Genomic DNA, 72,089 nt, shown 5'->3' with positions numbered 1-72,089 from the left:
GTATTCTAAAATTGACCTCAGATCAAACTATCATCAAGTAAAAGTAAGGGCAGAAGATGTATCGAAGACGACTACAGACATTACAAGTTCCTTGTTATGCCATTTGGTCTGACGAATGCTCCTACGATATTTATGGATTTGATAAAGAGGATCTTCCATCCATTTTTAGACCAGTTTGTTGTTGTTTTTATTGATGATGTACTGGTCTATTCGAGGAGCTATGAGGAGCATGAGATACATTTAAGGCAAGTTTTGCAGACACACAGAGAAAAGAAGTTATATGCTAAGTTCAGTAAATGTGAATTCTGGCTAAAGAAAGTTGTGTTTTTGGGGCATGTTATCTCAAGGGATAGAATTTCTATGGATCCTAGTAAGATTGATGCGGTAGTGAATTAGGCTAGACCGAGGAACGTCCAGGAGATTAGGAGTTTCTTGGCGTTAGCTGGATATTACCGTCGTTTCGTTGAGGGATTCTCAGCATTGTCAGGCCTCTGACACGACTGACTGGAAAGAATGTCAGATTTGAGTGGGATGACAGCTGTGAGCAGAGTTTTCAAGAATTGAAGCAGAGACTAGTCTCAACACCAGTACCGATCATCCGGTTAGGAGGTGAGGGTTATGTTATTTACAATGATGCGTCCTTGAAGGGGCTTGGCTATGTATTGATGCAACATGGCAAGGTGATAGCGTATGCTTCCAGACAGTTGAAAGAGTATGAAAAGAACTACCCTACCCATGATCTTGAATTGATTGCAGTGGTACACGCATTGAAAATTTGGAGGCATTACCTGTATGGTGAATAGTGTGAGATTTTCTCTGAGCACAAAAGTTAAAGTACTTCTTCACCCAGAAGGAATTGAATATGAGGCAGAGAAGGTGGTTAGAGTTAATTAAAGATTTCGATTGTACCATCAGTTATCACCCCAGGAAAGCAAATGTGGTAGTTGATGCTCTGAGCAAAAAGTTTAGGGAATCAGTGTTTGCGGCTATGGAGATCCTGTAACGCCCTGAATCCATAAACTCGGGTTCGGTGCGTTATACCTAATAATATCCTGATAAATCATAATCCATGACATACGCAGTAGAAAACATAATCATAATCTCCATATATATAGTTCTATAATACCAACATTCCATAATACCAGAGTTTGCTATTTTTTATCTAGAAATCCATAAAATTTATCCATCACCTGCATTTTTATATATACACAATACTCCCAAAACATTTCAGTATTTTTACATTCATTCCTTACTTAACATCCTTAAAACATAAAGACATAAAACATAACATATACATCCCCAAAATATTATTAACATATACCCTCTCTTTTATAGTCCTCAAAAATGCTAAATTACCCTCGAGGTCCTAAGCCTGACCTCAAGGATTTCCTGAAAAAGAAACATTCATATTTGGGTGAAACACATCTCAATAAGGAAAGAAGTATACATATTAAAATAGCGTGTGGCTAATGTGAGGTGTATAGATATCATTTTAATACATTTGCAAATCATTAACATAACTCTGAAATCATTTTTTGAACCTAAACAATCACATACAGAGATTTAACCCTCAAGATTACTTAAGGATAGGGGTGATTACCTGCCCATACAAATAGCACCCCTCTGCTCTGATACTTAGGTAACCCTATGGTCACAACTAAAGCATACCAGGGCACTCACCTTACTCAACAAGCCCTCAAGTGTTAACTTGATCTCGTACTCAAGCATTCAACAATAGTTTACCAGCAAAGGCTCTAAGGATAGGGAAATCTACCCACCCATACAAATAGGTTCCCTCTGCCTTAGTACGTTATGCAACTACTGTCACATCTGAAGCTACTAGTGCACTCGTCTTACTTAGCAAGCCCTCAGGCGAAGAGTTTGCCTCGCCCAGTCGTAACCTGTTCTATATATATAAACACTTCTAATATCATAATACTTTATTCCTTTCTGTCATTATTCATTCATACATATCTGTTCATGTTCATAGCTTTAAACATCACATTTCATTTCACTTTAAGTGACTCTTTCCTATTTACATCATTTGTCATTCCATTTCATTACCTTTCATTGTCATTTCATTGCATGACATTTTCATTTAATTCCTTTGTACTATAGCTGGTCTTTAGCCATCATCAGTTAGTCCACATAGAAATGCGCTAGAATATGCTATAGTTAGTCCACATAGAAATGCGCTAGAATCTGCTAACATGCCTATCTTTCAACTATCTTACATTTACATGGTTGCATTTAACATACACAAGCAACATTGTCCATATCATATTTTATTCTCAATACTTTACTTACTTAGCCTGCATCTCATACATTTAACATATATTTGCACAAAATCTCATGCCACACAATTTAACAGTAAAATTCTTATACATTCCTTACAAAATAAACCAACCCATAATTAACATTTATATGCTGAAAATACATTTCATTTCTTACTTAATTCCTCAAAAAATTCCTTTCACTTTCATTCGTTTACTTTCACATGTACATAGCTATATAACAATCCTACGCTCAAAAAACATAAATTTCATGGCTAGTATTTTAAACCCACATATAAACATATATACATAAGTAACACATAATTCTTTTTAATTCATGAAAAACCTGATTTAATACATAAATTTCCCCCTTACCTGACTTTCAAACTACGCTGGCAGGATTCCCGAACTAATACCCACAACGTTCACTTGGACCCTGAATCAAAAATCCTAACTTAATTAAAATAAATTCTAACTAACTCAAATCTTAAGAAAAACACTTATTTACTACTTCCTAAGCTCCAAATAACAACATTCGTTAAGAAAATCCCAAAATAATTCACTTACCCTGATTTTGGGATTTTCCCAAACATCACAACCCAACGATCAGCTTCTGCAGCCTTGCAGAGAACAATCCTACAAACCTTGTGGCAGTTCCGGATCATCAAACCGGGTCAAATTCGGCTCTAAATCGAAGAGAGAAGGCTAGGAGACCATTTTAGAGAGAGAGAGTTCGCAAAATTCATGCTGAAAAATGAAGAATAGCCTATTTATAGGTAAGGCTTCATCGACAAGACACGTGGATTCGTCGACGAGACACTGTAGAGACTTTGTCAACAAGAAGACACCTTCATCGCCGAAATTCAGAGTTCCAAAAATACTCTTTCGAGATTCCTTCGTTGACGAGGAACTGGTGTTCCTCGACGATCTTAGAAAGGCACTCATCGACGAGGACAGGACATTTGTCGATGAGGCCTGCTGTTCCTTCTAAAAATCCTTTCTTTTTCCCTTTATTATCCTTTAATCCATTTTATTCATTATATTTTCTAATTAATTTAAATTCCGGGTCATTACAAATCCAGTATTCGATCATGATGGATCTGGAGAGACTCAGCATCGAATTGGTTGAGAGTGATCCTCAGGTATGTATCGCCTATTTAGTAGTGCAACCTACCCTGTAGAAAAGGATTAAAGCTACTCAGAGGGAAGACCTAGAAATACCAAAGGTGTTAATCAGAGTGCAGAATGGTGAGGGGGAGGAATTATGTTTGTCAGATGATGGAGCTTTGTGGTTCCGTTCCAGGTTATGTGTTCCTACTAATGCTAACATCAAGAAAACCATTTTAGAGAAGGCTCACAGATCTTTGTATACAGTTCATCACGGTAGTACGAAAATGTACAGGGATCTGCTTGAGTTTTATTGGTGGAGTGGTATGAAAAAGGAGATTTCCAAGTATGCAGCGCAATGTCTAACGTGCCAGCAGGTAAAAGTTGAGGACCAAAGGTCGACGGGTCAGTTGCAGCCGCTATTTATCCCAAAGTGGAAGTGGGATCATATATCCATGGATTTTGTTTCAGGTCTGCCATCTGCATTACATGGTTAGAATGCGATTTGGGTGATTTAGATCAGTTGACTAAAACCACCCATTTCCTCCCTATCAAGATCAGCTATTCCATTAGCCGTTTAGAGGAGATTTATGCTCAGGAGATAGTTCGTTCTCATGGAGTGCCTATATCCATAGTGTCAAATCGAGACCCACATTTCACGTCACGTTTCTGGAGAAGTTTGCAGGAAGCTTTAGGGTCTCAGTTATCTTTCAGCACAACATTCCATCCTCAGTTAGATGGGTAGACTGAGAGGACGATACAGATACTAGAAGATACGCTCCAAGCTTGCGTATTAGATTTTGGGGGTAGTAGGACTTAGTTCATACCGCTAGTGGAGTTTGCGTATAATAACAATTATCAGGCCAGCATTGGTATGGTACCATTTGAGGCACTGTACAGTAGGAGATGTCGTTCTCCATTATATTGGGACGAGATGGGTGAGTGGCGAGTTGTGGAACCAGAGCTTGTGTAGCAGGCGTACGATAAGGTTCGGCTCATCAGAGATAGAATCAGTGCAACTCGGAGCCGACAGAAAAGTTATGCAGATAATCGCCGCAGGAATTTGGAATTTGATATTGGTGATCATGTATTTTTGAAGATAGCTCCGTTAAAAGGAGTTATAAGGTTTGGAAGGAAGGGTAAACTTAGCCCTAGGTTTATCGGTCCGTTTGAGATTCTAGATAAAGTGGGGCCGGTTGCCTATAGGTTAGCTTTACCGCTTGTATTGTCCAGGATTCACGACATATTCCATGTTTCTATGTTGAAAAAATACGTCCCAAACCCTTCTCATATTATCAATTATGGTGAATTAGAGCTCAGTGATTCACTAGTATATGAGGAGATACTAGTACAAATACTGGATAGAAGGGAACAGGAATTGCATAATAAGAAGATTCCTCTAGTAAACGTTCTATGGAGAAATCATGAGATAGAAGAGGCTTCTTGGGAGCTCGAAGAATAGATAAAATAGAAATACCCGCAGCTGTTCCAAGAGGTTCAGTCTTGATCAAGGAAATGTAAGTGATTGTATAATGTTTCTTTTGTAGGTACATGTAATAATTTAGTTAGTAAGTAATATTTTTAGTTTTGGGGGAAATTTTATTTTACTTATGTAATCTCTCAGGACTTGGAATGTAACCACGGTATTCCTCCTCCATAAGTGAGGGTAAGTAATAAAATAAGTAGATCGTATTGCCTTTAAGGGATGATGAGTTATATGAATAGCAAATTTTCAGGACGAAATTTTATAAGGAGGGAAGAATTTAATGACCCGAAGAATAATGGTATTTAAATAATAAAGGGAGATGAAAATGGGAATAGAAAATAGGGCAGCAGCAGACTTTGTCAACGAAGTGGCATTGTAAGCTCGTCGACGAGGGTGCGCTTTGTCGACGAGAAGATACCGAGAGAATGTTTTAGGAGACTCTGAACTTCGTCGACGGGGGGAAGTTTGTCGATGAGTTGCCTTCTTGACCTCGTCGATGAAGACCAGTGTATAAATAGTTCTAAACTTAGATTTTACACAGAAAATTCAACCCAAAACCCACTCTCTCTCTCCTCTTCATTTTCCCTCCCTTCTCTCTAAGTTTCTAGGCTGAATTTACACCGGTTTGACGATTTGAAGCCACCACGACACTCCTGGGAAGTTCTCTGCATATCTGTTGGAGTGGATCATCAGTGGGCTTAGCTTGAAATTCATCCCTGAATCAAGGTAAGGCTATTAATTTAGAATTTGGTCTTCCCATAGTTATAGGAAATGTTATTCACGGAGAAATACTAAAGTTTAGTTTTAAGAGTTGTCGTTTTCAGGGTATTGAATGGGGAACCCTACAGGAGCAGGGCAAACATATTTTAGGGGGGTTTCTTTTCAAGTAATCAGGTAAGGGAATAAATTAAAGCAATTATGTTTCCATAAAAATTATTATTAATTGATTAATAGAATTATATTCAGGGAAGCATGTATTATTTTTTAATATTATTGAGAAAATGCATATTTAGGAAAATACTACTGTTATACAGGAAATATGATTTTAGAATGAAATGTATGGTTTTATTCAGCATCGTGTGGCATGAATATTATTTTACAAGAAAAGTATTATGTTATGGCAAATTTTATGAATGAAGTATGTTTTCAGAAATTATGCAATAATGCAGTACATTATGATTTTAAAATACATGATAAATGAATTATTTATTCAGAATGATATGAATGAAATGTTTGGTGCAAGGTCGTGATTGATAGCTGGTGCAAGGCCATGTTTTACGTATGATTTTAGCGCAAGGTCGTATTTATGCATGTTCAACGCAATGCCGCAAATATGAAAGAAACTTACGCAAGGCCATATGTATGTATGTTATTTTAGAAAATGCTATCAACCTATTTATGTTAGGCAAGTATATTATTATGTATTATATGTTATCAAAACCCGGTTGATAGTTCAGTTCAATTACAGGAACACGGTACCGTAGCTATACAGATCAGATTATTATATTCAGACTTGTGCTAACCGCCCCTGCTAGTAGAAGGGGTAGGAGATGGATAGTCGATGTGGCTTTCAGTGTAGAGTTGTAGACGTCCACTTGGTAGTCCAGACCAGGGTGTGGAGGGCCCATCGTACTTACAAATATTTTTGACTCAACAATGGTCAGCTAGCCATTGTCGGGTCCCGCCTTTGGGCTACACAACCCATCATGGGGGGTAATACATGACATCATCTAGCTATACATCCTAGGTAAATTTCAGTATTTTCAGTTATATCAGACATTTCATGATCAGTATGAATTATTAGAAATTATGAAAGTATATGATTATTCAGTATGTTATGATGAATGTTTTCCACCATTTGAAATGTACTGTATATGTATTATAGCACTAAATATTCATGTTGCCACATAGCTGTATTTAGTTTATTTTCCCTTACTAAGAAGTGTCTCACCCCTCAAACTTAAACAATTTTCAGGAAACCCAAAGAGACCGGCTGACCGTGGCCGTCGTTGAGATAGGTTGATACTACCCCGTTAGGAAGGTAAGTTTTGATCTAGAAACAGGAACTTTGTATTGTGGGTTCCTAGATATGTATATATTTTTGTATTTTTGGGAGATTGTATTTAAACACATTATTTTGAGATGTAGTTGACTCTGGTGTTATGTATTTTATGGTTTTTAAAATGTGATTTATATTTACTGCTGCTTAGGTTTCCACTGTGAATGTCAAATGTGTCCCTATTACCCACGGGTTCGGGTTGACTTTTTTATTAATTATGTTTTAATATATGATAAGATTAGTAGGTCGTTACAGGAATATTGTGTGTTATTGGTGCGGTAGATACGACAATATCGGCCGGGATTGTCGGGAACCGTCGAACAATGTACCCACTTTTGATCAAAATCGGAGGAATAATCTGGTGCCTCGCGGCAGATCGGCGCGCGTCTACATGCTTGCCCCAATTGAGACAAACACTGCTAGAGGCGCAGGTAACGTGTTTATATTTGGGATAAATAATAAAAATCATTTGATTCTAGGTAATGCAATTGTCCATATGTATAGAATAGATTGAAATGTGTGAAATGTGGTTAGTTAACTTCTAAGTTTGTAACAATGATTAATTAACGAATTTTGAGGATGAAATTTTGTAAGGAGGGAAAAATGTAATAACCTGAACCTAGAAAATAAAAGAAAAATAAATAAAAAAGGAAAGAGAAAATAAATAAAGGAAAGGAAGGAAAATTTCAGGGCAACACAGAAGAGCCTCGTCAACAAGTGCTCGTCGACAAGGAGATCTCAAGAGTAGGGAAAATTCAGGTTTTTAAACGATTCGTCGACAAGTGTCCTTCTTTGGTTTGTCGATGAACCTTTTAGACTCGTCGACGAATGCCAACCTATAAATAGGTCCTAGATCATTTTCTTTCCGCTAAATTTTATCTCCCTCACTTTCTCTCTCTGGGGCTTCGGCATCCCCGCCTTCTCTCTTCAATTCTGGCCTGGATTCAGTCTAATTCGAAGATCAAAAACCACCATAAGGTTCTTGAGGCAATTCTCTTCAAGTTAATCAAAGCAGAATCGTGACTTGGAGTTCTTGGGCACCACTCCAAAACTAGGGTAAGTAAGATATTTTTAATATTAAATTATTTATTGGGAGTGTGTAGGCTTAGGAAATGTTAAATGATAAATATTCTAGGGTTGAACTGATTAAGTTAGGATTTGTGCAGAACTAATTTTTTATATATATACATATATATTTATTGTAATACTTCATGTCGAGAACTAATTTCAAAACTAAATATTTTTTCCTCTTTTATATATATATATACATATATATTTATTATAATACTTCCTGCCGAGAACTAATTTCAAAACTAAATATTTTTTGCTCTTGCCTTATTATCATTATATACATATATGATTTTAAAATTGCATAACTGGTTCGGTAATTTCATATGAAAATGCATGCGAACTAGATAGGCTGTTTTATGCTCAAGCCTGTTATCATATGTCGTGTGTTTTAAACTCATATCTTCCACGGGTCTTATGATATAATTTAAATTGCTATGGTTTATGGATAATTCTGGTCTAATTATGTTTTCATGTCATTTAAATCTTTAAATGACCAGTTATAGAGTTTGTGTGCTTAATTGTTAAACTTGTCATTGTTTTATACTCTATGAATTTGTTTGTGATATGAAATGCATAACTATCATATCTCTTGCATGTTGATAGTTATATTTATGTTTTGAGAATACTGAACTATTTGAGTTGATTGTTGTGGATATATTGTAAATTTAAAATTCAATCAAGTCATTTCTATACAGGTATTTGTGGGAAAATGCTTTATTTTCAAACGGCATGTTGCCGAAATTTCTAAAAATTTTCCTAATCTTATCGTGTATTTAAATGATTCATACTCAAATGCCTTGCTTACATGATTTATATTTATAACCCTTTTTACTGTTCCAAAAGGGAGAGTTAGAGATAAGGCAAAAAATGGGTAGTAATACTTGAAAAAAATATTTGCATTGAAATATGTTTGTTTTGCATTATGCATTTTGTCATGGGAAGCCTTTCTAGGCTATACCCACTTTTTGCATGTTGTATTTGTCATCATCAAAAAGAAGGAGATTGTTGATCCTATGGGTCATATCCCGATTTCGATAATGACAAATACTGGTAATTGATGGCTATCAAGTTTGTGTGCAAGTCTATATTCGCAGATACTTTGATGGCACATGAAGAAGAGCATGAAGACCCTAAAGATCATTTTGTGTTGTAATTCATTATTATTCAATTTGGGTCTGTAATAGTAATTAGGAAAAATGGTCTGTAACAACCAATGCTTTACCTACATGATAGGGTAGATAAGTACAAATGACCATAGGAAAACCAAATGACAGTAAGGTAAGGTAGACCGACCCCGAATTTTTTCGATGTCCTCAAAAAGACCTAGAATGGCCCTAGGATTCACATGCATGCATAAACATATATGCTTATATGAATAGGGTGAATGTATAAGGGAGTTGGAACCAAAATGCATTAAAAATGCATGTTCAGTCGACCGAACTTTCATAGTGTAAATCATTCAGTCGGTCGAACCGGTCAAGCAGTCAACATTTTGACCATAGCTCGGTTGACCATACTGTACCAAGTTCATATGACTTGGTCGACCGAACTCCTACCGAGTCAATGTTTGACTCTTCGGTCGACCGACCAAATTTAAATGGGCAACGCTCTGGTCTACCGAAACCCTATGTGGGAGAATCCAATGCCCTGGTCGACTGAACCTCATAGGTCAAAATCACCTGGTCATCCGAATCGTGCGGAAATGGAAAATTGCCCTTGGGACAATAAGTCCGTTCGATCGAACTTCTAGTTTGAATCTTACCCGATCGACCGAACTTGGACACTTGGTCAACCGAACCTTGCCTTCAGTTGACCGGTGCTCTCGGGTTGCCATATTAGTTTTACCGCAGTTAAAGTTTTAAATAGGGTTAATTGGGGTAAAATGGTTTAAAACAAAATTAATAATCCCCTGTGTCCTGGACGACTATAATCAAGGGGTAGTCTATATATACCCCATCATTTGGAAAGATTCTGAAATTCAAAAATCTCCTATACTCATTTTTTAGCCTCCTACACTCATTCTTACCAGATTTTATTGCTTAAATCTCTTTGTAAGTGTGTTGAGTGTTCTTCTCATTAGGCTTAAGCTCTCTCTTGTTCTTGTTGATTAAGATTATTTTATTAAAGAGCTAAGCTTGAAGTTTCCCTAAGAGACTTTGTTAATAAGTCTTCCCTAGGAATACTTCATTGAGCCTTTGAGTTTTGCATTGTCATTACAATACTCAAGGAGTTCACATTGGATTTTGATTGCTAAAATATTTTACAAATCATTTTCAAAATATCTCTTGTACTTATATTTGAGAAATATATATTTTGAGATACTTGCTTGAGTGCTAAAAGATCTTTGTTGCTATACCCTTGATTGAGATTATCATATTAATACAAAGATCAAATAACTATTTTACAAACCATTGTTGAATATCTCTTGTGGTTTATTTTGATAAAAAATTCTGTTGAGATATTTGAAGTATACTTGTGATCTCTGCTAGTGCATTGTGATTGAGAATATTATTTTGACACAAAGATCCTATTACTTACACTTTCACGTACCGATTGCGTTATTGGCATTAATTTTGAGAGTAAACACTAAGGCTACACTATAATAACTCGAAGAATAATGGTATTTAAATAATAAAGAGAGAGGGAAATGGAAACAGAAACAGAAACAGAAGGAGGTAGCCGACTTCGTCGACGAACGCGACGTTGCACTTTGGGATGCAATAACTAAGAAAATTTATCAGGTCATCGTCAACGAACACAAGGAATTCGTTGATGAAGGTACAAGAGGGCCTCGTCGATGAAGACAAGTTTCGTCGACTAGAAGATACCGAGAGAGGATTTTTGGAAGTGTGAAATTCATTGACGAAGGTGCAGGTTCGTCGACGAACTTTATACAGGACTCGTCGATGAGGTGACGTGTCTCGTCAACGAATCTAGCCCTATAAATAGCTTAAACTCAGATTTTTATGCACAAAATTCACAGAAACTCTTCCTCTCTCCTCTCCTTACAGTTACTCCCTTCTCTCTCTTCGACTTCAGCCCCGTTAGTCACCGAATCGACGATTTGAGGCCACCACAACACTCCTGTGGAAGTTCTCTCCAAATCTGTCGGAGCGGATCGTTAGTGGAAGCAAGTTGAAATTCATCCCTGGATCAAGGTAAGGTTTTTTATTTGAAATTTGGTCTTTCCATAGTTGAAGGAAATGATGTACTTGAATAAATACTAAAGTTTAGTTCTGAAAGTTATCATTTTCAAGGTATTGCTCAGAGTTTCCTGCGGGTGTAAGACCAGTATTATAGAGGGACTTTTCAGTTGCCAGGTAAGGGGATTAATTAAAACATTTATTTTTCATTGAAATTACTATTACTTAATAGTAGAATAATTTTTAGAAAGCATGTGATTATATATGAGTATACTTGAGAAAATGTAAGTTTGGGAAAATATTTCAATTGTACAGGAAATGTGATCTCAAAACGGAATATATGGTTTCATTCAATTTGGGTGGCATGAATATTATTTTATATATATATACTATACCATGTTAAGTTAGATTTACAAAATAAAGCATGTTTACAAATATTTTCAGGAATAACATGATAAACACAGTAAATTATGGTTTCAGAATATATGATATGTTCGACGCAAGACCGTAATTGATGATCAGCGCAAGGCCGCAATTATTTATGTTATTTGGTGCAAGGCCACATTTATTCATGTTTTCGGCGCGAGGCCATAATTATTATGTTAATATGGGATTCAGAAAATGTTATTATTTGATCTATGAAAAACAGTGTATGTTTATGTACTATATGTTAACAGAACCCAAATGTTAGTTTAGTTCAGTTTCAGGAGCACGGTACCGTAACTTATAGATCAGATATCTATGATCAGATTGGTGCTAACCACCCCATGAGGGGGTGGGAGATGGATAGTCGATGTGTCTTTCAGTGTAGAGTTATAGACGTCCATCTAGCAGTCCGAACCAGGGTGTGGTGGGCCCATCGTACTTACAGATATTTTTTATTCGGTAGTGGTCGGCCAACCATTGTCGAGTCCCTCCTTCGAGCTGCACAACCCGTCATGGGGGGTAATACATGACATCAGCTAGCTATACATCCTGGGTAGTTTTTAGTATTATAGATTATATCAGATAATACATGATTAGTACGATTACTTGGAAATATGGAATTATATGTTTATCTAATTATATTATGATTTATGTTTTATGGTATGTGAAATGTACGATATATGTATTACAACATTAAATATTCATGTTGTCACACAACTGATTTTAATTTATCTACCCTTATTGAGAGGTGTCTCACCTTAAGTTTAAACTATTTCAGGAAACCTAGAGAGACTGGCGGGTCAGGGTTGTCACTGAGTGTGTTGAGCTTCCCTGCTAGAAGGGTAAGTTTTGATCTAAGATTAGGAAATTTTTGTTGTAAGATCCTAGGTTTATTTTGACGTTTTGGAGATTGTATATAGATACAATATCTTTGGGAATATAGTGGACTCTGGAATTATGTAATTTATGGTTGATGAATGTGATTTACATTTACTGCTGCCTAGGTTCCGCTGTGTATGACAGGTGTCCCTGCTACCCACGGGTTCGAGTTGACTATTTTATTTATTATGTTCTATTATACGATTAGTTAAGCATGTCGTTACATACACTGAGCTTATCATATCTTATCATTTCATAGTGTGTTGATTTATTGGTACATATCAGCTTGTGTAATAAGCATTTCCTTGTACGCAAAAATTGTATTTCAAATTTGTTGTATTCCAGGCGTGGGCCTAAAGAGGGAGACTAGCCATGTTAAGTAGTCTCGGACTGGCTTAGAACTAGTTAGGAAAGTTAGGTGCGCCATCTTGGTAAGGTGTGTTGGTTGAGGTCAGCCCCTTTAATTGACCTAGTTGTAACCGGTGTCGCTCCACCCATTAAGTGAGCATTAGTGGAATCCTCGGGCTTGCGAGCTAAAGGCGGGGACGTAGGCACAATTGGACGAACCCCAATAACATATCGTGTGTGCATTTTATTTTTCCGTAATTTATTTATCGCACATGTATGTTATATTGTGAATGTCACGCATGATTTAATTTCAGAACGTTATATTTATCTGCGCATTTGGAACTGTATAGATAGACACTAGGTTGTGAATATACTGTTGTTAGATTAGTTAAAACTAGGAATAAATTTTAAAATTCAAATTCACCCCCCCCTCTTGGGAATACACCAAAGCTAATAGATATAACATTGGCAGGCCTAAGGAGTTCATTATATTGTCATTTATATAAGCAAGGGTAAAACGTTGGCAGGTCTGAGGAGTTCATTTTACTGATATACTGTGGATAGGTCATGGTGAATGTGCAACGGTGGATGGTGGTTGGGAATGACTTGTGTATTATTCAGTGTGAAGTGTGTGGTATCCTATGTGGATGTGAATCCTATGTGGATGTGAATGGAATGTACTGTATCCTGTGTGGATGTGTTGTGATGTATGTGAATATGTGGATCTCTAAAATATGATTAATGTTGGATGTGCGTGGGACATGTGTGTGAATTTAATTGCATGAATATTTATGGTAAAGTAAAACTCTCCGCCCGAGGGCTTACTGAGTAAGGTGAGTACCCTGATCAGTATCAATTGTAGCCGCACCCAAATTAAATGGTAAGGTTACAAATGGTATCAGAGCAAAGTGGCGTTACATGTATGGGCGTTTAATCTCCCCAATCCTCGAGAACTTTTGCTATAAATATTAGTTATTTATGTGTAAGTACAGTCAGCATGTGGTTTGTCAGTTGCTCTTGATTAACAAACGAGTATATTTTGTATACATTAAAACTCACTGCCACACATTGTTATAATTTATTCCATCCTTACTGAGAAGTGTCTCACCCCAGCGAATTATTGATTTTTTAGGTCCTTCAGGTGATCAAGCTTAGAAAGCTCTAGGGCAGGGTTTAGAAATTTTGGTAATTTTGGATGGTCGTAAGGACAGTTATATGTGTAGTTTATGTTTTTAATTTCTCTGGTGATGTAATATGGAGAATTACTCCCTTTTGGGTTGAATAGTATTAAACTCTGGTATTTTATTTAAGGTTGTTTATTATTTTTCGCTGTGTTAATGGTATCAAAGACATGTGAATGGTCTCATCACACCCCGGGTCCCACCTGGTGGGTTCGGGGTGTGACATTCATAATAATTAATAGAGTACTAAATTATCCCAATATAACAAAAATATCATTTCTAGCATTAAAATTTACGTATCCCTAAAAGAATAGACTAAATATATCAAAAACATAATTTAATTTAATATTTATTCTGAATAAAACCTTCTATCCCACCCACACTTCCATTGCGCTACTTTGATTACTGTTATGCTCCTCATGACATCTAAAAAATATTCGATAATAATAGGGTGAGACACCTCTCATTAAGACGAAATAGATTATTATCAGTATGTGGCAACATGAGTTTTAGTGTATCAAAAACACATCCATTAAATAATTAACTTTAACTTGAGAACTTATGTAAAACTGTACTTACACCTATATTTTAAAAATAATACTTACTTTCTTTTCAAAACATACTCTAGCACATAAATTTCTCTGTATACGTAAATCATTATATATATGTATGTATATTTATATATAAAACTTTCCCCGGGACATTCACATATCTCGTCATGTAATAATCCCACATGACCGGGATGTGCGGCCCGTAGGCGGGACATAACAATGGCTGGCTACCAAGCTAAGTCAAACTTTACCTAGTTTGTAGTACGATTTGCCTATCCAACTGGTTCGGACTCTAGGGGGTAACTCCACTCTTCACAGGCCAAATTGACTTCCATTACCAACACTCTCTAAATAGTGTGGTTGCACTAACATATCATACTATCAACGGTACCATGCTCTGAATCTGAATCATAACTGGTCCATCAGGGTTCTACTACCATATAATATATTTCATATAGTCAAACTGTAACATTATCACATTTTCATAAATTTGTATAAAAATTGATATAATCATAATTCTCTACAAAATCTATCATTTCATAACTTTTTATAAAATCATTATTTCCTAACTCGGCACACAGCCATCTATAATTGGCACACAGCCATCTGTACTTAACACACAACCATCTGTAATCGACACACAACATCTGTAATCGACACACAGCCATCTATACTCGACACACAGCCGTCTATAATCGGCACACAACTATTTGTAATCGGCACACAGCCATTTGTACTCATATCATAATTTCATAATTTTTAAAACATTTTCTAAAATCAGTATATATACTCATGTCACACGATTTGGGTGATAATTCATAATTTAATTTCATTAAATCCCAAAAATCTAATTTAATCAAATCCCTGCAATTTAATTTAATTGCAAAATATTCCCAAAAATCTAATTTAATCAAATTCCTGCAGTTTAATTTAATCCCAAAATATTCCCAAAAATCTAATTTAATCAAATCCTTGCAGTTTAACTTAATTCCAAAATGTTCCCAAAATACACATATAATAATTCAAAATTTCCATTTCCATATGCCTAAATACTCGGAAAAACATATATATTATTTCTGTAATCACATACTAAAATTTAATCGATTAAATTTCTAAAAATAACTGACATAATCTTATCCTCTTACCTGTTTACCGAAGATATGTTTGTAGGGATCCCGAAACGATGCCTGCAGCATTCAGAGCACAAAGCCATGTATTCATATACTTTAGTTTAATTGGTTCAACTTTGGAATAACAACTATTATAACATCCCTAGGCATATAATCGATTAGATTTTGGAATAATTGTTAGCCTTGGTGTATTCCCAAAAGGGGGGTGAATTGGGTATTTAAAATTTCTTCAGGTATATTCAAATCAGCAACAGTAATACTCAACCTAGGGTCTATCTATATACTCATAAACCCAAATGATCAAATAAATAAAATGTGCAGAAATTAAATCATGTGCAGCATTCACAGAATAACATACATGTGCAGGAATGTAAATTACAGAAATATAAATAGTGCACAAATGATATGTTATCGGGGTTCGACCAATACTGCCTACGTTCTCACCTTGTATCACTAGCACAAGGATTCTACTAATGCTCACTTAACGGGTGGAGCGACACCAATTACAACCAGGTCAATTAACAGAGCTGATCTCAACCTACAATTGCACTTTACCAAAATGATGCACCTAGCTTTCCTAATCGGGTCTAAGCCAATCTGAGACTATTCCACAGGGCTAGTCTCCTTCTTCAGGCCCACGCATGGAATACAACAGATATGAAATATAATTTTTACGTACACAGAAATATGCTTCTAGCACAAGAAAATATGTACCAATATGCACATGCAATAACTAATGCACCTCAAACAGATAAGAACTATAAGATTAGTGCAATTTGCGTGCTAACACTCAAAGTAATGTCTATATTCAATCAAGCACAAAGAGTGTATCTACAAGCAAGTCTTTGAAACTAAGTAATGATAAAATCTCAATCTCAGTTTAGGGTTTCAAAGATTCAAGCCAATGGAAATTTAGAATATCTCAAAAATAGTTTTTCTCAATATCAAAGCACAAAGAGATATTCAAATATGATTTTGTAAAAATATTTTTGCACACACAAAATACAAGCCCTAATGAGTCTTGTAATGATAATGCAAAGACCCACTTTGCTCTAAAAATTTTCCCAACCAAAGATTTATCAAATAAAATTAAAAGGAAAATTCCTTTGCTTAACCCTCAAATAAAAATCATAAGCACAAAAGCAAGTGAGGGTTTCTAGCAATATAGAACAATTAACAAACACTCACAAGACTTTGTTTTCTCAAGAGAATGGAAGTATTAGAATGTATGAGGTTTGTATAAGAAAATAGGGTTTAGGATTTTTCAGAGAATTTTGCTTAATCTATTTTGCTAATCCTTGCAAATGAGCCCCTATATATGGAAGATGGCTCAATTATAACCGTTGAGGACATAGGGGTCATTATTAAATTTTTTTAAAAATTGTTTAGTAAAATTAACCCCACTTAACCCCTCTTAACCGCTATGAAAAATTGTACAACCCGAGAGTTTCGGGCACCTGACTTGAAGTTCGGTCACCCGAACAGACATAATAGAAAAAGTCATTTTTGAACGTTCGGGTGCCTGAATAAGGGTTCGATCTTTTGAACCGAAGGTGATTTCAAAAGATCGTGATTCAGTAGCCTAGGTTCTAAGTTCAGTCTGCTGAACTCATGTGTTCGGTAGCTCGACGCAAATTTGAACGTGAAGTTCAAGTTGCCGAGTTGGTGGGAAAAGTCAAAGTAATGGTTCGGTCACCCGTGGACGCTACGGTCAAAATGGTATGGTCGCCCAAAACCAAGTCAACCTTCTGACTTAGTCAAAGGTTTAGTCGCCCGAGGTGTTTTGAACACCAGGGGTTCGGTCGCCCGAAACCTCACAATTTTACCCTCTAAGTCTTGTTTTACTTCAATTAATTTTCCTAATAATATATGTAATATTGATGACTATTTTACGTATAAGTGCAAAGACCTAGGGTCTTTTCTAAGATTTTAGGCATTTTAACTTAGCCTAAAAAACCCGGCATCGGTCGACTTCGGTTGACCAAAGTCTTGTCTAAGGTCATTTGATTTCCAAGGATGTGTACGGACCTAGGGTTGTTCTAAGGCCTTTGAGTTAATAGTTCTTATATGCATGACATGCAGATTATTACATACCCATTTGAAATGAAATTATTACAGATCCAATAATATTACAACAAATAATAAATATGTTAGGGTCTTCATATTTCTTCAAGTTGCTGCATGCTATCAATGTGATCCAATTTAGTATGATCCTGCACACAAACTTGAAGGGCATCAAATACCAAGAGTATTTGTCATTATCAAAACCGGGTATGACCTATAAGGTCAACAATAACAACCAACCTGATATTCATATACTCATATTTTCCAATTTAATCTGTTAATCCTTCAAATAATTGACATAATTTATTTCTCTTATCTTATCCCGGGAGTGGTGCCTAGGACGCCTAAACCACGAAATCCCCCCAATTAAAACATTGGTGGCTGAAATTGGAACCCAGGGATATTTTTCGTTCTTCAATCGGTGCACGTTTGCTAAGAAAATTAAGGAGAGATAAAGAGTTGGACAGAGGAGAGAGAAAGATGAGAGAGACGGTGAGGCTCTTGAGAGAGGGGGGATCCTTCTTGTAAATGCTCCTGAAGCTTAAGCTTTAGGAGTTAAGTTTATATATGTATATATATTATTATATTATATTATATTATATTATATTATATTAATATTATTTAATTATTAATAATAATTATATAATTAATTAATTTATTTTTATTTTTATTTTTTTAAGTTAATAACCTTAATCAAGTATAATATTTTTGGGGTCATTATACAAGCGATTGGCTTTGATACCACTTGTCAGCCCAAGAGTGTGTCTAGAGGGGAAGTGAATAGACTATTTTCGCGGATAATATATTTTTTTACAAAACAATTATAGGCCTTACAAGGCTTAACATCCTATTTTGATTCTAACAAACGAGTGGAACTTAACATATTTGGATGAGTGATGATATTTCAGATCTTACATATGTGAAAGCAAGGTCAAGTACTCACAAGGATCAATTGAAACTTATATTCCAAAGGAACATGATCATATGAAGCTTAAAGAATACTTAAAAGGCATGGATGATATATTAAAGCTTGACGTCTATGAAAGGATGAACTTGATATGAAAGCTTGAAGAAATGATGCACTCAAAGCATGGACATACATGAAGACTTCAAGAGATGAAGGATTTAGAATCTCAAGGAAATTTCATGTAAGTACTACAAATAATTTCAATATGGATGCATGAAATTCTTAGGTTAATTACTTGGACCTAGATACCTTTTAAAATACTTACAAAATATTTTTATAAGGTCAAAAATTATTTCAAAAAGGTTAGAATCATTTTTGGAATGAAAAGCACCAAAAAGAGGATTTTCCAAATGCTATTAATTTTTATACATCTGCATTGAGGTGCATTTTTCTCTATCAAAACCTCATTATTTTAAAAAGTGTTAAACATGAAAGTTGTAGGATTTTCTCTTATCTTTTTTTTTTTTTTTATTACATAGGAACTCCAGCCACCAACAAGCCCTTTGGACCCCCTGGTGCGGCACCAAACCTACGGATCGGCGTCCTCCCCCTAGGTCTCGCTGATCAGGTAAAGTCTAGAATGCGGACACGACTTTTGTGCATCAATTGGACATTTGGCTAACCCGACCCCGGGGACACATCTCCATTACCATCCATGATCCCCACTGGCTCACAAAGAACTCTCACTATCCACGATCCCCGCTAGCTCACAGAGCGAACTCTCACCATCCACGGTCCCCGTTGGCTCACAGAGTAAATTCTCATCATCCACAGGTACCGCTGGCTCTGTGAGTGTATCTACTTGGAATTGAACCCCCGATGCTCCTTCTTACGTGCTGATGCCTTTCCACCGCTCCATGCTCGTGGGGCTCTTATCTTTATTTTGATAACTAATTTTAATCTGTATAGAAAAAGTTATGACCAAAATACTAAATGTGGGTCAAAGATGTCAACATATCAGCAAATTGTTTGGTTAGCAGATTGACTAGAATGAATTGTGTTCAATCAGCAGACTGACCAGTTAATAGAATTGATTTTTGGGAGATAGAAAGCACTCAGTCGCTTGTCCAGCCAGCTGACCCTGTATAAACACCCACCCAGTTGCCTGGTCAGCCAACTGATCCTACGAAAATTTAAATTTTGATCTTTAACAGGAAAATTCTAAAAATTAGTTTTTTTAAATCTAAATGTTATAAAAACTTGGGGGATACTCCAAGTCACTTGGGGATCAAGTTACATACTTTTTCAAGTCTATAAATAAGTCTCAAGATCATTGAATTAATTACCAAGAATCAAATTTAGCTATCAAACTCTCTCAACTGCTCTCATCATTGAAAGGCTCTCTTGCTCATATCTTGTGCACAAATTCAACTAAGTATTTCTGACATTCAATCACCAATCTTGTGCTACAAATTCTAAATCTTTCAATCATTGAAAGAATTAATCAGTGATATACTCCCTAGAACTTCAAGTTAAATTCCATATTGTTATTTACTTTGAAGTATATTATAGTGCTGGATTGTTGTACTAATCAGCTTTATTTAAGAGCATTCTTTGTACATCTATTTGATTTGTATCTTGTAAATATTGATGGTTCAAGGTTTTTGGATCGTTGGCTAAGCGTGCAGATATTGCTTAGAGAGGCGGGCTCTAGCCTAATTGAAGGAATGACCGAACGAAGGTATATCGTTAGGAGAGGTGGGCTCTAGCCTACTGAAGGAGTGTGTAAATGGTGTTGTTCCATCCGGCAAAGGAACTAATTTTAGTAAATCCTTTGGTGGTTTGCCAAAGGCGAGGACGTAGGCTGGGTATAAGCCGAACCTTGTAAAAATCTCAGTCTCACTCTCTCTTTCTCTTACTCTTTATTTTCAGTACATATAAATTGCGTGGATGATTTAATTTTTAATCATATATACTATGTATATTTGGAAATCAAGTAAACTTAAAATTTAATTTTGATTTGGGTTGCGGAAACCAAAAGGGAGTATGTTGGTTAAACTATACTTTGCGGAAAACATAAGGGAGTACGTTACTTGGTTAACACCCAAAGATAAATTTACTAAGAGTTTATTTGAATTGTAAATTTTGGGAAGAGTGTGAATGTTTTGTTGAAAATCACTTTGAGAAAGCTAATTCATTATCAAAAGGATTGCAATTAACCACAGGACTTGAATCAAACTTTCATATTTATAGGGCTGCAAACAAACAAGAGCTGAAATCTTGTACCTTATATCTTGGTTGATAATTAGTTTTGTATAAAAGGAACTAAGTTCTTGTGTGATTGAAAAATTACAAACAAGTCAAGAATTGGTTAAAAGAAATAAAAGAGGTTAAAAAGTCTTAAAAGGAATTAAAAGAAAATTTTTAAATCCAATTCACCCCCCCTCTTGGGACTACACCTTAGTTTTCAACAATAAAACTTGACAAGATACAAGTGATTTATATCACAATTATTTGAAAAATAAATAACACAAGTAAATAAAGTAGATGAGAGAGAGAATAACTTGACACAGTGATTTTAACGTGGTTCGACACTTAGCCTATGTCCACACCTTGAGACCAACTCAAGGATTACAAAATCCACTATCCAATCTCCTTTCAATATGGAGAAGTTTTTACAAATCGAGAACAAATCATTGCTGCTCACCAAGAGCCAAATTCACGAAGCTCACCAAGAACCTCCTTTCAAATGGTCCACCAAGAACCTTCGATTCACCAAGAACCAATTTACAATAACAACAAATTTAGAGAGTACAAAGAATACTCCTTCTTGAACTGATAATACAATGTAAATCCTCACACTACTCTCTTTAGCTAATGATATTTAAACAAGGATAAAGAACAAGAGAGTTTTGAGCAAATATGATAACCTAGAATGAATGCAACAATCAAATGTTCACTAATAATGATCCAAGAGGTTGTGAAATAAATACAAGTAGCTTGTATTTATAGCCAAATACCCCAGCTAGCCGTAATCTAAACGTTGGGTGTGAAACCCATTTGATTGGCTAAAGAACTAGCCATTTTAATGCTCGTTGGTTCAATGGCTCGATGCAAATCCTTGACTAATTGCATCCAATCATCGACGAATTACCCCTGATTGTCGACGAGTTGCTGGGCAGAAAAACATAATTAGCTACTAGAAAAATTCGTCGACAAGTTGATCTTATTTGTCGACAATTCACCCAAATTCGACGATGAATTACCCCTAATCGTCGACGATTTAACTAGACTGAAAATTCATTTAGCTTTTTTTTTAATTAGTCGTCAAGTAGGGTCAATTAGTAGACTAATTGCATTGTTTTTCAAACTAATATGCCTTTTGATGAATTAAACCAAACTAGGAAAAGTGTGTATGAAATATATTAAGTCTGATGATAATTTAAACTTGTCCTTAAGAACTTCCAATAGATTATAAGATATCTTGTATATGAAAATGCTTTTGAAAACTCATTTTGATATCTTATGCACTAGTATGAATTGGTATGCATATGAAAACTGATTTTTGATGTTCTATACTAGATTGAACTAATATGCATATGTAAGAACCCGAACCGTGATATTGGAATAAATAAATAATAAGGGAAAGGACAAGGCAGTAAATTAAGCAGGTTTCGTCGACGAAGCCAGAGTTCGTCAACGAAGGCCCTTCTACTATTCGGCAACGAATTTCAGGTACTCGTCGATGAGGAGAAGCCGAGACGTTTCAAGAAATCTAGAAATCTCAGGCTCATCGACAAGGCCACCGCTTCGTCGACGAACTATCTACATTGACTCATCGACGAAGATGCCACCTCATCGACGAGTTTGGCCGGATCAAAGGTGCTATAAATATCCATTTGGGTTGCTTCTTAGTTAAGAAATCAAAATTCTCTCTCTCTCTCTCTCTCTCTCTCTCTCTCTAAGAACTCGAACCTCATTTTCTCTCTCTATAGATTTCTTCACTGAACATTATTAGAATCGATGATCCGACGTTACTACGAGGATCAGGGAAGGATTCTCTTCGAGATTTATGGAACGGATCTTCGTTTCGAGCACTTTTAGATTTTGACTCAAAATCGAGGTAAGGCTCAGTTTTCATTTCTATTTCGATAGTTCTGTAGGGAATGGAATTGTAAGTATGTTTTGTACTGTGGTTTTATAGGTTTTGGGAACTCAGTTCTCTATTTAGGAGCCGTAGAGTTCGGGTTTGGATATTTGGGGAAGGTAATTTATATCGGTTATTTTAAAAATCAAACTCGGTAGAACTGTGGTTCACGGTATTGTGTATGTGTTGGTTACTCATTTGGGGAAATCTAATGGGTGGAAATTATGAGATTTTCATGTTACAATTTTGGGAAAAAAAGGGCATTGGGTTGCATCTCTGGTTTCATTGGAAAATCGTGAATATATTGTGATATATATATATATATATATATATATATTATGTTATGGGGGTGGTCGTGCCTTGACTTGTTTAAACAATATTTTGGAAAATCATGATTTTTAGATTACCAAATGGGTATGGAATGTTTTGTTATATGAACATGCATGAGTTGTGATTTTCTGAAATGAGATATAGGAACTGGCTTCCGAATTGTTCTAGGTTGTGAAAGAGTGTCCGACTTTATATCCGAGGGTGTGAAATATCACCTGCCAGTGACAAGAGTGTCCGGCTCTATATCCAAGGGTGTGAGCCTTACCGACTAATCACCGAAGGGTGTGGATCCACCAGCTGTATTGGTATGATGCCATGGGAGCTTAGGGCTACGCCATGTGCCGAGGACGCCGTGTAATGTGGGCCGACTTTGGGCCGAAGGGTGTGACGACACCGGGTTACTTAACCATGCGTGCGTGCATGAAAAATCTTAGTATATGTCCACTATTTAAAATCTTACATACTAAGTAATTTGAAAAATCAAGCCAATTCGGAAATTCAAGCAAAATAACCAATTTGAACTTAATACATATATTCATTGGTTGAAATATGAAATTATTGATTGTTTGAATTAAAATCCACTTCCAAATGGACATGGTATGTTTTCCTTGTATTTAAATTTCAAATTGCTTAACTCACACTTAAATATGAATATCTAAAGTTAAGCATACCTTTTGTCCATTGCACTAGCTTGTGGTTTAGGGAATCTATCTCACACTATATATCATTTAATCCTAAACCCATCATTGAACTAAAAAGCCTAAATCAAAATCAAGTCATCACTCTAGGACATATTAACTAGCATGAATACTTTTTGAAAAATGTCCTTCTTTTGAATACTCTCTTGAACTTAAATAAAATGTTTAATCTTTAAGAGTATTCATTCTTTACTTCTCACACAAAGCTCTCAAACTCTAAGTCAAACCCATTAGAGCTTTATATACTTAGAGATGAGTTGAATGGCTAAATTGGTTGCCTAGGTCTCAATCTAGATGAATGTATCAAAATTCAACTAGACCTACGCACATGCAGTTTAAATCAAAAGTCATTCCAACTTAGGGCCTCTCATGTATTGTAAATCATAAGAAAAGATGCAAATATTGGCTTAGAACTCTTAAAGAAATATCTATTGTGATCATTTGGTCCTCTAAGCTGAAAGCACTTAAAGCCAATATATATATAAAATTGAAAATCTTAATACACCTGGCTAAAGAACCTAAAAAATAAGAAAAGGCGTAAAATGAATTAGCATGTAACTCAGGGGGTGCATATATTCTTTCATGGGTATATAAATTAAAATGCTTTCATAACTTTATTTCATGCCTAAATGTCCATGTGAGTACTGCACTGAATTTCTAACTATCCATGGTTATTTATTGTTCATGGTATCTAGTTGGATGGTTTACATTTTATATGGATAGTTGATTATACTACTTGATTGCATGCCTAGTTTAGAATGCCTCCTACATGATGGATGCAGTTGATGTGAATTGCATGCTGGTAGTGGATTATAGGTTCTTGCATGCTCAAATTGAACTATATCTTGCTTGCTTGAATCTATTAGGCACAGGTTTTATGGAAAAATGTCCTATATACAAACAGCATGCTGCTAAAATTTCGCTAGGATTTTCCCATGTAAAACCATGTGATAAAGATGATTATGATAAAATTATCGGATGAGTGAAAATCAATTGATCAAATTAAACTTCATCCTAGCATAATCATCAAATATTTAGAAAGGCTAAGGTTCATTCCTAGAAAAGGAGCATAAAGAACTCATTTGTATCATGTTTTGAATTTTAAATATTGAGGCTCTTCTATGAATCTTGAACATCATATCCAGCTCTTAAAGCTATATATTTAGATATGGATTGTTCTCAATTATATGTTTTATTTCATGCCTTAATATATATTCTCTGATGCATTTTGAAGATTCTAAGGAGATACTGGTTGCCATGTTTGAAATAAATCAACTAATATCTAGTGTAGTTATGTTAAAAGTTTTAAAATGATGACTTATACAACTAGGCTTAATGAAATTAATCTGTATTAAGTATAAGCAGTTTATTATATCTAAGCTAGGATTCCAAATGATAGGGGGAGCATCTAAAATGAACATTCTATCCTGTTATGCTCACCAACACCTTTTAGCTTAGATCCATCTTGAATTCTCTGTGGCTCTAGCGATTAAATATGAAAATTTTACTAAAAATCATAATCTGAAATATGTTGATTAGCCACAATCATTTTCTTTGCCATATGATCTTGCATGTGATTATCAAATCTTTAGGATCATCATGGTTGTGGTTTTCTAGTTATACTTTTGTTTGTACTTCATTGTCAAACTAGAAAATTTTTTGCTTGCTTGCATAAAATTAAAGTCTCTTTTCAGTAAGCAACCCCCAGTTTTTTAAGCAAACATCATAAGGGGGATATATACTTATGTATATATACATGTATACTTAGTGTAATACTTTATGGCAAGAATTACTTTCAAAACTCAAACTTTCTCTCTTGCCTTGTTATTATTATTATATACATATATGGTTTTGAAGTCATATAACTGGTTCGATAATTTCATAAGAAAATGCATGCGAACTTATTAGACTATGTTGATACTCAAACCTTCCTTTTGGGATCATATGTCGTGTGTTCTTAACTCAAATTTTCCACGGGTCTTATGATATGTTTCGATTGTAATGGTTTGTGTATGTTTATGGTCTAACCTTGTTTTCATGTCATTTAAATCATTTAAATGACCAGTTATATAGTTTGTGTGATCAAATTGTTATATGTCATACTTTGTCATTCATTGTGCATTATATGATTATATTATCTTTTTGGATACTAAAAGTTATAACTCTTGATCATACTGTACTAGTTGAGTTGATTGATGAATATGTGTTATATACTATTGATTGAAACTTAACACAGGTCACTTAGGTACAAAGTTATGATCGGGAATGGTCTATTTTCAAACGGCATGCTGCCAAATTTTTAAAAATTCCTCCCAATATACCTTCTGTATCTAAATATGATCCTTTGCCTTGGAGCTTTATTGCTTAACCCTTTTTTCTATTGCCAAAAGGGGGAGAAGAGGCAAAAGTGGGTAAAACAATGCTTAATCATGCTTAATCTTCAATTACCCATTACTTTAATTGTCTTTATGTGTAAAGTTAGGGGGAGCCTTTCTTGGCTATACCCACTTTTGCATAAAGTATTTGTCATCATCAAAAAGGGAGAGAATGTTGACCTGATTGGTCACACCTAGTTTTGATTATGACAAATACTCTTGGTTCTGATGGTTGTACTAAGACTTGCATGCAAGTTCACCTTGTGCGCGCTTTCAGACTAAAAGACATATCATGATGGTCTGCGGTGTTCGTGCCAAAGAATGAAGAATTGCGCTGCGTATTTGTATTCATTATTTCATTTCTTCATTCTGGGATGTAAATTAATTATGGACTGTGCGCTCCTATGGCTTGTAATAATTTGCATCATGTACGGTAGGTAGGTATGCTCAAATCGACCCTAGTTGGACTTTAGGTACCTACACAAACCATAGAAAAAACTTAGGGAATACCAGTTAACTGACACCAAATTTTTTTGGTGCACTTACAAAGGCCTAAAATGACCCTAGGACACTCACTCTTACACGTATATGAATGATCATTTGAAATGGGTGATTGAATGCTTAAAACAAAACCGAAATGCACAAAACATGCATGTTCGATTGACTGAACCTTCTAGTTCAATATCACCCAGTCGACCAAACCAAGGCTGGGTCAACAAGTTGACCACAGCCCGATCAACCAAACTTTTATAGTTCATTTGACCCCAATCGACCGAACTCTCCAAGAGTCAACATTTTGACCACCTAGTCGACTAAGCCTAAAATACATACCAACTACCTAGTTGACCGAGTTCCCACGTGTGGGAACTCAACGATTTGGTTGACCGACCGGCTTAGTTCATATCTGTCTGGTCGATCGAACTTCACAAGAAGGAAAAATCGTCTTTGGAATTATAAGTCCGGTCGATCGAACATGCAGTTCATTTTAGTCCTGATTGACCGAACCTCGCAAAAAGGCTTCGAATTTACAAGTCCGGTCGACCGAACCTCTAGAACTTGGGTCGACCGAACTTACCCTGGTCGACCGGTGCTCTCGGGTTGCCCCATATTTTTTTACCGCAATTAACTTTTTTAAATGGGGTTAATTTAATTAAATAATATTAAAACTTTGCTAATTATTCCACCTGTATCCTTAACGGTCATTTTTTTGGGGAAGTCTATATATACCCCCTCTTTTGGAATAATTAGTAAGATTATTAAGGTCAAAATTCTTTCAAATTCAAAAATCATTTTATAGCCTATACTACTCCCATACTCTTCAAAACTTCACTTTCCTTGATCATTCAAGTGTTGTGAGTATTTTTAACTTTCGTGTGCTTAATCTTACTAGCTAGAACTCTCACTTGTGTTATTGTTTGACTGATTTTACTTGAGAGTTTAGCATTAAAGTTCTTCCACCGATTTCATTTGATAAATCTTGTGTGGGAAGACTTTAAGCGTTGTGGTTCCTGCATTATCATTGCAAGATGCCTAAACCTACATTTTGGTGTGTAAAAATCCTTTTCAAAAAGCTAGTGTTTCAAATAACTCCATTGTGCTTTGTATATTGAAATATCTCATTGAGTTTGCTTGATTCAACTTGCTTAGCATATTTGAAACCCTTATCTGATTTTGTGTTATTCACATACTGTGTTTCAAATCTTGCTTGAATATACACTCTAGATCTGAACTAAAAATATATACTTGATTGAGTGTTTAGCACACAGTAGAGCACTAAGCATATTTACATATCATTCGTGCTTGCAATATTGATTGAGCTGTATTGGTGCACATATCTGCTTATCTAGAAGCGTATTTCCGTGTACCCATTTTATACACATTGGTTGTATTCTAGGCGCGGGCTAGAAGAGAGAGAGTAGCCTTGTGGAATAGTCCCGGATTGGCGTAGACCCTGTTAGGAAAGCTAGGTGCGCCATCCTGTTAAGGCGTGTTGATTGAGGTCAGCCTCTTAAATTGACCTGGTTTGTATAGGTGCCGCTCCACCCGTTTAAGTGAGCATTATAGTGGTAATCCTTGTGCTGGTGTGGCCAAGGCGGGGACGTAGGCAATTTGGCTAAACCTTAATAACATATTGCGTGTACTATTTATCTTTCCACACTTTACATTTACTGCACGTGTATGTTTATTTATTGATTGCATAGACTGACCCTAGGTCGTATTACACTGTTGGTAAAACCAGTTAACGTAGGCAATAAATTTTAAATACCCAATTCACCCTTCTTTTGGGATTGCACCAAAGCTAACATGTTGGGAGCGTAGTGGTCGGTGTACTATAGGAAGTACTTGTGTAAGTACTAGGACTTTATTGGGTTGTCGTTAGGTTACTATAATTCACCCCTGGGTCCCATTGCCAAGTTCGGGGCGTGACAACTTAGTATCAGAGCTAACCAGGTTGTTAGGTCTTGTAGACTGGTTAGATGTAGCTATGTGTACATACCAGAGTATAGGATGTAGGAAATGGGTAGAGTAGGTTGAGGGTTGTTGTGTTGCTAGATAGGGACTCGTTGGCAGTGTCCTGTGCTTTTCCTGGAATGACAATTTAAGTAAAATCACGATAAACCATTGATGACTTTCATGTCGGTGTGATAGAACAGACTTGGACCCGTGAGATAATGATTAACATGATTAGCTGTAAATAATTGCATTAACTGTACGTGATGTAAGAGTACTAATAGATTTTTACCGTATTTTCAGAATGGAGCCCAAGGATAATAACTTGGAAAGTGGCTCCGAGGAGACTGCGAGCGATGAGTCTCCTTCTATGCCTCGAGGGTTGACGAGGTAGGTTATGCGAGAGATCAAGTAGATTGTTAGGAGATGCGAATGTTGTCCTACAACTGCGGGGTGTACCATTGAGTGGTTCACACGTATGTACCCTCCGATGTTCTCAGAAGGACCCGATCCGATGATAGCGGACGACTGGGTTGAGAAGATCGAGAGGATTCTAAAAGTCCTACACTGTATAGTTAAGCAAAGAGTTCTCTATGCTACCTTCCAGCTGTCTGGGGAGGCGGGGCATTGGTGGACTGCAATGAGTCTGCTGGAGAGGCAGAGAGCCGGATCTACAGAGATGACTTGGAGCCATTTCAAGGAAGTGTTCTTTGAGAGATTCTTCTCGGCCTCCACACACGATGCTTAGGTGGATGAGTTTTATGCTCTGTCGTAGGGAGATATGACGATACAGGGGCATGCTGCTCGGTATATAGAGCTATCTCGTTTTGCACCATGTTTGATCTCGAGTGAGTATGAGAAGACTTGGAGGTTCGAGAAGGGTTTGAGGAAGGACATCAGCAGACTAGTGGGTATGCGTCAGATTTGTGAGTTTTCGGTTTTGGTGGATAAGGCCACTGTGATCGAAACTGATATCCCGGAGGATGAGGTGGATCAAGAACCAAAGAAAAGGCCGGTACCTTCTGGTTCTCAGCTTGGGTCTCACCAAGGATCATGGAAGAAGAATAACAAGGGCTCGAGCTACCTTCAGAATACCGATCGTCAGAGTTCTCAAGCAAGCCAATCGAGTGATCGTTGTATCAAGTGTCACAGATGGCATAACGGTGAATGCCAGTCGTTTGGGGGTAACTGCTACAATTGTGGCCAGTCAGGTCACATGGCTCGGGATTGTCACACACCAAAGAGGGGTATGCCTGCTCCGAGTCAGGGTTGGGGAAGTAATCGGGTATCCCGAGGAACTTATCAGGTGAACACAACGTTGGCAAGGGTATACTCGCTTACTCTGGCGGATATTGAGCATGTGAGGAATGTGGTGACAGATACTATGATATTGCTTTTAAATAGAGTTGTGGTTTTATTTGATTTCGGGTGTGACCCATTCCTTTATATATGCTAACTTTGTAAAATTGAGTGGGGTTAAGACCCGAGTCATGAATGAAGGATTGTCGGTAACTACACCATCGGGGAGTGTATCATTCTGTAGGAGGGTGTTAGAAAATTGCCTAGTGGTAATTCAAGGAAGATTGCTACTGGCGAATCTTGTGGTATACAATATGTTGGGGTTTGATGTCATATTGGGGATGGATTGGTTATGTTGTGATCGATTGTTGTGGAAAGGTAAGAGTATTCAGACCTCTTGGGGAGTAGGTGTACAAGTTTGTGGGATCATCTGTGCGTTCGACGCCACGGGTTCTATCGGCATTACAGGCGAGGAGGTTACTTTTGGATGGATGTTAGGGGTACCTAGCTTGTGTGAAGGAACCATCGTAGGATGAGTTGAAGCTCTAGGATATTTGAGTGGTTAGTGAGTTCTCGGATGTGTTTCTAGAAGATTTACCCGATTTACCTCCGGATCGTGAGGTGGAGTTTGCGATAGAGTTGCTGGGCACCAATTTTAAAAGCTCCGTACCAGATGGCTCCAGTAGAATTTCAAGAGTTGAAGGAGCAGTTACAGGAATTACTGGACAAGGGCTTTATCCAACCTAGTGTTTCACCCTAGGGAGCTCCAGTTTTGTTTGTGAAGAAGAAGGATGGGTCGATGCGCATGTGCATTGATTACCGTGAGATCAACAAGGTAACTGTGAAGAATCGTTACCCTTTGCCTCGTATTGATGATCTCTTTGACCAGCTACAGGGGACGTAGGTCTTTTCAAAGATCGACCTACGACCAGGGTATCATCAGGTGAGGGTTCAATCTGAAGATGTTGTGAAGACTGCTTTCCGAACCAGATATGACCACTAGAAGTTCTTAGTTATGCCTTTTGGGTTGACGAATGCTCCGACAGTGTTCATGGATCTAATGAACATGGGTTTCCATGAGTACTTGGACCATTTCGTAGTAGTGTTCATCGACGACATTCTGGTATACTCGAGGAGTTCGTAAGAGCATGAAAACCATCTGATGTTGGTGCAAAAAATTCTACGGAAGAGGAAGTTGTATGCCAAAATGAAGAAGTGTGAGTTATGGTTGAATTAAGTTGCCTTTTTAGGCCATGTGGTGTCTAAGGGTGGTATCTCAGTTGATCCTAGCAAGATTAAAAATGTGGTCGACTGGGTGAGACCGAAGAGTGTGCAAGAGGTTCGGAGTTTTCTAGGATTGGCGGGTTACTATCGTCTGTTCATAGAGGGTTTCTCTAAGTTGTCTGAGTCTCTGACACGATTGACCAGAAAGGGGGTGAAGTTTGACTGGACAGAGGATTGTGAGCGGTGTTTCTAGTAGCTGAAACAACAATTAGTTACTGCTCCAGTTTTGACCATTCCTTCGGGGGATGGCGGTTTTGTGATCTATAGCGATGCGTCTCTAAAGAGTTTGGGATGTGTGCTTGTGCAACAGGGTAAGGTAATAATGTATGCTTCTCGGCAAGTTAAGGAGTACGAGAAGAATTACCCTACGCATGATCTAGAATTAGCTACTGTAGTTTATGTACTGAAGATCTGACGACACTACTTGTTTGAGCATATTAAAGCCGCGCAGGCTACTGATGCAGAGTTAGTTGAGATTGTGGAGAAAGTACAGCAGGGGTTGGCTGCGGATTTTAACATCTCTGAGGGAGGTGTGTTGAGGTTTGGAACTAGGCTGTGTGTTCCAAATGATGACGAGATCAGAAGGATGATTCTATAGGAAGCGCATCGTTCTTTGTATACTCTACATCCTGGTGGCACGAAAATGTATTGAGACTTGCGCGAGACCTTCTGTTGAACTGGTATGAAGAGGCAGATTGCTCAGTTCGTGGAGCAATGTTTGACGTGTCAGCAGGTGAAAACTGAACATGAGAGGCCGGTAGGGCCGTTACAGCCCTTAGCTATTCCAAAATGGAAATGGGAGCATATTTCTATGGACTTTGTGACCGGATTGCCGCCAGCACTTCACGGGTAGAATGCTATTTGGGTGATCGTGGATAGGTTGACGAATCTGCTCACTTCGTACCGATGAAGGTTAGCTACCCATTGAGTAAGCTAGCAAACTTGTACGTGCATGAGATAGTTAGAATGCACGGGGTATCAGTATCCATTGTGTTAGATCCAGACCCGAGGTTTACCCCTAATTTCTGGAAGAGCTTGCAGGAAACACTGGGGACGAAACTTACTTTCAGTACAACGTTCCACCCCCAGACCGATGGACAGTCGGAGAGAACAATATAGATCTTGGAGGATATGTTATGAGCTTGTGTGTTAGACTTCGGTGGTCGCAGGATGCAGTTTATGCCACTAATAGAGTTTGCCTATAACAATAGCTTCCAAGCTAGTATCGGTATGGCATCGTTCGAGGCTCTATATGGTCAGAGGTGTCGATCTCCTCTATATTGGGATGAGGTTGGTGAAGTCAGGTGTTAGGACAACTTGTGCAGTAGGCGTCTGAGAAGGTGGGTTTGATCCGGGATAGGATTAAATCGACTCAGAGTCGGCAGAAGAGTTATGCAGATGTTCACCGCCGGGAGTTAGAATTTGAGGTGGGGGGTAAGATATTCCTGAGAATCGCTCCGATGAAATGGGTTATGAGATTTGGGAAGAAGGGCAAGCTGAGCCCGAGGTATATTGGACTATTCGAGGTTCTTGAGCGAGTGGGTCCAGTAGCCAACAGGATTGCACTACCCACAGCACTCTCGAGGATCCACAATGTGTTTCACATATCCATATTGAGAAGGTACATTTCGGATCCATATCATGTTATTAGTTACGAGAACTTGGAAATTGGGGATACTTTAGCGTATGAGGAAGTACCTGTTCGGATTCTGGATTGTAAAGTTCAGAAGCTACGTACCAAGGATATACCGCTAGCGAAGGTGTTGTGGCAGAATCACGAGTTTGAGGAAGCTTCTTGGGAATTGGAAGCAGAGATACACCAGAAGTATCCACAGTTATTCTGAGTATGTGTCTTACCCTATTATGGTATCGGGATAGGTGCTTAGTCTTAGGGAGTGTGTGTTATTGTGAACTCCTGAGACGGCTTATGTATGTAACCACTGTATTCCTCCACCTTAAGTGAGGGTATGTATGTATTGTGACGGGGCTATGTTGTAAGTGGTTGTCGATTCTTTTAGAGCCGAGTGTGTTTTGATTGTGTGAATGAGTTCATAAATGAGAGATTACAAATTTCGAGGATGAAATTTTTTGTAAGGAGGGGAGGTTGTAAGAACCTGAACCGTGATATTGGAATAAATAAATAATAAAGGAAAGGACAAGGCAGTAAATTAGGCAGGCTTTGTCAACGAAGCCAGAGTTCGTCGACGAAGGCCCTTCTGCTGTTCGGCGATGAATTTCAGGTGCTCATTGACGAGGAGAAGCCGAAAGTTTTGAAAAATTAGAAAATCTAAAGCTCGTCGACGAGGCCATCACTTCATCGACAAATTGTCTACATTGACTCGTCGACGAAGACGCTGCCTCGTTGACGAGTTTGGCTGAGTCAAGGGTGCTATATATATCTATTTAGGTTGCTTCTTAGCTAAGGAATCAAAAATCTCTCTCTCTCTCTCTCTCTCTCTCTAAGAACTCGAACCTCACACTCTCTCTCTAGATTTCTTTGCCGAACGTTGTTAGAATCGATGATCCGATGTTACTACAAGGATCAGGGAAGGATTCTCTTCGAGATTTGCGGAACGAGTCTTTGTTTCGAGCACTTTCGGGTTTTGACTCAAAATCGAGGTAAGACTCGGTTTTCATTTCTGTTTCGGTAGTTCTGTAGGGAATGGAATTGTGAGTATGTTTTGCACTATGGTTTATAGGTTTTGGGAACTCGGTTCGCTATTTAGGAGCCGTAGAGTTCAGGTTTGACTATTTGGGGAAGGTAAGGGGAATTCTATTTATATCGATTATTTTTAAAATCGGAATTGGTAGAACTGTGGTTCATGGTCCTATGTGTCTGTTGGTTACTCATTTGGGGAAATCTAATGGGTGGAAATTATGAGATTTTCATGTTACAGTTTTGGGAAAAAGGGGGCATTGGGTTGCATCTCTGGTTTCATTGGAAAACCGTGAATATATTGTGATATTTATATATATATATATATATATATATATATTATGTTATGGTGGTGGCCGTGCCTTGACTTGTTTAAACTGTATTTTGGAAAACTATGATTTTTAGATTACCAAATGGGTGTGGAATGTTTTGTTATATGAATATGCATGAGTTGTGATTTTCTGAAATGAGATATAGGAACTGGGTTCTGAATTATTGCAGGTTGTGAAAGAGTATCCGACTCTATATCCGAGAGTGTGAAATATCACCTGCCAGTGGCAAGAGTGTCCTACTCTATATCAGAGGGCATGAGTCTTACCGGCGGATCACTGAAGGGTGTGGATCCACCAGTTGTATCGGTATGATGCCATGGGAGCCTGGGGCTACGCCATGTGCCAGAGACGCCGTGTAATGCAGGTCGGCTTTGGGCCGAAAGGTGTGACGACACCAGGTTACTTGATCATGTGTGTGTTCGTGATGAGCACTATACTGGAACTATTTTTGTGAAAATACTAGAATTGTATTGAACTGTGTATGTTTTTGTCATGATAACATTCATATGCCACACACCGATATAACTTGATTCTTCCTTACTGAGAGGTGTCTCATCCCTATCGTACGTACATATTTTTTAGGTCTTTCGAGTAACCGGAACTAGCGTCCTTGTATTGAGAATGTAGTGGTCGGTGTACTGCAGGAAGTACTTGTGTTGGGAACGTAGCGTCATGTATTTGAATGTGTATAGGGTGTACGGGAATCCCACGGGGTCAAACCCTCATTCCTTATGGTGTATCATTGGTGTTTTGTATAATACATGGACATGTTAGGTTATTATAATTCACCCCTGGGTCCCATTGCCGGGTTCGGGGCATGACAACATATGTATTTGCTCAACTCTTGCTAGTTATTTTTACTAACATTATAAACACAAGAATTACAAGAAATCCTACCTCACACTCAACCTATTACATATATAAGACTTTATAAGACTTCAGTTGGTTGTGCTTAGGTATTCCTCGTGTAAGCTTTAACCATTACTTCATTGAAATTCACCTTATCCTTGTGCTTGCTCCAGTATTGACCTGTTGTCCTATACTAAGTTAGAGTGCACAAATTAGTTAACGTGAGGGTCACGAATGGGTTGTTATCATCAAAACCTACTAGATTGAGATACTTTATCCACGAAAGCAAACAATTATCACTTTTTAAAAATTCTTGAAATTGTGTGTATATATATATATTATTGTATTTTAAATTCACTTTTATACATAATGATTTAATACACAAAAGTGAATTATGTATTTTAAAATATTACAACAACATGTTGTCACAATAATTAAAAATCACAACATGATTTTCAATTTTGGCATAAACTATTAAAAATTGAAAACAAAAGTAGAAAACTAGCAAAGTGAACAAACTATTGTCATCACCTTTGCTTTTTCAATTTATTTTTTATCGAAATGAAATAGAATAAAACATAATTATTAATCCATTATCACATCTTTGTCATACAATTTTTTATTCAACTAATATTATGATACAATGTTCGAATTTGAATGTCGAAGTGTAAAATGTCATTTCATATCTATCCTTGAGTACACAAAACTAACATAAACACAACATATTCCATTTATTACCGATATTATATAGATAAGTAATATGTCGTAGAAAATGAAGTATGCATTTTTATCTTATTTTTTGAAGAGTATGGTCCACAGCTGTCATATTTTTATTCCTATAATAATAATAATAATAATAATAATAATAATAAGGGATTCGTGATGTTTTAAAAATGACATATTTATTCTTATAATTACGTATGATTATTCTAAAATATCCCTTTAACTACTCACAATTAATCTAAAATACCTTTATAATTATATCAAATCTATCCTTATAACTACTCATAATTATAGCAGAATACTATTATAATTATTTTCAATTATCTCAAAAAATGCTCTTATATTATTTATTATTTATTTTTTAAAACGGGAGCATAAAACATGCACAAGTGTGTGGTGGTATTTTAAAAAAGTGGTAGAAGCAGGCGATGGTGATGATTATTTACGCCTCCCGCCATCTGTGATTCCTGTATCCAAAGCGCATGCTCCGTGCGTGATCGACCATCGGTTATGTCGTCCTCTCCCCCACACAAAGTCGATTAGAGAGAGAGGCTGAGAATAAGACGGTTCCCGAAATATTATCTGGTTTCCATTCCTCATGCCGCCCCTCTCTCTGCAACTCTGAAGACGGAATCACTCTAATGTAGGAGATCTCTCTCCCTCTCTCTCCCATGCCTGATTGTTTTCTGTTTTTTCTTTTTGAACTCTCGCAGCTTTGATTTAGAGTTGTTGCTTGGTTTATAAGTTGCGACTAGGGTTTTTTTCGGTGTCTAGATCTTTGTTTGAAAAGTGAATATTTTGTGGAATTGAGGAATTGTTTAGATGCATTTTTGTGTGTTTTGCATTCGGCTTTAGTTTTGCTTCATGTTCGTAGATGTTGAGTAGTTCCTTTTTCTTTTCTTTTAGGTTGAATTGATATGATATGCCTTCATTTCTCGGACTTTCTGAAAAATACTATTACTTGGGTAGGCATCTGATATGAAACCTAATAAATCGATCAGGCGCTTGCCCTTCTTCCTTTTTTCTTTTTCCTTTTTTTATTTCATTGTACTACTCTTTCGCATGGAAAAAGCCCCCCCCCCCCCCTCTTTCAGTGTATCTCAAGATGTGGATGCGCAGGGGCATTTGATATCCCCTCTTATTAAGAATTGAGGCCTGCAAATTTGTTTTATTTGATGTTCGATGAATCGGATGGGTTTTGCTGGTCTAGTGTCTTGTGCGTGGTGTTTTCTTTTTTTTTCCCCCCGCTTATTTTGTCCCCATCTTTTCGTAAATCATTGAATTGATATAAGACGACAATATTAGTACTTCTATTCTTTTATTGATTGAGCCTTACGACTTGCAACATATAGTATATTTTTTCATAGAACGTTGGGATTATATTCATGGCAGGTATGGTAATTTATATTGCCTTTTTTGTTAAATAATGTTGTTTTTAAAATATACACAAGCAAAAGATGTCAAGGTGGCATTTTTCCCCCCCTGTAAGTCTCCTCTTTTTAGTTGGCTTCTGTAAGTAACGACTGTTCATTTCTTTAGCTTGATGAATATTTTTATTAATATTAATAATTAATGTTATTGATTTATTTATTTTTGTGGAATTGAGATTGATGAGTTATGGGAGTTTTACTGTGGTTGAGCAGTGATCACTCCCTGTCTATCACACTGAAAAATTCTAACAGGATTTTGCCCTTTGATGTGGACATAGCATGTCTGACCACAGGGTGGGTAGGTTTGATTACATGGTTGACGAGGAGGAAATGGTTGATTTTGTTGATGAAATGGACGAAGATGTTAATGATAGAGGTGGAGGAGAAATGGCTTTTGATGAATATGATATGGTTTGTTTTCTTTCTTCTTGTTTTTTCATGCATGCATAATTAATGATAATATGCATTATAACACTGGAATCTAAATAAGTGACAAATGATTACATGTTTCTCCAATCTGCTATAGTCTCAATGGAGATTGTACCTTACAAATGGGGGGAAGTTTTGTACCATAAATTATTCTCTGTTCCTTTTCTTCCATAGTGTGGGTGTTTCATTTTTTTGGAACCACCTATACGATGCTGCTGAGGCCAACATCTACTAAACAAAGTGATTAGACATGTCAACAAAACCAGGACAATATCTCAATGTTAAAGCAATAAGGATCATTGAATTTTTTTTGCCTTCTTAGACATGATGCACCTATATACTGAAGTTCCATTAATGTTTTATAGACTGTCAAGCATGGATACAACTGTTTATGTGAGGAAACCAACTTTAGGAGGTGATAAAAACATCCTAGTTGTTTAAACAGTGAAATAACCCTCACATTCAATTGGTGAGCACTTGATTCTGAAGTTGCATTTGTAATTATTGCAAATATCTCATCTTTTGCCATTCTGTGAATTTCTGCTAAATATAGCCCCTAGATGAACAACATGGCATTTTTTTTTTTTCCGGATATATGGAAGAGAAGGGTACAAAAAAGGGGCATAAGCATCCCTCCTTGGAAAACAAAAGAACGAAAGGTAATAAATATCAAAACTGCACTGCTTTCCAGTCACGCTGTAGGTATGAAAAGGGCAACCTGCTGAATCAACCAGCAGCAAAAGCCCACAACAAGGCCAACTTCTGGATCCTATCCCAAAAGCATAAACAATATCACACTTTTTCGAGCTTCAAATCATGGAAATAATGAATGGAAATGTTCAGATTTGAGATTTCTCTATCCAAAGCAACATAATCTTTTACCCAGGCATTCTTGTTTGCTATTACTGCAATAAAATTGGATATCCGATCCTTTGGGAAATCTTTGTGCGCCAAAGCCTGATGTTTGACCACTTTTGTCTTTAAGAAAGATATCAAAATCTGGCATAACCATATTCCAAAGGATGACCTTACAACTTCCTCAAATCTGGTTCAACTCATTATTTGATTATCGCTGCTGAAATCTTTCCAGTTCCACTATGATTCTCCTCAAACCTCCTGTTTCCTACACAAATCTCCACTCCATAAGCCATGTTGTTGCCAAACTAACTTGCATCTGCACTAGATGTAGAAGAGAATTTTCCCCCATTGAGTTATGATGGTCTTGGATTTGTGCAGCTTACTAAGGTGACAGATACATCCGCTGCCCAAGCAAGAAGAGGAAAAGATGTCCAGGGCATTCCTTGGGGGAGATTGAATATAACTAGGGAAAGTTATAGATTGACACGGCTTGAGCAGTACAAGAATTATGAGAATGTTCCTTCGTCTGGAGAAGTAGTAGACAAGGTCTGTTAGCTTCTCTAAATATGTTTATTTGGCCTGTATGAGTAGTATGATTTTTCCATTTTTTTTTTCCCCTTGACAAATTTTATTTGTTGTATTTGTCTCTTAGGAATGTAAACCAGTGCAGAAGGGTGGGAACTATTTTGATTTCTTTCACAATACGAGATTAGTGAAGCCCACAATACTTCACTTTCAGGTTTGAGGATTTGTCAAGTGTTATATGTGGTTCTGTTCTATAATTGTAGCTTATAATGTGTGCTCATGGTTCTTATGGACACATTCTCAATTATTTGAATGTCAAAATTAGTTCTACAACTTCTATTACTTACTATAATTTTTAATTTATTGATACAGTGCCTAACATCTGTGTAACCTACACATCTTTTTTGCCATCATGAAAATTTTGCAAACTATCTATTGAATTTATTGTGTGGGCCATTTCTCTGATTTGCAGGTTATTGCCCCTGTAGATATTATTTCCTGTTTAGCATAGGTATTGCCTTGCAGGGTTGGAAGTCCCCCCGTTTTTTTTACTTCTTCTTTATTATATTTTAATGAAACTGTTGAAGCTATTTATATATATAATAAGCAAGAGTTAAAACTGAAGTAAAATAAAATAAATCAATGTGAAGTGTATAACTTGCAATACCTCTAATACAATAACTATATTAAAAATATTTGATTAGCAGTTGAGTTGGGAATTATTGTATTTGTTTTGTTATTTAGTTGACAGCCACTTGTACAATTTGTTGTGCAGCTGAGGAACTTGGTTTGGGCGAATTCAAAACATGATGTTTATCTAATGTCAAACTATTCAGTTATGCACTGGTCATCATTATCTTGCAATTTGTCAGAGGTCCTCAATTTTGCAGGACATGTAGCACCAAAGGAGGTATAACAGTTACTTCCATGTCGCAGTTCAGCTGTTGGCATTTCTTTTAAAATAGGGGGAGAGTACGCTTATAATTTTATTCCTTCTTTAAAATTATATTTTAGTTTTATCCTTTTTTATTTTTTATTGGATGATAATTATTGAATATTCATTTGTTTATGTATTAAATTATACACTTTGTTAAGCAAATTTTTTTTTTTGGTTTGGTCATGTAGAGACATAATGGAAGTTTAATGGAAGGTTTTACACAAACTCAGATCAGTACATTAGCTGTCAAGGATAATTATATGGTGGCAGGAGGTTTCCAAGGAGAACTTACTTGTAAGGTGGGTATTATGTCAATTCTTCATATGTAGCCTTTGAATCCTACATAATTTTAACCATTTTGTAACCTCAAAGCTTGTTTAGTACTCTTTACTTCATTTATTTTGGCAAGAACATTGCACAAATGTACGTATATATGCTTGCCTCACCCTACTTGTGCACATGCACTCACATGCATGTGTGTTGTAGAGGTTTGAGAGGGGGTTCATTTAATGAAGAAATTAATGTTTTTGAAGGTTTGAAATTTTGTAATGCTGACATGTTTGGTTTTATGACAATTAGAAGGCTATTTTACAGGAAGTTGGTGCTTTAAGTAAGTTTGAGGAGGATTTTATTTTTATAGTTTCTAAATTTAAGGAAACTAGTTGGAGATAAAAGACTAGGAGGAATTGGGTGAAGGACGGGGATTGTAATTTCTGGCACTTCAATTGAGGGGCTCGTGTAGGATACACAAATTTTATTGAAGACTTGGAAAATAATTGGAAATGGAACATGGTTATTAAAGACCCAATGTTAATTGTGTAAGAGATTACAGAGTTATATAGGGTCTTTATTCAGAGGAGGATGAAGGTAGGGCATTAAGGGCATATTTGTTGTCATTGACAGATTCTCCAAGATGCCACATTTCATTCCATGTAACAAGGCTTTTGATGTATCTTATGTAGCTAAATTGTTCTTTAGAGAGGTCGTCAAATTGCATGGGTTGCCAACCTCCATAGTGTTTGATAGGGATATCAAGTTCTCTAGCCACTTTTGGAAGACACTTTGGGAAATGTGTGGGACTGGCTTTTCTTCTGCTTGACACTCCCAAAATGGTCAGACTGAGGTTGTGAGTAGTAGTATTAGTGACCTACTTAGGCGCGTTGTCAGAGAAAAACAGGGCAATTGGGACTTGGCGCTACCTATAGTTTACTTATAATAATTCCGTGAGTGTATGTGTTCTGTTACAAACCCTGTGCACGCATTGATTTTTTTCCTTTGCCACTAGATGTCAGTATTTTTGAGCTTGCTGAGTCTTTTGTTCATAACATTCATGAGTTGCATGCTGAGCTTAGGTAAAAACTTGCTATGAGTAATATGGATTATAAACTTTGTGCAAATGTGCTTTGTTGAGCTAGAGAGTTTTAATGTAGGTGATGGTGTCATGGTTCGCATAAGAACTGACTTTTATCCTAAAAATTCATTTAAAAAGCTCCATGCTCGTGCCATCAGCCCTTTCCTTATCCTTAAGAAACATGGACCAAATGCATATTTTACTTGATTTACCTAGTCATATGACCATTAGTACAGTTTTAATGTTGTGGATTTGACACCTTAACAAGGCACTTTTGAACTTCGTGGTTTGCTATTTGATGCTCATGAAGGTTCAGAAGCTCCCCAACCTCCTATTTCTCAGCCATAGGAAACTGTGGAGTCTATCTTGGATGACGAGTTTGTGATGTCTCCTCATGGTGGTTTTCATCAATACTTGATTCAGTGGAGAGGTCGTCCTGAGTTGGATGCTACGTGGCGTGCTGAGGATGATGTTTGTGACAGCATTCCTGACTTTCTAGAGTCATATTTGCACTCCCACTCTGCGGAGCAGTGTTCCTTTCAGCCAGGGAGAATGATGCAGGACCATCTGCATCTCCTAAGCTGCCCATTCGGCACACTTATTTAGGTTTATGAAGGTTTAGGAAATAACATGTTTGGATGACCTCTTTGTATTTTTCGGTGATTTCCTTTAGTATTTTTAACTATGTGTTTAGTTAGGTCATATTTGTAAATATGTGTATGTTGTGGTAGTGGTTAAGTGCTGAACATGCAAGTTGATGTACTATTATTGTTTGAATGAGATTGCAGTTTCTTCTTCTTCTTCCTTTAGTATTTTTAATTATGTGTTTAGTTGGGTCATATTTATAAATGAGCATATGTTGTGGTAGTGGTTTAAGTGCTGAACATGCAAGTTGATATACTGTTATTGTTTGAATCAGATTGCAGTTTCTTCTTCTTCTTCTTCTTCTTCTTCTGTATGTTTTATTTCTGTAGATGACATGCCCTTTTCTTTTGTACACTATGATACCCATATATAATGGCTATTCTATTCTCACCCTTTCCCATTCTGCAAGCCAAATGTAACTTAAGAGTTCTTTTAGACCTCGTGATGCAGCTGCCATGGAGGAGATTTTTTACATTCTAATGCGCAAACTTTGATCCAATGTGGCAACAATGTCTTTAATAGGGCTTTGCGATTTTAACTCAAATTGCAGCTGCTGTTAGTGTGTGATAGGTTTCTGTGGATTTCCACTTAAACATGTAGTATTTGCGATTTTAACTTAAATTGCCTTGCATTGCCGCTGCCACTACTGCCACCTTCCCTTTTCTTGACCCATCTATCACAACTGCATGAATCACCCAATAAAAAGAACTTTTGCAACCAAACTTCTTACACATAAAATCTGAACCCAAAAAAAGATACAAAATAAAAATTTTGCTCCTTTGTTCGAGCCTTTGGAAGCAATCAAGAGCCTTTAACCTCTTATTATGAACTAGCTGCAGCATTGTTGCCAAGCTGTCATTGCTTCAAATTGCCAGAACCATTCCTGAATCCCAGACCCAGGGTGCACATCGTTGTCGCCTGAAGTGTCCCATGAGCTCTGATGCTGTTGGCAAAGCCCCATCCACCTATATCAGATCTGATCCTAGATTGGAGCCAGTAAGAGCTTCAAAACCCTCAAATTGCTGATTCTTCAACAGTCTGACTTTGCAGGAATCAAACTTGAGAGTCAACCTTCATCCTTGCTGTCATTGAGCTCCAATTACCTGATTGGATCTTTGGCATTGAGCTTGCTGTCACTGGCCTGCTATTGAGCTCTTTGTTGAAGGGACCTTGCTACACCTTGCTCATTAGGCCTGCCACCACTAGCTGCCCTCATTGAAATCCTACTCTTGATCAAGAAAAATGATCAAATAAGCCAACCCTAATTTTGTTCAGAGAAGCAGCTTTTAAAAAAATCCATTTTAGTTGGACTGAACTGGTTCAGTTAACTGGACCAGGCCGAACTGGCATCTGAGCAGGCAAGACATACCCAAAAAAAAAAAAAAAAAAATGAAGAAAGAAAAATGGAAAAAAAATGACCATGGATCTTTTTGATTCTAGTGCTTGCTTGCAAAGTAGCTTTAATGCAAGAGTAAGAAGCAAGAACTGGTAGAAAAGCAAATCCTTGAGTTCTCCAGTAGCTTCTCTGAATTCTCAAGTTGTTACCTTTAAAAAATAAATTCTGTCTCTAAATTTGATTAGAAATTTGATCTTGAGACCAAGATTTTCTACTCTAATATCTATTATTGATCCAAAGGAAAACAAGAGAGAGTTGTCAGTCATGATAGCAGCCCAAATGTTGTCTGTGCCCATAACAGTTTACATCCTTTAATACAAGCTTCTAGCAAGCCAGATTGTGGAATTAGGGTTGCTTTGCCTGAGTGCGTTGGAGAGGGAGACCCAGCGATGTTATTCAGTTGGTTCAACTGAATCGAGAATTTACCTATCACGATGTTCATCTGGAAGAAAAGGTTGGTGTGGCTGTTAGTTTTCTTAAAGGCTTCACTTGTACATGGTGGCATTGACTTTGGAGGCAGGCTCCAATTATTGAGTGGAATCTATTCAACATATGTTGGAAGCAAAATTCATTCCAGTGATCCAATCAATTATGAGCAAGAGATGCATGTCTGATTGTGTGCATTTGCTTTGGCTCAACATGATAAGAATGTCAGCGTACGCGCTGGAATTTCACATATTAGATGCTTGCTTGATGTTCTTTTGGGGAAGATGAGCAGCGATGCATTAGTTGATATATTGGAGGACTTTGTTTTCACTTATGCATTGAGCTGCAATCTTACGGCTTTTATTCTATGGATCAAGGTGCTACCTTTGCTAGGGATGCTGAGGAAAAGAGTAAATATTGGAAGGATACATGTAAGAAAATGTCTGTACCACATGGACCACCTACTACCCTACCAAGTCATCTATACCAAGTGGATTGAATGCTTTCTAATTGTCTTATGAAGACTTGGGTTGCTGTAGTAGAGACTGCTGATGATCTGAAACCGATCCTAAGCCCAGTGAGAGCTCCAATGATGGTTAGATTGTGAATGCATCAAAGATTGTGGGGATAAGGATGAAGATGGTAATGTGAGCTAGCATGGATTTTCGCTTTAACTTGAAGTTTAGTTATTTTTTTTTTTCCATTGAAGGAGAATATGCAGCTGCATGGAGGAGATTTTTTCTTTAATTCTATTTTTGCTTCTTTTTGTATTTACGGTATTCTATAGGGATCATATCTCTGAAAGGGTTCAGGGTATTATTTGTTTGAGGAATTATTATTTTAGTTTATTTAGGTTTCTTAGTATAGTTTCCTTATCTTCCAATTATTGTGAGCCTATAAAAGGCCTGTATATGTTAGTTCTGTTCATAATTTTTTTGGGAAGAGTTTCTCAATTTTGTGCACAGGGATTGAAGAGGTTAGTTTCTTAACCTTTTAAGGGCTGTTTGGTTCATACAATTCTTCATAATTCCATGAATGTGATGATGCCCATTGCATCCCCATATCCACATTTGTTTTGGGGTCAAAATCTATGTGGTCGTAATCTACTAATCTTACATTCCCTAGGAATGAAGGATTCCACCAATGTTTAAGAAGGCTTAATCTTAGTTTACCTCAATATGCAGCATGCCCAAAATGCCTTGGGGCAGAATCTAAAATACCAAATTCCAAACAGGCTTGGCATTGTACATTAAAGGTTATGCTTTTGTACAAAAATCTTTAAAAAACCTTGCCCTCAGCCTTCGCCTTTCAAAACATTGGTTTTGACAAAACATGGGAATCCCATTGCTATGTTCAACCTTTGGCATCTTACATTACTATGGACATCTTATATTTAGGTTTAAAGTGTTCCCCTATAACTTGTATTGCACAAAGCTGATTTCCAAGAGGTCCCCACAATTTCTGAAGCAATGAGGGCAACATCCATGATTTGCTTCCCGTGTATTGTTGTTCCTGGTTCCTCTAGTAGCGCATAATTTTTTTTTTGGGTATCTTTTGTTATCCAGGGAGGATCCTTCCCTCTATTTTGTACTTTGTTTATTGCTCTAATAGAATTGTCTTTTATCTCAAAAAAAAAAAAAAAAAGGCATGCTGGTGCTGCCCAATGAATTTTGGGATTTTTTTTTTTAAGTCTTGAGGCAAGAACATTGGATAAGAGCTTTTAAACACTTCAACCAAGCTTCTAGGGCGTAAATCTTTGATATTACCAGCCCTCACCTTCTTAGGGACCATTGCAACAATGGTGGAATTAGCTTCTTTGGCAGGTCTTCTCAAAAGGATCCTTCTTGCTTTGTCTTCATGATTGAGACCTTGAGAAATTTCTATAATGTCAGGCTCCTGAATTTTCCTCAATATGACATCTTTCTTCACATGGATATTTCTGAAGGTATTTTTATTTGATAATTTAGGATTTTCATTAATCCCTTTCAGCCAGCTTGGAAGTCAGCACAAAACTTGCAAAAACTTCAAAATATAGAGCAGACAGCCAATCCTTGATGAGCTCCTGAAACCTTCTTGCTTCAGTCACATGTTCAAAGCAGAAAGAAGTTGGTCATCAATCTACTCTCTTTGTCCTGAAAAATGGGAAAAGTGGCTGGAAATAAGCTTAGGGAGGAGCATTTAGGTGACTTTGGGACCTTTATCCCATCAAAATTAGAGACTTGTCAATTCTCAAAAAGAAAGGGTCTCTCTTGAGTTGGATCAAGTAAGAGGAGCTCCAGCGAAAGGAAGGCCAATAAGAGCATTCACATTAAGTAATTCCAGAAATTTTTTCATGCTTACGTTTTCTCTGTAGTGCTCAATCTCTTCATGATGATCGCATAAATTGGCAGAAAAAGATTAATGTAGCCGACCCCACCTAGTGGGACTTAAAGGCATGGTTTTGTTGTTTGTTGTTACTGAAAGGCTTGGAATGATTCTCATATTGAACCAAACACAAACATGGAACTTCAAAACTCAAGGTTTCAATAGGCTAGAGGCTCAAGAACTATTGGTCTTTTGTTTTCAGCAGTAGAATCATAATTCCTGCAATTGTCATTGCGAATACTTTATTTCAGTTTTTGAAGTAGTAATTTTGGTTCATAGTTGTGTTGAGTCTTGTACAGTTAAGTGGAGTATTGGGTAATTACAGTTGGGTTCTAGAAAATCTCAGGGGCCTGTTCAGTTGTGGAAAACAATTTTCATTGTTTCCATTTTTAGGTTTCTAAATAATTTCAACACGCGACATTGTTTTCCCATTCTTTCACATTTGCAAAGAAAGGTGGAAAGCATTAATGTGGCTTTCTTGTCATTTTCCTTTTTAGAAAACTGGAAATGGAAAACAAAACCATTTTCCACAACTGAGCTAACTAGTCCTTGTAAATTCTAGTCAAATATTGGCTATAAGTTTCCCAGGCCACCGAGCATTGTTGGTTACCAAGTTCAGTTTTCCTATATATATGTGATGCAATGTTTTCAATAGAGTTGAATGAATGAGAAAATGCTGCTGTGTTGCTGCTGCTGCTCTCTCTTTCCATTGCTTTTCTTCCTCAATCAAATCTCCATTCATGTATCATTATACTTGTGCCCTTCAGACCCCCTAACCCTTTGTCTAAGATAAAATTGCAGGCAGCTGTTGATTAGGTTTCTAAGCCACACTGTATCATAACCTTTCCTTCTATAAATATTTATAATTAACATCCCAAAAACTTTGAAAGGCACTTGGTAATTTCTTTTGGGTAACTGGGAACTCCAGACCATGGATGAGCCATTCACACTGCCTGGGGTTGCACCAAACCAGAAACAGTGGTTTGCCCCAATACAATTGATACTCTTAATAGTTTAGTATTCAAATTTTAGAAAAAATAAATATTGAATGGTTTCTAAATTATTTTTAATATAAAAATAAATAATGAATGGTTTCTAAATTATTTTCATAGATTGATATTTGATACATCTTTTACAACATTTAATTAATGTCTGCACTATAGTTCCTGTTTTGTTTTGTTCTGCTTTCTTTGTTTTTTTGTTTTGTTTTTCTGTTTCTATTTTTATTTTAATTCTTTTTTTTTTTTTTTTGGGTTTTTGTTTTTGTTTTTTTTGTTTTTTTTGTGATAGGTTGGGGTGAGGGGGGTGGGTTAGTGATTGTACTGTTGCAGTTGGGGTATCCATTGACTTCTGTTCTTGTTTGCTAGGTTGTTACTTTTTTCTTGTTACTATGCCCTAACCCCATCACATGTGACACAAAAAGACCCAAAAAGCACAGGGAAAAAAACTTGTCTGCACTCACAGAAGTTTATACTTACATGGTCTAGGTAAGCTCTTTTTGACTAATGTGATATTTCTATCCTGATTTGCTGGGTTTAAAATCTGGTTACTGTGCCAGCTTTTGATCTTAGTTGTGAACTGCCATGGCAATTTCTATTTTCTGCGTTAAAGCGGAATCTTGACTTTTTTTAATTTTTCTAGACTTTAACCTTGATGACTTGGAATAGGATTTTGAAAGTTAGGGTGCATCCTTGTGATAATGTGGATCCGGTCTGATGGTAAGGTGGGTGTGTATCCTTGAGACTCATCATTGCCTAGGACATTCGGTGTATGCTTTGATGATAGATCACTGATCTGATATTTTTTTCCTTTATTCCTGCTTCCTGCTTTTTGTTATGGTCGTGTTTTCTACCCTCTTTGCTTTTATGGTTAATACTATCCTCTTTGTTTCTTCCTTGTTTTTTTTTCCTGTTCTATGTTATGATCTTTTTAATGCTACTCTACTGCTTTTTCTATTCCTATTGTTACTTTTTTGAAGAGTAATGATATGTATATATATATATATATATATATTAAGAAATGGATGCTGGGAGCATACAAATGAGAAGACAGTGGTGATCACAACAAGGGGGAAGAAATACAGAGTATTCCTATTTTTATGATTTTATTTTTTAGGATAATAATTATTATTATTATTATTATAATTTCAAAGGACATGATGGCGTGAATGGATTTGTTGCTGCAAATGCATAAACTCTGGCTTTGTTCCCATGGCCTTAAATGATACCAAGTGCTAAATCCTGTTTATGTTTTGAGGTTATTGCAATATTTCTCAGAGTGCAGTTTTTGCTTTTTTTTTTTTGTGATGTCGTAATGCATCCTCTATTCCTCTTCCTCTTCCTCTTCCTCACTTGTTTCTTTCAAATATATGTTTTTTTTTTGTTGGTAAGATTTCCCTTCCTTGCTCCCTCACTTGTTTCTTTGGTATGTTTTTTTGGCATTGTGCTCTCTTACTAGTGAAATTATCTTATGATGCAGCGTTTGGACAAACACGGAGTCAGCTTCTGTGCCAGGACCACATATGATGAGAATGCTATCACAAATGCTGTTGAGATATTTGACAGTGTAAGGTATTGTAATAATTTTTATTTAATTGTTGGTGAGGATTTTGTTTCACCATGGAACACACTTTGATCTATGAAGTGCTTTGCAGTGGTGGAACACATTTCATGGCAGCCAATAATGATTGTGGTGTAAGAGAATACGATACAGAGACGTTTCAGCTTCTGAATCACTTTCACTTCCCTTGGCCTGTGAATGTTAGTTTTCTCTATCCTTAAGTAATGTTTATTGTCATTTAAGTGTAGTGAGCTGTGTTAACACTAACTGATATTTTGACATTTTAATTGTGTGGGATGGGTAATTAGGATTTGTCTTCTTTTCTGTTCCTCTGACCATTTGTGTATGTGCGCGCAAGCTGATTTAAGCTGATTTTATTTATTCATGTCATGTCATGTTGATTCTAGTCTTATGGCTTTCTTGTTTCTCAAATTGGTGCTCATTTTGATGCAGCATGCATCCGTGAGCCCAGACCGTAAGCTGATTACTGTTGTTGGAGATCACCTTGAGGGTTTGCTTGTTGATTCCCAGAGCGGAAAGGTAAATAAATTATTCTTGAATTGATTATTCTTTTGTTAAATGGGGTGGGGATATATACTACTGCAATTGGGGCTGAAAAGATGAAGTATAGCCCAAATCTGGTTCCATTAATGTGTCATTAGTGTTGGTGTTCGAGTCTTAAAATGTTAGTGTTGTCTGTTGCATTGTCATATTTTGTTTCCTTACCTGGTTTGTTTGTTTGTTTGTTTGTTTTGTTTTTTGTTTTTTCTACTCTATTAGTAAATATTTTGGCTCTGGCATTTTTCTATTTTGGAAGATATGTTCAGTGTTGAATCTGCATGGTTTGCACTCCTGTAACTAATTTTGCCTGCCCCTCTATACGAAGTCATAGAGATATGTGGAACTGTCATGTATAAATGGCCGTGCTTTGATTAATTGAGTGGTAGAATGTCATTGGCAGAATAAGCTGAATTGTGAGACTGATGATAATTTCTGCAGATTGTCTCCACTGTTGTAGGCCATCTAGACTTCTCATTTGCTTCGGCATGGCACCCAGAAGGATACTGCTTTGCCACTGGTAATCAGGACAAGACATGTCGAGTGTGGGATGTTAGAAAATTGTCTGTGCCAATTGCAGTGCTTAAGGGCAACATTGGAGCAGTTCGATCAATCCGTTTCTCTTCAGATGGGCAGTTCTTGGTGGTGGCTGAACCTGCAGACTTTGTCCATGTCTACAGCGTAAGGGCAGATTACAAGAGGCGGCAAGAGATTGATTTCTTTGGGGAGATTTCAGGGGTATCCCTTAGTCCAGACGACGAGTCTCTCTACATAGGAATCTGGGACCGGACTTATGCAAGCTTGCTCCAGTATAACAAAAAACATTCGTATGGGTATCTTGATTCCTGTATATGAGTGAGTGCATTGGTGGAGATTAGCTTCTTTTCTTTTTGCCATTCTCTTTTTGTTTAAATGTTGGTCTGCCAGAAGGTTAAATATGACCGTAGAGCAAGTATTTGCTAGTGATTTGTAGTTTGTACAGAGGAAAATCAATCCTGAAATGAAAGCACCCCCTCTCAACCCAGCCTCAACCCCCACCTCACCCAGCAAAAAGCCTTCCCTTTTTTTTTTGTTCCCCACATCATATTCATCAACCAAATCTTTCAGTGCTGCTGGGTTAATCGATTCATGTTGGTAAAAGCTGCGTCTCTGCTTCACTTTGGCTGTGTATGATGTCGCAAGTCATAAGAATGGAGTCAATTTTGTGAAGCGAGTGATCAGTCGGTCAAAAGGGACATCAGTTGAAGGATTTGATATTTTCACTTACTATGGATACAGATTTTTTTTTTTTGTAAAAAAAAAAAAAAAAAAAGAATTAAATTTGATTGAAGATTTACCTTTTTATCCTCAAGTAAATTTCTGTCACATATGCGTATGTTTTCACAATATTTTAATATTTCATGAGGAATAGTTAAATTCCTTCAAATTTTGTTTGATTTGTAATATATATATATATATTCTCTAAGATGACTAAAGCTAGAGGTGTATAAACATAATCGAACTTGTTACAATAATTAGACGAGGCAAACATAAGTCCCTAAGAAAACATTGCCTAATGGACCTAAATTCACAAAGTCCTCGTAGTCTTCTTTGACACAAGACCCTAACAAAATGATAGTTGATTTTGATGTGCTTTGACCTCTCATGAAACATTGGGTTGCTAGCACTACAAGTGACAAGTTAATTATGATAAAGCACATCTATAGGTTTTGTTGATAAAAAGCCAATCTTCAATTTAAGAGATTTTAATTGCATAAGCTCATTCATAGTATGAGCTATAACTCAGTATTTTACTTTTGCACTGTATCTTATTTTAGGTACTTTGCTTCTTAGTACATTAGGTAACATTACATCAGGTAACATGATTAGCAATAGGCCTTTGATCATCAACTAAGCTAGCCATTCTACATTAAAGTATCCCAATTTCTATAACATTTATATATTGCATTATATATTTAACCTTTTCTATAACATTTATATGTTTAACCTAAGCTAGCCCATTCTACATTCTAGTGTGCTTGTTTGAGACTTTTGGTAAACTAACGCCACCATTATTAGCAAAGAATATGTTACATCTAGGGATAGTTATCACCATGTGCAGATAGGGGATCTGATGCCTCGAAGGGGAAGGTGATTGAGAATAATGATTTGATTTATCTATTAAGATTTTATGAAATTGCAACTAACATGTTATTTTTCTAGGTCACCTAGTTACAACCATTTTAAAGGAAAACTAAGATAGACCCAACTCCAAAATCTATAAAAAGGATAGGTATTGTGTTTGCATATCAGAGTAGAGTTCAAGAGCACTATTATGTGAGTGAAAGTTTCAATACATACTTAACCTTGCATGATAAACAATCAAATTGATAGTCCATGAATTTTTTTTACTCTATTACCCCTTTGTTTAATATTGCTTTATGATCTAGTTCCTACCATTACACCAAAAGCTTAAGCCAATACACACATGACAAAGCAAAACCCTACATCTATATATGCTGCTTGTGAGCTTGAGGGTCTTTGTGGTGCAAGTGTAGGCACACTGAAATGAAGGGTTGTCAAGCATTAATTTGGTGTACCTGCTTACACGATGGTGAGCACACAAAGGGATTTTTGATACCCCATAAATGCTAATAGTGTCCACTCTCAAGTGACACTTGAGGGACTAGAGCCTACGATCACACTTTGATACCAATGTTAGGACTTGGTGCCTACCACTGCACCAAAAGATTGACCCGATAGTGAGGTGCAATCATTTCTTATACGTGGTAGCACAAATCCCTATGTCTATCTATGCATGGGTGGACTAAGGGCTTAGTAGTTCAATAATGGGCACATTGGTTGGAGGGGTTGTCAAACACCGATATCATGTACTTACATGATTGCCAGTCTAGAGGGAGATCATTGACACCCTATAAATGCCAACATATTGAATTTGCTTGCATCACTTCACGTAGTCCAATTAAGTATAAAAAGATTATCTCACCTTAAGGAACCCTAGGAGAGTGTTCAAACGACCATTTAGGGAACCCCTCATTGAATTGGTTTAAATTAGGGTTCATAAGACTAAAAAGACAATATTGTATGAAAAGACATAAAGAAGAGGTAGGACCAACAAATCTAGCAATCACAATTCACAACAACCCTAAATGCTAAAATAGAAAATAGAATCAAAACAAGAGAAAAAAAACAACTTGATTCATCTTTCCTAAATGCTAAAATTGAAAATAGGCTCAAAGCAAGAAATTAACATAATTACAACTTGGGCTATTCAAAAAGTATTTGAAAACCGATATGATCCAAAAATCTAATTTGAACCGAATCGAAAATTCGGTTAACCGATTTGTTCGATTCTACGTCGATTCATGCTTTTAATGATTTTTGTATTTTGGTTCAGTTTCGATTTTTATGTTCATGAATTGACGGTTACCCGAGCCGAACCAATTTTATTTACAATATATGTTACTTATATTATACATTACTATATAATAATTTATATAATATATCTTAAAGTTAAAAAATAGTATGCACTAAATATTTTTGAGTGATTGATTTATATAAATAAAGTGTAAACATGCACACTAAATCAAAATCCAATTAAAATATCTAAAATTGGTTCAAATCCAATAATTGAATCGAACCACCAAACTGGACCATTGGTTAACCAAAGGGTTCAGATAAGTTTCGGTTCACAAAAGCATTGAAGTGAAACTTTTGGTTTCGGTTTTTGAAGGCTCGATTTGGGTAACCAAACTATGAACACCCCCAATGACAACTTGATTCATCTTTGTCCAAAAGTACAACATACATAAAACAAACAAATAAATAAATAAACCATATTAAACTGATGAAACTAAGATTATAAGTCAATTATTACACTAAACAAGAAGTGGCTATCAAAAATACAAAATCCTACTTACTTTTCTCAGAACATATAGACTTTTCTAAAATAAGAGAAATAGAAGGAAAATCAAAGCTTTCCAATGACAAGTGAACACATTTATATGCAAAAAGAAACATCCTTTCTTTATTTACCATTTTTCATTTTTTTTTTTTTTGTGATTTTTAAACATTTTAACAAATTTAAATAAGCAAAACAAATAAGAAAACAATAAAATCCCTAAAATTCAACTCATCTTTCTAAAATCATTTTATTTTTTATTTTTTGGAATTTTCAAAGTTTTTAAGTTTTTAATAATAGATGAAAGAAAAATAATGAATAATAAATGTACCACTAATAATGCTGCACTACAACTACAAAAAGAACTGTTTTATATTTTTATATTTTTTTAACATTGTTATATGTTTTCGAATATGTTTAAATGAATATGTTATAATAAGGCATCCTCAACCACAACACTCCCCGCTTTGATAATAATAAGGTGTCCTAAGTGAAGGCACTTGCGAAATAACACTAAGATGGTTATAGTGCATACGGATGAAAAAAAAAATTATCAGATCATGCAGTCCCTAATTATGTGATTAAGATTATACTTGCGAGATCTATTTGGTTTGATCCCAAATTTGCAAGTACGAAAATGAGCTCTTGAAGACGACCAGGAATCTTCTACTGTATTCCTTGAACACACCTTGCTCCTGAGAGAGTGAGCTCGTAAGCGAATGTTAGGGTTTTCTTCTCTCACGAAAACATTTGCCTCTATGAGAGTTTTTTCATCTCTCCTAGCTGCTGAATGGAGCGCGTGTATATAGGCTACAACAGGGACCTTTGGTCAAATATGACTAGGGCTTCCCACGTAATTTAGAATTCCTAATTTGACATGAATTTATCCTTATTTATGTTAATTATAATTCATACCACTAAAGAATTATAATTGCACTCCCTGTTATATTCGAAATTAAATTTCGAGCTCCTATTATTAAATACTTATTTATCTCTCCACATAAAGATTACTGATACCCATATATTAAATTAAATTACAGACAATTTAATTAATTGACATATTAATTCCCTGAGACCTTCCGCTTAACTTATTTGATGTGCCGGATTCAAAATCCACCTACAGGGTTTGACAAAATCAAAACTTATAAGCTTCCTTAAGAGGGTATCATCAATCCCAATACTGGGACGTGGATTTCATCAATAATTAATATTCACCATACGCATAATGTAATAACCCGAAAATTAAAACTAATTAAATAATTAGGAAATATAATAAATGAAATGGATTAATAGATAATAAGGAAAAAGGAAAAGTTTTAGAGGAAAGAATAACAGGCTCGTTGACGAATGTTTTGTCTTCATCGACGAGTGTCCTTCTAGAGATCGTGGACGAACTCTTGTTTCTCGTCGACGAAAGAATCCCAAGAGAGTAATTTCAAACTCTGGATTTGGTCGACGAAGTCTCTTTAGTAGTTCGTCGATGAACCCATGCATCTTGTCAACGAAGCCCTGCCTATAAATAGAGTTTCTTTTATTTTTAGTGAGAAACTTCGGGATTTCTCTCTCTTTCTCTAAAAAATAGATCTCTAACCTTCTTTATTGGATTTCGAGCTAGATTTGACCCGGTTTGATGATCCGGAACCACCACGAGTTTCATAGGATCAATCTCTACAAGGTTGTAGGAGCTGATCGTTAGTTTGAAAGGTTTGGGAAACATCCCAAAATCAGGATAAGTGAGTCATTTTGGGAATTTTTCTTAATGAATACTATTATTTGGAGCCTAGGAAGTATTAAATAAGTATTTTTATTAAGATTTGAGTCAGTTGAGGTTTATTTAATTAAACCAAGATTTTTGATTTAGGGTCCAAGGGATCCTGCTGGCGTAGTTCAAAAGTCAGGTAAGGGGATATTGTATATTAAATCAAATTTTATGAAATTAATGGTAATAAGTTATGTTATATTTATGTATATGTTTTGGTGTGGATTATTAAAATGCCAACCATGTAAACTATGTTTTCCGAGCCTAGGACCATTTATTTAGCTATGTATATGTGGAAATGAACTGATGAAAGTGAAATGAATTTTTTGGGAAATTATGTAAGAAATGGAAATTATATTTTTAGAAATTAAATGCTAAATGTGGGTTGGCTTATTTTTCAAGGAATAAGTATGAATTTTATTGTTAAATTATGTGGCATGAGTAAATCTAAGTTCTGTGCAAATATACTTTATATGTATGAAATGCAGGTTAAGTAAGTAATGCATTGAAAAAAAATATGATATGAACCATACTGCTTGTGTATGTTAAATGCAACCATGTAAATGTATGACAGCTGAAAGCCGTGTTAGCAGATTTTAGCGCATTTTTATGTGAACTAGTTGATGATAGCTAAAAGGAGCTGTGTTAGCAGATTCTAACTCATTTCTATGTGGACTAACCGATGATGGCTAAAGAGCGTCTGTAGTACGAATGAATGAAATGAAAATGAAATGAAATGATAATGGAATGAAATGTGAAATGTGAACAATGTAAATGAGAAAGAGTCACTTAAAGTGAAATGCAATATAATGTTTAAGTTATGAACATGAACAGATGTGAATAGGTGAATAATGATAGAAATAATAATGTATTATGATATTAAAAGTATCTATGCTAGTAGAACATGTTATGAATGAGAGGGGCATACTCTTCGCTTGAGGGTTTGCTGAGAAAGGCGAGCGCTCTAGTAACTTCAGATGTGGCAGTAGCTGCATAACGTATTAGGGCAGAGGGAATCTACTTATATGGGCGGGTAGATTTCCCTATCCTTGGGACCTTTACTGGTAAACTTTTTGTATGAACTATGTGAGTACGAGATCAATCTATTACTTGAGGGCATACTGAGTAAGGTGAGTGCCTTGGTATGCTTCAGTAGTGACCCTACGGTTGCCTAAGTATCAGAGCAGAGGGGTGCTACTTGTATGAGCAGGTAATCACCCCTATCCTTAGGTAATTTCGTGGGTTAAATCTTTTGCATGCGATTGATTAGGTTCATAGAATGATTTCAATGTTTATGATAACATTTTGCAAATGTTATTAAAATGATATTTATAAAACTCATGTTAGCCACACGCTGTTTTAATATATTGTTCTTTCCTTACTGAGATGTGTCTCACCTGAATATAAATATTTCTTTTTCAAGACATCCTCGAGGTCGGACTTAGGGAGCTCGAGGGTTTAAAGGATATTTTGAGGATTATAAAGAGAAAGGGTATATTTTTGATAATACTGTTGGTTATATAAAGTTTAAGTTTATGTTTTTATGTTTTAAGTTTGCTGAAAAAGGAATGATTGTGAATACTGAAATGTTTTGAAGATATGTGTATTTATGGAAATGCAAGTGATGAATGGATAATATGGATTATAGATAGAGGTAGTAAACTCTGGTATTATAATTATAGAGATTATGTTTATGTTTTCTGCTGCGTATATATTGATTTATGGATTATCAGGTATAACGCATCGAACTTGGGATTAAGGGTTCGGGGCATTACATATAATGTCATCACCCAACTCACTGAATATTTTGACCCATAAAGAATCTCACTCTTCTATGAATCAAAATAATAAACACTTTATGCATGTGTCCTAATCATATCAGGATTAAAAGCATAAGCACTCATAATAATCATGAGATATTAATTGTTTTATATAGTTAGTATAAAAATAATTACCTGAAGACGGTCCTGTTCAATACACACAAAGTATACTAGCGCAAGGAGTTGGAACTGTACCATTCCCAATAGTCAAGACAGACCTATTAAAACCTTGTGCTATAGTCTTACTAATGGTGTATCCAATTTCATTTAAGATTGTGAATAATAAACTTATATTCTATAAAAATTGATGATATAATCTTTTGTGTATAAGCCATACTCTACACACTAGATCAACTACCATCACTATAAAAAAACTGGTTTTTAGTGACGAAATTATTACTGATGGCTTCAATTTCGTCACTAAAAGTGGTTTTTTAGTGATGGTTTTTTAAAATTGTCGCTACTAGTGTAAGTATTAGTGACAAAGTGTCACTAATTTTTTTTTTCTTTTTTTTTTGTAAATATATATATATACTGTGAAATTTCACTACTTTGATACCTTTTAATATAAATCAACCCTCATCACGGTCCAAACAGGACCCATGGAATTTGAGACACAACAAACAACCTAAGCAGTGAGAAGTTGAATTCATAAAACCATAACCATATATATACAATATCAGAGTGTCAGAATATTTCCCAAAATATACATACACAACTTTTTCCAAAAATACCCTCAATTGAAACTAGGGCTATACAAAAATAACCTCCAAGAATACTCACCCTACAGATATGGCAGTATTGTAGGCCCTTCTATCTACGAGCCTGATTTGCTCGCTTAGTTGGATCACCTGAAAAATGTTAAATCACTGGGATGAGACAACGCTTAGTAAGACGAAATATGCTGTTGCTAGTGTGTAGCAAATGAGTTACATATTTGTAAAATCTGATTTAGAAATACCATAGATAATTGAATCTAAGAAAACATGTATAAATAACATACAATATAGCTCATACCTATATTACTTAACATAACCGTCTTTATGAATTTTCTATTCATAATACTTCTAATATTCATAGATACATTTATCGTTTCTATATTTCTGAATATATATATAATAATTGATAAAATTTCCATGGATGGATAACTGTATGTCATGATGTAACCCCTCATGATAGGGTTGTGCGGTCTGTAGGCGGGACCTATCACTGGCTGGCCTACCAGGATAACTCACTATACTCCAAAAATTAGATCGGCCTCCTCAACCCTAACTGATGGGGAGCCTATCCACTACATAGGCACGATCGACTGCTGTAAATCCACATACTATCTAAGTTATGTGGTTGCATTTTGAACTGTAAATAGCTACGACATCGTCCTCTGTAAACTGATTTGTAATGGTCCATCAGGGTCTGATACTATATAATACATTTCTATATAAAATTTATCTATTTTATCATAATTATGTATCATTGTATTAATCATGACACTGTAATAAATTGTATTTCTGAATCAACTGTATTTCTATATGTCATGGTTCTATGATCTGTATATCATGGTTTTGTAAAATTGTATAATCATGGTACTATGAAAACTGTAAAAACATCTTCCTGTCTGAAATGTAAATCATGATCCTAAAAATACTGTAAAAATATATTTTTGTATATAAACTGTAAATCATGATTCCGTAAGTACTATGTAGCCATAACTTTGTAATAATTTGTATAATCTGTATATCATGTTTCTGTAGAAACTATATAATCGTAATTTTGTAAAAAATTGTGTAGAATTCTGTACTATTTCATTATTCTCATGCCACACAATAATTAAAACTCATTAAATATAATTTATAAAACTGTATAATCCTACTCTGAAAACCCATAAACATATACTATATTTTACTGGTAAAAATTTCTATTTTAACTAGCATAGCATATTTCCCCTACTCGACAATTGGAAAGCCCCTAATATGACTGGTCCTACACCCGTAGGGTTCCCCGTTCAACACCCTAAAAACATCTCCCTAAACAAAAATTCAGTATTTCTTCGAGTACTTCATTTTCTACAACTGTAGGAAAGCCAAATACCAAATAAAAACTTTACCTTGAATTTGGGATGGAATTCAAGTTAATCCCGCCAACGATCCACTCCAGCAGACTTGAAGAGAACTTTCCTAGGAGTGTTGTGGCGGCTTCGGATCTTCGATCTGATGAAGAATGGACCCAAAATCTTAAAGAGAAGAGAGGAAAACTGAAGAGGAGAGAGAAAATATAATTTTCTTGAACAATTTGCACTGAAATCCGAGTTTAGGACTATTTATACACGAGCCTTCCTTGACGAGGCATGTCACTTTGTCGACGAGGCCATGTAGAAAGTTCATCGACGAATGCTCATTCCTTGTCGAAATTCAGAGCTGAAAATAGCCTCTTGGTAATTCCTCATCGACGAGACACGTGTCCCTGCCGACGATCCCAATAAGCCACTTCATCGATGAACGCTTCGCATTCGTTGACGAGGACCTGTTGTGACCCCTTTTTCCAATTTCCTTCCTCTCCTCCCATTATTATTTAATTCATATAATTCATCGGGTCTTTACAAATACGTTCGTCCCTAAAACCCAAATTTTCTTGCCGAACCATCGCAGGAAACCATTTTTAGCACAAAAACGAACCCTAAAAAATATTAGAGATGTTTTTTGGAGTATTAGTTACGCGATTAAAATGTCACTAAATGGCACATATTAGTGACGGTTAGATAACAATCACTATTAAGCATTATTAGCGACAAATTTTTTAAACTGTCACCAATTGTCTTCCCTGTTTAATGGGATCAGAGCCGTTACACATCATATTATATAGCTTTTTCCCTAGGGAAGTTCCACTTTCATCATCTGCGGAATATTTTTTCAACTTTTTTGAGATAGACTTTGTAGTATTGTGCAAAGGCTTCACGGAAGCATTACTCAGTTTATTACTCAGTTTTAACTTCTTCAATGAATCAAGTCTTGAAGGTCGATCTTTTCTCACTTTTCCTAATAGAAACAATCTAGCTAGCTCTTTCAAATCAATCTGAAGGGAAAGATCGATCTATATGTCTGGCTATATATAGATTGATATTGTTCTTAACATATATATAATACTGGATGAAAAAAATAAAAAAATAAAAAAAAAACAAATGAATAGTGACAGATCATATTAGTAACAATTTTTGAAACCGTCACTAATAATTAAAACAAATAGTTTAGCTTACAGATCATTACAACCTAAAGGTAAGGCCTTCCCATAGAGACAGAGATGACCAAGGAATTACCTCAGCTCGCCGTGCTAGACAAACATGCTAGCCCCATTAGTACTGTTCTAGGTCACCTAAATAGTGGCCAAGATGAAAACAAAACAAAACCAATGCTACCTAAAATCATGTACATTTTGAATGAGCAATTTAAGAGACAGATGCTATGTGATTCAAACTAGGATGTGGTCAGGTATCCAAACATATTCAAAAATCTATCTAGCAGGGTGTCATCCCCTAAAATTGTTTTACTTTCCAAAGCAGCGGCCTAAGACCAAAGATGCTGGCAAGCGAGGCAAGCAAATACACACTCGGTTAGTAGTAAGGGAGGTAAAGCTCTGACTTCCTGCAATTATCAATTTAAACTAAATAAAAATCTAGATGAGCTAAAGCATATAAGACAACAAGCTAGAAGAGCATGTCGATCCTAGGGGCTGTTACATGTCATATTATATATCTTTTCCCCCAAGGAAGTCTCACTTTCATGCATCATGATCTGCAAAAGATAGATTTTTCTAGTTTCTTTGAGACAGACTTTGTAGTACTGTGCAAAAGCTTCACAGAAACATTACTCATTTTTAACTTCTTTGATGAATTAGGTCCTGAAGATCTTTTAGCACTTTTCCTAAAAGAAGCAACCTCGATCTTTCAAATTTGAAGGAAAGAACTATATGTCTGGCCATGGAATGGGATGATTTTTAACATATAGTGGATGAAAAAAATGGAAGAGCTGTCATTGATAGTGAATATTGGTTGATAAGATTCTATAAATTTCAATCTTTTCAAGTACATACCTTTTGGAATGACCGTGTACAGACCAAGGAAGGTGTGGTCTATATATATATTGTACATGTATATATTATGTTATGAGTATATAATATTATAATATAATTTAAACCTTTTCGAGGGGATATATATATGTATATATATATAAGATCGAGCAAGTATTGCTTGAGCACACATGTGGGGACAATGCAAATCGGAGTAGCAAATTATAGCTCCTGCTTACAAAATATATATAGAAGAAAGTACGTACAATGATCCATACGTGTCAATCTGCCGTGCTGCATGCCACCTATATATATATACGTACCTAGCATTAATTTCCTTGTTATTTTTTTCTTTTTTTCCTCAAACAAAAAATTTAATCTAAATTAATTAATGCTAAATAAATGTGCCAAGTTATAACTTAACAACATCCCCTTAAAAATTATTTACTATTATATTATATATATTATGCATAGAGTTTTAGAAATTGTAATAATCTGTTATTAGTGACGATTTAGAAAAACCGTCCCTAATAGTATGTTTTTAGTGACGGTTTAGAAAAACCGTCACTACTATTACTTTTATTTAACAAATATTAAAACAATTTACTTACATATTAGAGACAGATTTAAGGTATTAGTGACGGTTTTAAAACCGTCGCTAATACTCTAACCCTGTAATAATCCTATGTCTGCGCTGATGACCCTTCATTTCCCTCCCTCCCTCCTTTTCCCCTCCCTCCCACCTTTTCCCTCCTCCCGAACTCCTTTCTCTCCATGTCCTGCCGTCGTTGCCGCTAGCACCGTCATTACTCATTTCTTGACCATCACTACTACAATCATATTAGTGATGATTATTAAATCCATCACCAATACATGCACTTTAGTGATGAATTTGAGCCGACCATATGTATAATTTATAGTGACGATCGTAGGATATTAGTGACAGTTTTTTCCGTCACTAATACTCCACTATTAGTGATGATTTGAATATTTTTTCACTAATAAGTATTAGTATTCGCAGATATGGTGACAAAGTTAGAACTGTCACTAATACTGAGAGAACCGTGAATAATAGTATTAGTGACAATTTTTTTGATTATTAGTGACGATTTAAAACCGTCACTAATAACCTTATTTCTTATAGTGTATATAGAATAAAAGACACACATGCATAATAATTAAATAAATAATGTCAGGCAAACATTACTCGCAAAGATTCTCATTAAAATGGAATAACTGAAGTTATTAATAAATACTAAAACCGATTACATAAAACGTGTCTTTTAGTATAAATCCATAACACTAAGACCACAACACTCCCTGCTTTGATAATAATAAGGCATCCTCGCTTTGCCAGGATAGGTAGAGGGTCATCACAGTATATATAACCTTACCTTCACTTTTATTAAAAATAGTAAATTGCCCCCTACCCCCGGGAGAGGATCAAAGTATGGACTTTCAGTTTACACACCTTTACTTTTATGTAAAAATGTTGTCTCCTTAGACTTGAAACCATGATCAACCAATCGAAAAGGAGCAGCCTTATTATTGATGCAAAATCCGCCCTCTAAAACCGAAATACGTTGAAGTATAGTTGCATGGTTCACCCACGTTTTACTTATTCACTATTTCAATATAATTTATCCCATCAAGTTTTGATGATTTGCAAAATAGGAATTTGTATCTTTACTATATTAATTTTGCGTGCTAAGTGTAAGTGTAGAAAGAATTTAGGGATGACTTGCCGGGTTGACTGTTATACAACCTTCTTATGCATGAAAGATATCCATTGTGCACTAGAAATTTCTCAACATGTTGGCTAGATGATCTCTATTACAGAATCTTCTTAAATTCATGTGCAATAATTATTTTCCTTAAGATTTTACATATAGACCTCATTAATTTAAGTTTAACTTATGTTTCGATCTGTTAAGCAAAATAAAAGAATTATTAATTGCTCAAATCTTAGAATTCATTGGATACAATTTGAATTAACTTGTTGGATAAATTTAAAGTATCTCTTAATTGTCTAATTGATCTGCTAAATTTTGAAGTGATCCTTATATTGATAGTCATTTTTTTTTGAACAACCAAAATTTGATCCAAAAATATTGCATTGAGAATTGAGGCAGTTTAATTTAAACCCCACTTCTCCCTTTCTCTCTTTTCATTTTTTGTGGGGTCAATTTAGGACATTTTCACTCCTTTTTGACTAATTTTGACAATTTTATGCGCTCTAAAATTGTTAGGAGCAATTTAGAGAAGTTTTGGGCTTTTTGCACAAAAATTGAGAAAAATCCCTACTAATTTATATTTCTTCATTTTTTTGTTATTTTTTAGTCTCTTTAATTTTTTATAGAATTTTTCACTATTTTTCCTTGGTTGCATTTGTGTTTTTCTTTATTTTGGAAGATTAAATTTTTTTTTTCCAAAAATAAAAAATAAAAATAATGATGAATTAGTTAAAATAAAAAATAATTTTATAAATAGTAAAGAATAAGCTAGCGCATGTTCATACATGTAGGTGTGCGGAGCCGGAGTCCGGCATGTTCGCCCACTGGGCCAAGTGTTCGCCCGCTTCAGAGTCTCCGCCTTTAGACAAAAAAAAGTGTCTGCCCTTTAGGTCGCCAAACTACGAAGAATAAAAACCTTTTGAAGCATCAGTCGCGTAGGGCGATCGGGCCAGGCGAGTAAAGCCAATGTGCACATGTGTGTGAAGGCGTGCACGGGGAACTAGGAAATAATATTGTTATATATATAAAGGTTGGCGTGCACACACCCGGCCATTTAATTGAAATGGTGCATTTTTTGTTTCTATTTTAAAAATAAAAGGTGGGGGACCAAAATGATGTCATTTTTGTGCCTCCCCTATTTATCTTGCTCGGCACACTACACCCATTGGCTAGCAACCCCATCTCTTCCATTTTTTTTTTTTTTTTTCTGTCCACCTTGCTATAACTAACTCTCCCACTCCCTTTTCAACACCCCACTTGACCCTCCATGTCTCTCCCGACTTCTCTCTAACTCATTCAACCGCCCAAGCCACATGTAGCACATTCTCTCTCTCTCTCTCTCTCTCTCTCTCTCTCCATTGGTCAGCAACCCCATCTTGTCTATGTAAATGCATGTGTCTATGTAAGTGTATGTGCTTATATAGGTATTTTAGTTCATGTAGATGCATGTCTGCATGTGTGGGTGTATGATTTCATATGTGTCCATACAAGTGTGTATATATCCATGTAAGAGTGTATGACCATATAAGTGTATGAGTCCACATAGGTATATTTGTGCTAGGCATATGAGTTCATATAAGTATATATCACATATTATGAGTCTATGGAAATGCTTATGGACACATATGTGTATATAACCATGTAGGAGGATGTGTCCATATGAAGTATATGTGGCCATACATGTATATGTGTCCATGTGTTTATATATATGAGTCTTTGTCACTAGTATTTTATTAAAAAATCTAAAAAAGTGAAAAATCTAAAAAAAAGATGAAAAAAAAATATCTTTTTGGTTCCAAAAATCTTATTCAATCTTCAATTTTTTTTTCAAGAAAACAACAAAAATATTTTCCAAATATTTTTCTGAATTAAAAATGGTCCATGATGATCTTAAACTTTCTAAATTACATAAAACTTGATTCTACATTCGTACATAAGCAGCTTACTATAGAAATTAGGTTTGGTCTATTGGCTCCAAGGTTTTATTAACCTAATTTTGATGAAGCTAATAGTTGTTTTTTGACCAAAAATTTCATAACTTAGCTGAACAATTCAAAAAATTGAGTTGAAATAAAGATAAAAGGAAATTTTTTACAAGGTAGTCAAACGGTTATAATGGCGGTTGACTAGTCCTTCCTTTCCCATTTCTTTGCGCATGCACAAAGAGTTTTGTCGTGCATTTCTCTCTATAAGAACGCCCCCCTCCCCCACCGGGCGGATGTGAAGTGGGAGAAAAGGGATGTCATAATTATAATTGGGGTTTTGAAAAAAAGGAAATATTGAATGAATTGATCGTAAATTATTAAATTTGGCTATTTTTTTTCCTTCTAGGGAAGATACTAATTGTAAGGGAAATTGTAGAAACAAATCTACTCTTTGTTTTACGTCAAGCAATACGTGGAGTAACTCTTGATATAGTAGTAAAAGCAAGACGAGTAGGTGGATTGACCCATCAAGTTCCCATTGAAATAGAATCCACACAAGGAAAAACACTTGACATTCGTTGTGTTGACTTTTTGAGTCCGATTTCTGTTTTGATTATGACAAATCACAACATCTCATGTGTGCGTTTAGTTTTTGAACAGATTTATAATGTAGAAGGCAAAAATGAGAGAAGCAATATGGAAACCTTGAATGCACACCAACGATCATATTTCAAAGCATATTCCATGGACAATCAGAGAAGCAGAAGACTTGAAGACTTTATTTATTATTTTCTAAGTTGTAATAGTATTTTAGGGTTGTATATGCATGCATATTATATGAATTAAATTGAAACTCAAAATGACCATAGATTGACCTTAGGGACCTCAAAGAAACATGAAAAATCTTTTATTTAAAATGCTAAACTTGCCAAAGGTTTTTTAAGGGGTTTTTGAACTTAAATGAAGGCAAAACTATATTTTTTCAAAGGCCCCAGTCGACCGGATAGTAGAAATGAGCAATTTTCTCAACTAATCCATTCTCATATTAAAAATTGTTCAACATGAAAGTTGTGAGATTTTCACTTAGCTTTATGTTGATACTAAGAACGTCCAATTTGGAGTTCTATAGAAAAAGTTATGGCCAAAATATCGGAAGGTGCCCGCAACATAAAATTCTTTTCATGTTGAAGACTTTCGAGAAAAAATAGTCAATGGTTTTGGAGAGCCTAGAAAAATCGTCGACAGTTTTGGATGGTGTCAGAACACTCAACGGGCGGAAACTACTAGTTTTTCAAAATAAAATATATTTTCTTTTCCCAACGACCACAAAACGGCTAGAAATAGGTTTGACCTATAAATGCAAGCCTCAAACACTTAAAAATGTTAGAGAATCATCTTGAAAACTTAGTTAAATATTTTTGTGATTCTCTCCATTTTTCACACCCCATTTGAGCTTAAATTCTTTTTTTTTTTTTCCTACTCCTTCTTGAAGATCTTTTTTGGAGAAGCTTTTTTGGGGTTTCTTAAAAAGGCTTGAGCAGCTGAGCTCATATCCACTCATATATTTTATTTAGAGCCTTTCTATTTTTGAAGTTTTTCAAAGGTAATTTTTCTCCTTCTCATTTTCATTTGAAAATCATTTTTGGAGAAAATATTGTTTGGGGTTTTATTTGATAATGACTTGAGCTTTTATTTCATTCATAAATACATTGCTTGAAGGCCTTTTATTATAGTGTTTTTCAAAGATTAATTTCTCCTACACTCCTTGATAATCTTTTTGGAGAAAAATATTTTGGGGTTTTGTTTTAAAAGGCTTGAGCATATATATTCAAGTTTATATATATTGCTTGATAGCCTTTGTATGGTTTTCAAAGACAATATTTCTCCTATACTCTTCTTTGTAAAAATTATTTTTTGGGGAAATATTTTGTTTATCCAAGTAAGACTAGAGTATATATATTTAAATCTCATATATATATATATATATATATATATATATATATTTTGCTCCTAAGTCTTCTTATTTTTTAAGGTCAATCATTTAGAAAGAAAACCTAAGTTCTCTTATTTCTATTTTAAAATATTTTTGGAGAAGAATGTCTTGGGTTATTCAAGAACTCTAAGCATATATTTAATTGATATTTATTGGCCTGGAAAGACTCTTGAGAAAAGCCTCGAGCATGTATTTAATCATATACATTTTTGCTCGGAAGGCTTGTTGATTATTTTTAAAGGTCATTTTAAAAAGAAAATCATTTTCCATACTCTCACGTTTTATTGAAAAATATTTTTGAGAGAAAAATCGTAACTCTATTGAGCTTCATGTTTAAATCATATAAAAGTGCATTTAGAACTTCAACTTGTACATCTCTGCTTATTTTAAGAAGCATTCATATTGTAAGAAAAGTTTTATACTTGTAAGCTAGTTGGGCTTAGCCTGAAAATTGAGTTAGGTTTTGGCACCGCTCGTAAAGTGTTGCTGAGGTATCTCTGCCTCGCAAGGAGTGTTGGTTGCGGCTCAGCGCGTGAATTGAGTTAGGTGTCTCCACCCTATAAAGGAGACTAGTTAGGCTCAGCTTGGTAATTGAGCTGGGGTTTACCTTACCTCGTAAGGAAAGGTTGTAAATGATTGAGTAAGGTTAGTGGAATCCTTAGGAGGTATGCCCAAAGTGGGGACGTAAGATGGTTTGGCCGAACCTCGATAACAAATATCGTGTGTCACTCACTCCTTATCTCATTTAATTTATGCACTTTAAATTCAACATGTGTATGCTTTGGTTATAACAAATTGCATGTATGCATTATTTTAAATGAGATACATGTGAATGTCTGCACATATTGCTTATTTTTGTTTTTACATACACAACCATAATTAAAATGGGATATGATATGTGGTGAATCGGCATAAATGTTTAATTTGGTTAAAATATTTTTAAAACCCAATTCACCCCCCTCTTGGGATCACACCAATTCCAACACGTTGGTTATTAGGGACATCCTGAAAACGTCAATAATCAACCAGACTCATGAGGTGGTCGACCGATCCATCTAATTTTCAAAATTTGAATTTTTTTGATTGTCTTGGTTTGCCATGTGACAGGAAATGAACTAGGTAATTGTTGTTTATTTGTTATGAATGTTAAAATTTTGAAATTTCAAACCCTCAATTTCCCTTTACCATACATGGCCTATAAATAGACAATACATGGTCTATGTTTGGGCATATCCTAGTAGGGGATAGGGTGAGTTCTTGTAGAGAAGAATTTGTATTTTGGTGTTTTATAAGAGAACTTACATGTGTATTTGAGAGATTTCTTATTCTCTAAATCTTCCATTCAATTCTTTGGGGTGTGAGTGCATTTTTTGCGTGTCCTACTATAAATACAAATATTTTTGAATCTTCAATTACCTTTCCTTTGGTAATTTTCATATTTACATTGTAATTTTGTATGCGTGTGTTTATGTTGTTATGTTTTCTTCATGTGTATGGTATTATTATTATTATTTTTCATGCATTGTATTACTGGAGTGTCTTTGAAGTGTTTGCCATGCAAATTTCAAAGCCACATCACCCTTGACACCATTTTATTCAAACAATGCATCTTTGGAGAGATGATATTGAAAATATCTTCTTCCTTTTCTTTATATATGCATGTTAATTTTCACAACTGACATGCCATTTAAGATAGGAGTAGATAAGATCCATGCATAGGTTTCATAAAAATATATTTCTATCCTAAGCATAAAATTTTGAAGAATTATAGATTATAGATGCAGGTGGACAACCGACCTTGAGGGAATGTGTAGAGACCTGGAAAATATAATATTAAGAATAAATAAGAAAAGGATGGAAAATGGGTTGGTGAGGTGACAGTTTTCTGGGGCATTAAGAAAACCGTCGATGGTCATATGGTTTTATTGCAGCCAAGTTAAAGGGTAAACGGTGAAAACTTGGCTGGTTAAAGAGAAAACCGGTGATGGTTTTCTTGGAGCCTAAGAAAACCGTCGACGGTTTTGGCCAGAGATAGAACACTATTTAAGCCTACATGGTCATTTTTCTTTTTCAAATTTCAAAACCCTCATTCTCTCTCTCTCTCTCTCTCTCTCTCTCTCTCTCTCTCTCTCTCTCTATCTCTCTCTCTCTCTTCATTTTCTCACTATAGACTCGCCCAATAAACGATCAGACTCCGTATCTAAAGCCTAGCGGCGATTCTCTTCAATTTAACCGAGCAGAATTATGTTTTGAGGATCCTAGACACCATCCCAAACTGAGGTGAGAAAGTTGTTTATGATGTTGATTGATGTTTTAATTAGTTTAATGGGTGTATAGATCTAGGAATGTGAATATGAGCATGATTCTGGGGTGAATTGATAAATTGAGATTTGTGGAATATAGAGTTTTGGTGTGAACGCCACAGGCACGAGTTTAAGGTTCCTGTGGGCGTTTCCTTAGGAAATGAGGTAAGGGTGATAAATAGTTAAATATTTGATGTTTCCTCAGTTAAATGGGATATGTGGGTCCAAGGAAAATGTGAATGTGATATTATTCTAGGATTACATGATTTCAGGATTTTTGAATTTTGAACTCTGCGGGCGTGAATATAGTATTTTTAGCAGGCTTCTGGATAATTTGGTAAGGGGAATAAGTTACGCCAGTTAATTTTCAGGAATTTTATTAATTAAAATATAACATGTGTTTACGAATTTTGAATTTTATAGTAGTGATATATTTGTGAAAATTCAAAAATTTGGGTTATAGAAAAGTTTTAAAAATGATATGTATTATTTTCATATAACATGAAAATATAGTTTTACCCGTTCAGATTATAGTATAATAGTTTCATTAAAATTGTGTGGCGTGAGAAATATCAGATATAGTACAGAGATTTAATACAAAGTTTTATATAACTTTTATAGAACCATGATTTTATATAGTTTTTATAGAACCATGATATACAACTTTTACAAAACCATGATATACAGTCATTACAGAACCATGATATACAATTATTATACAGAATCATTGTAATACAGTTTATACAGAATCATGGTTATTACAGTTTATTACATAATCATGGTAATTAAAATAGTAATATATATAAATAGTATTATATAGTATCAGATCCCTGATGGACTAGTACATATTACAGAGTACGGTACCATTGCTAACACAGTATAGAGTGCAACCACACATCTCAGATAGAGTGTGGAATGGAACAGTCGATTGTGTCTAGAGGAGAGACGCAGGCTCCCTAGCAGTTAGGTCCAAGTTGAGGAGGCCAATCATACTATAAAGTTTTATAGTTTGACTTAACTTGGTAGGCCAGCCAGAGTTAAATCCCCCCCCACGGACCGCACAATCCGAGCATGCGGGGTTAATTCATGCATACAATTATCCATCTAGGGAAGTTTTCACAGTTATATAGATATATGTATATAGTTTTACAGAGAACATGAACTACCTATTATAGTTATAAGTATGGTCAAATAGAAAGTTTATTTTAAAAGACATAGGTGTGAGTTATGATATGTTGTATATTGAAATGTTACCCGACACAGTTGAGTTAACAATTATATTATTCATGTAAAACTCATTTGCCACACACTGGTTGTAATTTATTTCGTCTTACTAAGAGGTGTCTCACCCCTACATTCTAAACATTTCAGGTGATCCATATAGGTGTGTGTAGCGAGCTCCGAGATAGAGGGGCTTTAGTACTACCCTAGCTACAGGGTAAGTTTTTGAATTGGGAGTTGTACTTTTGGGTATGCTCCTAGGACCTTATGTTTCTTTTGAGAGATGTATATGTATATTTTGGGGAAATACTAAAATTCTGGTATTGTAAATAAGGTTAATGTATTTTTATGTTTTCCTCTGCTTAGGTGGTATATTTTGTGAACAGGTTTCCTCAGTACCACTTGAGGTCCAAGATGTGATAGTGGATATTATGATGGGTATCAGAGTAATGTTATTTCGTTATATGATATGTATATATATATATATATATATATATATATATATATATATATATATATAAATATAAATGGTAGTAATTTTGAGGTCATTACAAAATGATTGACTGATCCATTCTTTATAAATAGACGACCAACCATTAAGGCGCAAGTGACCGTCCAATCTAGAGGCTAAATTTAACACTTTATTTTATATTTTTATTGGATTTTTAGTAATCATTGGTTTAAACATTAACCAATGTGTATAGTTGAGTCCACTGGCTATTTATTTGACTTGGTTGAATGGTTTTTCCCTTTTAAAAAAATATGTTATTTTTCAAATGTTTTCCAAAAATAAAAGTATTCTAAAATAAATGTCTTCGATCTAGCTTTTTGAATATATATATATATATATTAGAATATACCATTTTTCAAAGTAATTACCTATGAAGTGGCTTGAAGGTGGAAAAGTGTTTATTTTCGAAGAGTCAATAGACTTTAAGACTCTACTTTCATAAAGAGTTTTTAGAACAATATTTTTTTTTCATAAAAAATGTTGAATTTTCATCCAATATTTCAAATTGTTTTGAAAAATTCGAAAATGTTTTTAATTGATCATTGAAAATATTTTGGGGAACTACAAGTGCCTTGATCCCATTATTAGGGTTTGTAGGCTTCTCATATAGATGTAGTCACACTTTTTTAGAAAAACAAGTGGTCTTTTTTTCCCTTTATTTGGTGTTTTCATTTTAGTGTTTTGTGTGAGTATTTTGGGAAACATCAATTAGTTGGGTCTCTATGGCGTTTCGGTCTCTGCATAGGCACCATGAAAGCTTTTTCAAAGGTGAGATAATTCAAAATTTTTCTTAAAAAAATAAAATAAAGAAAAGGAAGGTAGCTTGTTGCAGGAGGTCAACCACCCTTTAGGGAATGGTCAACCGACTTTGCATGAGTGCAAAGTCAACCAAAATCTAGGGGTGGTTGATTGGCTCCTGTCAACTTCCATTTTACTAAAGTTTCTGAAAATTTGACTTCAAAAGATGAATTTTCTTATGGGATACACATAAATACACAAGGTATGTATGGTAACCATCCTTGAAATGGATGCTTATTCTTTAATTTTATTTAAAAATAATTAAAGCATTACCTTAACATTCACTGTACTCTTAAATCTATAACTCTTTCAAAAAAAATTTCCTTTATTTTGCCTTTTGAAAAATTAAAATAAAGTGGTGACTCTATTTTCAAAATAAAATAACGAATTCGGTAACCAATGTTTTAGTTTTTTGCACTTCACTTGTTTTTCAAAATGGTCACCAAACTAATTGACAAAAAAATGGACCACTTAAGCTCTACATCTATGGCTTTGGTGACTCCGTTGGGGACTTGTAAGAGTCGAGCTGCCTTTTGTATGTTTGTGCGTTTGTTGAAGTTTGTGTTTTTCATGTTTATATGTTTGCTATGTACATACATTGAGAGATTATGCCACACTATATATGTTATACTGTGCTCATGCATCTTGCATTTCATTCTATTTCCACACATGTCACTACATTGCATGAGTCCTATATCTGAGCTCTCACCTTTTAGAATATAGGAGAGGGAAGAAGTAGTGCGGCCTTTAAAGGGTTTTGTCCTTTGTATTGATCTTAGGATAATTTCCTCACTTGATTTGTTCTTTTTGAAGAAAATA

At 35.6% G+C, this 72,089-nt stretch overlaps 1 protein-coding gene across 1 annotated transcript; it reads left to right on the top strand.

Moving 5' to 3' along the window:
- The first annotated feature begins 36,183 nt into the window (after positions 1 to 36,183).
- On the top strand, positions 36,184 to 50,673 carry LOC131150779 (uncharacterized WD repeat-containing protein C2A9.03-like). The gene is made up of 10 exons (XM_058101720.1): positions 36,184 to 36,412; positions 37,478 to 37,610; positions 38,865 to 39,032; positions 39,139 to 39,225; positions 39,787 to 39,921; positions 40,137 to 40,247; positions 48,609 to 48,700; positions 48,784 to 48,889; positions 49,143 to 49,229; positions 49,689 to 50,673. The coding sequence occupies exons 2-10, from the start codon at positions 37,479 to 37,481 to the stop codon at positions 50,100 to 50,102; spliced, it is 1,332 nt and encodes a 443-aa protein (XP_057957703.1). The 5' UTR covers positions 36,184 to 36,412; position 37,478; the 3' UTR covers positions 50,103 to 50,673.
- Positions 50,674 to 72,089: the final 21,416 nt, after the last annotated feature.

The sequence above is a fragment of the Malania oleifera genome, chromosome 3, assembly GCF_029873635.1.
Source record: "Malania oleifera isolate guangnan ecotype guangnan chromosome 3, ASM2987363v1, whole genome shotgun sequence".
NCBI lineage: Eukaryota > Viridiplantae > Streptophyta > Magnoliopsida > Santalales > Ximeniaceae > Malania > Malania oleifera.
This window is presented reverse-complemented; position numbering and strand designations above follow the sequence as displayed.

What these genes read in the sequence shown, in the direction of transcription:
- LOC131150779 (XM_058101720.1), top strand. Translation starts at nt 37,479, where the DNA reads ATGTCTGACCACAGGGTGGGTAGGTTTGATTACATGGTTGACGAGGAG. An exon ending in CTTTTGATGAATATGATATG is followed by an intron (nt 37,611 to 38,864) that starts GTTTGTTTTCTT and finishes GGATTTGTGCAG; the next exon opens with CTTACTAAGGTGACAGATAC. An exon ending in ACTTCCCTTGGCCTGTGAAT is followed by an intron (nt 48,890 to 49,142) that starts GTTAGTTTTCTC and finishes ATTTTGATGCAG; the next exon opens with CATGCATCCGTGAGCCCAGA.